At 37.5% G+C, this 72089-nt stretch overlaps 1 protein-coding gene and 1 long non-coding RNA gene across 2 annotated transcripts; both read left to right on the forward strand.

The window, feature by feature from the left end:
• The first annotated feature begins 23141 nt into the window (after window positions 1-23141).
• Window positions 23142-26274, forward strand: LOC118703279. The gene is made up of 3 exons (XR_004982974.2): window positions 23142-23410; window positions 23543-23617; window positions 26188-26274. It is a non-coding gene; the product is annotated as an uncharacterized LOC118703279 (long non-coding RNA).
• A 75-nt stretch (window positions 26275-26349) lies between these two features.
• CXXC4 (CXXC finger protein 4) lies at window positions 26350-50082 on the forward strand. Its single transcript, XM_036410095.2, has 2 exons — window positions 26350-27551; window positions 46069-50082. The coding sequence occupies exons 1-2, from the start codon at window positions 26454-26456 to the stop codon at window positions 46111-46113; spliced, it is 1143 nt and encodes a 380-aa protein (XP_036265988.1). The 5' UTR covers window positions 26350-26453; the 3' UTR covers window positions 46114-50082.
• Window positions 50083-72089: the final 22007 nt, after the last annotated feature.

The following is a 72089-nucleotide window of genomic DNA, read 5'->3' on the forward strand; positions in this document are numbered from 1 at the left end:
GTTCAAGTATCAGTGATATTATTTGTAAATCAATTATTTTTTAAAAAAATATGTTTTTATTGATTTAAGAGAGAGGGACAGGAAAAGAGAGATAGAAACATTGATGAGAGAGAAACATCGATTTTCTGACTTCTACATGCCCCCTCCTGGGGATCAGATCTGCAACCCTGGCCTGTGCCCTGACCGTAATCGAACCTGGCGACCTCCTATGCATGGGCCAATGCTCAGCCAGCTGAGCCACACAGCCAGGCTGTAAAGCAATTATTAATTGAATTTCAGGAATCCCCACAGGATATTTACATCCTTGGCCACTACCATTAATATGCAAGTTAATACTCTTCCATCATTTTGTTGTTGTTGTTAATCCTCACCCAAGGATAACCTCCTCCCCCCCCCCCCCATTGATTTTTAGAGAAAGTGGAAGGGAAGGGAAAAAAAAAATCAGAGAGAGATAAACATCAATGTGAGAGAGACACATCAATTGGTTGCCTACTGCACTCCCAACCAGAGCCAGGATGGAGCATGCAACCCAGGAACATTCCCTTTGCTGGAATCAGACCCAAAACCCTTCAGTCTGCAGGCTGACACTCTCTCTACGAAGCCAAACTGGCTAGAGCCCCCTCAGTCGTTTTGATGATCCAAAATGCCCCTACATATTTTTAGATGCTTTAAATGGGGACAAATAGCAGCCAAAACTGTGAACCATTAAAAAATATTACTTCATAAAGATGTTATAGATAGATTTAATAAACTTTTAAAAAAGAAATACTTTTCTTACCATTAGATCTTATAATTGGTCATCCTAAAATATTATTTTGCTATACTACTTAAAGGACAATAATGTATTTTTTTGCTCTGTAATGTTTCACAAAGCACTATTGCAAAATGGGGTTTGGGCCTTTTCTCAGTTTGGGTTCTCTCTATGTTGCCCCAAACTGGGTAAAGATTTAGAGGTAATTTCCCTGAAAGATAATCTTTTGCCCCTCTTGAAGATTCTCTGCTTTATCCACTCTGTCCACTGTTCTCCAATTTATGGATTAATACCTACTCTCCTACAGGTAAGGCACACTGGGTTGAGTGGAAGAGATGAAGATCATAAACAATGTTTTCATATACCTGGATTAGTAGAGTTGCTAGACAGGATGGAAGAAATAATCCAAGAAGAAAACTAGGAGGTCAGAGGGAATAAAAACCAGAAAATATATCACAAAGTATGGGAGAAAAGAAAATTTGAACTACTGGTGCTATACAACAGAGTTGTGTATTTCCTATAAATCAGAGTGATCTGGGGGGAGGGGAGCATCTTGTTCTCTGTAAAGCATCTAGGAGGGCTCATAGGTTCTTTTCCAGTTTTGAAACTAAAAGGCTGACTCAATTTTAAAGTCCATAAACTTGTTCTATCCGCATCTGCTTTTTCAAGTGGGCAATGAACTATACTTACTCTTATGGCTTGGTAAATACAGTGAATCTGAAATTTTATAAGGAGGTAAATGCATCTAATCAAATATCACAAAGGCCACACAAGATAGTGTTCTTCAATTTCATTAAGTATAAATGATGGTGGATTCTTTTAAAAGAAATAACTTTATAAAATGAGTATAGCATTTACACACACACACACACACGAACACACACATACACACACACCTGCATGGAAATCCAGAATATGATAAAAATAATTATAATGATTTATAGACCATCTCCTCTATGCCATGGACTTTGCCAGACAATGAACTTATAGAATTTTAAATTCTGCAAAGATTACAGATCACTAAAACCCAGTAAGGTAGGTACATCATTTTACAAATTAGGAGTTTGAGTAACTTGGATATTGGACATTCAATATTTGTATAGCCAGGATTCCTACCTGGTCTACGATTTCAAAATTTATAGCTTTTAATACTTTTTTTTTTCAGTGCATGTGGATTAGATTAAGATAAGAGTAAAAATGGCATTGTTACTTTTATGATAGTGATTTATGCCATGTAAGAAAAATATTGACAGTACTTAATTTCATTAAATTAAGAAAAAAAAATGACCATGAAATTATGGAGGACTTTAATTCTATAGATATCAATTATAAATTTCTTGATTGTTGACCTGAATTGATACTGGAACTCTCAGAAAGTAGATGAAGATAAAAGGGTACTATTGAGGACTTCATTAAAGAAATAAAGGAGAATTGATTGGTGAAAAAAAATAGAAACATTGCAAGTAATCATGTAATTTTGAGTTTAAATTGGTTTGTGACAGGAACATTTATTTCAGAACTTTTTGTATGGTTAAAAATAAATTTTGGAAACTACTAGAGTGTTCCCTCATATGGACAGTTGAACAAATTGTAGTTCATGAAAACCCTGGAAAATTACATAGTTGTTTAAAAGAAAGCATTAGATCCATGTCAATTGTCTGGGAAAGAGTCCATGATTATAGTGAGGAAGAAAAGCAAGATGCAGAGATGAATATATAATATGATCCATACCCAGGTCAGATTGTACAGAACATGACATGGAGTTTAGACTTAGATATTTATTAGTGAGTGTCTTATAATCAACAACTCGAGAAGGAAGGGGAAGAAAGCAAGATTAGGCAGAGGGTGAAAAAGGTGTAATGAGACCCAGCAAGGAGGTTTAGAACCAGAATGGGCCATCAGGATGTCCCCCAAAAGGGCTAATAAGTCATATTCTGATCTCTATCACTCACTTTATGTTGGCTGCACAAGATGTGGTATGACCTTGGATGAGCTAGCTCTCTGCAGCTGAGGCAATCTCTGAACAAACCCAGAGCTGAGGACATCTGCTGACAGCACTCCCAACTTCTGGTTTCTTCATTGAAGGTGAATCTGGGTGGTACTTCTATCCATCACAATACCTGAAACAAATTATGCCCAACTCAAAAGATGTAAACATATTTGTAAATGTTTATATGTGCATGGGGAAAAGTATAATAGAATATAAACATTGGTGGTGGGAAAAACAATTGAGCTGTGGGGAGTGCAGGTAATAAAAATAAAATAAAAAGTAAAAATGTGAATAGCAAAAAAGAAGATACAATATTTTATTTAGGTAAAATAAAAAATGTTTAAAATGTGCTTAGAGAAAAGTATTGAAGGATGGCCATCTAAAAATATTTATCTGGTTATAACATTACCTTTCCATTGTGCTTCTTTGTGCTTCTATTTGAGTAAAAACAAATAATCTAGTAAATTTGAGAAATTATAAAGCTACTTAAAAATTAATAGCAAATTATGTGATGCTAAATATACTTAAAATTAGGCCTCAAGTTTTCATAAAGTAGATTTCAAAAGTTTAGGTCACAAAATGAAATATTCTAAAAAATAAGATGGATTTAGTGGATTTGGAATTTCAAAGCCAGTCATAATCTTCAAAAGTAAAGTTAATAACTTAATTTCATATGCATTTACTCAAATATTTATTTTTTAATCACCTAAGTATATATTTTTTAGTTATTTGAGAGAGAGAGAGAGAGAGAGAGAGAGAGAGAGAGAGAGAGAGAGAGAGAGAAACACAATTGATTGGTTGCCTCTTGTATGTGCCCCAACAGTGGATGGAACCACAATCTACAATAGATATGTGCCCTGGCCAGGAATGGAACCAACCATCTTTTGGTGTACAGGACAATGCTCCAACCAACGGATCCCCACAGCCAGAGCTATTCACATATTTCTTGAGTGCGTCCAGTGATCCAAGATCTGTTCTAGAATGTTGGGTTCTATATGAAAAGATATCTGCCTCATGGATCTCACATTCTATATGAAGAACAATAGGTAACTAAATTCTATGGCAGGTTAAAGTTGTTGGCAGTCAGTTTCCAGGGAAACAGGATGTCATACTGTGTGATTTGCATTCTGGGGTGTTTGGGAACTTCCTTTTGTGAGGAATAGCTCAAGGGGTAGGGTGGACATGGGTAGAGGTGGGCAGGTGGATTTGGGGAAAACAGGCACACAAGTAGACCAGACTTGGCAGCCATAGCTTAAAGATGAAGGGACACTCACTGTGGCTCCTGTTGGAAGCATTCTCCCACTGGGAACATGGTTAGTAGAATCTGTAGTTGAGGTACCTTGCTTATATTAACCTGAAATACTATGAGTCCCATGCTGTCAGTGAGCCCAGTTATTCACAGTATCTTCTAAGGTAGGGGTGTCGAACTCAATCAGAGAAGGGGCCAAAATCTAAAATCCAGCCTAAATCGCGGGCCGAATGGTTTACTGAACAGTCATAAACTGTCATTGTGATGGAAACGCAGCGGAGTGCAGTGATGACAGCGCTGTGCGGGCCACATTGCAAGGCCTGGCGGGACGGATTTGGCCCGCGGGCCTTGTGTTTGACACAGGTGTTCTAAGGCCATTCCTGGCCTCTAGAGGACAGCCTTCACTGAATGTGTCCTGAATGTCCATGCTCCTCTGACCAGAATGTTCCTTATTCCTTTTATTTGGTTTTTTTTTTTTTTGTATTTTTTAAAATATATTTTATTGATTTTTACAAAGAGGAAGGGAGAGGGATAATGAATTAGAAATATCGACCAGCTGCCTCCTGCACACCTCCTTCTAGGGATGTGCTCGCAACCAATATACATGCCCTTGACTGGAATCGAACCTGGGACCCTTCAGTCCACAGACCAAGGCTCTATCCACTGAGCCAAACCAGCTTTGGCTCCTTATTCCTTTTGTAAGTAGAATTTTTCTCTCATGGATCATAGGGGTCTGATAGGCTTCTGACCTACTAATGTATCTACTGAGGCATGTCCGCTTCTGTGAGCTTTTTGATTCCTCTATAACTGTAAGTGCAACAGTTCAGCACTTCCTCCTCACAGAATATAGTCCATCACTCTCTCTAAGCTTCTGGGAACCATCCCAGCATCTTGCTTGCCTTCCCCCAGGGACTTTGCATGGATTTTTAAAGGCTGTAACCTGGGACAATGCTATCACAACAATTTATTCCCATTCATCCAACATCCTCAGAATGCCAGCCCATGTGTATTCTCCTGGATCCAGCAAGTAGATTGGCAATCCCTTTTTCACTCTATCAGACACAGCCCTTCAGGGGGTTGGGTTGTAATTGAGACCTACTTATAGGGTTAGTGGTGGTGTGATGGGAGGGAGGAAAGTGGGGGAATATCCTGAGAAAAGTACATTTGGTCTTGCAGGGAAGACATGTCAACCTAAGCTAGGCTAGCTGGCTAATTAACAAGGAAGAGTGTGTTACTTTGACAGTCTCAAAGGGCTCAGGAGAGTCTGGATATTCAACATTTGGAAATTCTGCAACCCAAATATCCATATCCTGACCTTGGTATAGCAGACTTTCAGGAGTAGAGGATTTGAGTTTCTAAAGAACTCTACTCCTCTTCAATGAAATACTAAATCTTCATCATTTGCTCTCCACTGGCCACAGGAGACCCTCTGAGTTTCATATTTTACTTATATAGTGGTTAATCACCCTCAGACTTTCTATACCTCCAAGGTATCAATGCTCCTCAGAAATAGACATCAAATTCCAAAGTCCTTAAAATGAGTCCTATTTCTGAAATTCTCAAACTTGTGAGAAGTTTTACATGCCAGTGGATTTCTTTTAATGTCTATATGTTCTCAGTTTTGCTTCATTGAACATTTTAACAATTTCGCCACCACCAGATGGCCTGGACCTAACAAAGTTGCATCTACTGTCACTGAGAAAATTTTTATTGGCATCTGGCTGGCAGGTGATCCAGCTCCAAACATCTCATCTTAGACTGCTTCCTAGAATCAATTCCAGTATAATTGTCATGGGACAAATCTTATGAGACTCTGATATTTATGAATAGAGGAATATTGGGTAGAGGTTCCAGGAACAAGACCTGTGAGTGATGAAATAGGAAGAATTGGGCAGAAGGAGAAGTTGAACTGTGATGCAATTTCTGCAAGGCACTCAGCTGATCCATAGGGAGTTCAAGAGTTTGACTGGCCCTTCACAGTTGTCTCAACTTGAGCCATGGAGGACAGACCATCCAATAGGCCTCTTGAATTGACTAGTTGTTCTATGTGGGCTACACTCAGAAGGTGCTGGAGATCAACAGCAATTAATATAAATGTAAGAGGAGTCTTTCAGAAAGATGACCAGGACTCCTTTTGATATTCAAAGGGTGAATTTGCATTTTATTACTTACTGCTGATTCAATGGCCTAAAACAAACTTCCCCCAAACCTGATAATCTTACTGTTTACTAAACATTACCATTGATATGTCTGTTTGCATTCCTAAAAGGCAATTGTGTATTCTATTGTAGTAAATAAAAGCAGCTGGGAAAGGAGACTCAGTGGAACTTGACTACTACAGTTCAGCTTTTCCCTGGCTTCCCCCATAATCAAATTAATATTTCTTGTCTTGTGTGTCAATTTGTGTGTCAGTTCTTTCTCCAAGCCTTTAAACCCAAAAACCACGCTGGCCACGGTTTTCACAAGAAGGGGCATCACTTGAGTAAAGTTTCCCTTTTAACTGAGGTCAGTTATTGGAGAGAAATTCAGGTTAGGATCATAGTCACCAGGCCAAAAGAAATAAGTGACTTCCTTGGGTATGAGGGTAAAATTTAGACAGTGCAGCATCTATAATAATAAAAGCATAATATGCTAATTAGACCAGACATCCTTCTGGATGTCCTTATGGATGACCTTCCTGATAAAGCCGGGGTTGAGAGAGAAGCCCAGGTTTTGGATGCCAGAGGGAAGCTGTTGCCAGCAGCCTGAGGAAGGAAGGCCTACTCTTGCTTGAATTTCATGCATCAGGCCTCTAGCGTTTTAATAACAAGATTGATGTGTATTACAGGGGACAATAGAGAAATTATGTGAAGAAGATTAAAGTGCCAAAGTTAATAAAAAGGTAAGTGGAAAATATCAAAATATATGGATATTAGACAATATACTTGTAAATAACAAATCAGTCAAAGAAGAACTCTCAAAAATATTAAAAATAATTTTGAACTAAAGGAAAACTAAAATACAACTTATCAGCATGTGTAGTGTTCAGTGAAAGCAGTGCTTAGAGGGAAATTTATAGCATTAAATGCATATGTAAGAAAATAAGAAATATCTAAAATTTATAACCTAAGTTTCCACCTTAGAAAACTGGGTAATGTAAAGTAAAGCAACTTAAACCTAAAGCAAATAGAAGAAAATAAATAAGAATTAGTATAAAATTCAAATAAATTGTAAACAAGTCAATAGAGAATGTTTAAAAAAAAGGCACCTTTTTTTTAGAAAGGTCAATAAAATGGATAAGTCTCTAGCTCGACTAACAAACAACAACAACCACAATAACAAAAGAGGACACAAATTACTAATTTTAGAAATGAAAGAAGAACATTATTACAGATCCTATGGATATTGAAAGAATAATAAAAGAATACTACGAATCACTTTATGCTTATCTTAAAATGTTTTTCACAAACCAAAAACAGCATTTTTTGTAGGATGTTTAATTCTATCATCTTCATTAATTTTACCACACTCATAATGCTAATCACTCACTCTTCATCAATCCAAGAATACATTGCCTCTATTCTTCTCTTCAGCAGCTAAAAATCCACTGCAAAGGCATACATATATTCCATTTATGTTAAAATATCAAGCACTTTAGCCTTCTCTAGCTTATTTAATTAAATTCAAGTTAACTCATATTCATTATTTAAAGTATTCCATATAGTCTGTTAAATCCTGGACTGCCCTCCTTATTTCCCTGAGTGAACATTTCAAATATTTACCACTGATTTTATACACTACATTTGCCCTCATTTCTACCAAATGTTCCTCACCTCCTGCCTCAATGAAACAAGAGAAGTAGTCAGAATTGAAATCTCTTTTTAATTCCAACCATACTACTTCAGAATTTGCCCTTAAATTCCTCTATATCATCTCTTTACTTTTACTTATTATTCTTCTCTTTGCTCTTTTTTTTAATCAGAAGAAGATTATTTTTATTCATTTCCAAGGCTAGTTCTATCATTTGGACTTCTGGTTTAATTCTTAAATTTCTATTTTAACTTTATAATTATTCTCATTTATATATTTTATCTTGCTTACATTTATTCATGCTTTTTTTAAAAAAAAATTGAATATACCGCTGAAGCCAGTTTGGCTCAGTGCCGAAGCCAGTTTGGCTCAGTCTGTGGACTGAAAGGTCCCAGGTTCGATTCTGGTCAAGGGCATGTACATTGGTTGCGGGCACATCCCCGGTAGGGGGAGTGCAAGAGGCAACTGGTCGATGTTTCTCTCTCATCGACGTTTCTAGCTCTCTATCTCTCTCCCTTCCTCTCTGTAAAAAATCAATAAAAATAAAAAAATATATTTTAAAATTGAATATACCCTGCATTAAAATAGCTTTGAACAAAAGTGCCCTGGTTCTTGTATAGCTTACCTTCTGTAAAGAGAAACAGCTTTTAAAATACGTTCTTTATATACTGGTAGGAGTGAGAAATCCTATCAGGAAAATTAAGCAGTGCATTAGTCAGAATTCTCTAAAGAAACAGATCAATAGGAGATGTACATATAGAAATAAGGAATTGACTCCCACCATTATGGATGCTGAGAATCTGCAAGCTGCCATCTGCAAGCTGGAGACCCAGGAGAGCTGGTGGTGCACTTCCAGTCCCAGTTTGAAGGCCAGAGAACCAGAAAAATCCATGGTGTGAGAACCAGTCTAAGTCTGAAGGTTGATGTCCCAATTTGAAAACAATCATGAAGAGAGACTCAGTTTTCTCTTCCTCTGACTTCTTGTTCTGTTTGGAACCTCATCAGACTGCACAAGGCTCACCCCCATGGAGGCGGTCAATCTGTTTTTACTCAGTGTAAAAATACAAATGTTAATCTCATCCAGAAACACCCTCACAGACACACCCAGGAATGACCTTTAGCCACACATCTGGGCATTCCGTGGCCCTGTCAGGCTGACACAAAAGTAAATCTCCAAAGTAAGAAAGGGAAATAAGGTGTGCCAGTTTGGAAGACAACATTTTAAAAAGTGCACAGGTAAGTCCTCACTGAGAATGACCTCTCGGTTTGAGTGAAAGCATAAAGGAAGGAAGTGAATAATGCACAGGGATGTGGGATAGGAAAGAACAAGCCAGGCAGAGAGGACAGCACTGCTTGGTCTCCAGTAGAGGGAACCTAACTATCCCAGGAATAGCAAAGAGCCTGGAGTGGCTGAGCCTGGAGGAAATTACATAGAAAGGTGAAAGGAAGCAGATTATATAGGCCTTTTCAGCCACTATAGACTTTTGGGCTTTCACCCTGAGGGAAGCAGGGAGCCCCTGGCATTATCACACATGACATGAAAAACCTGACATTTGTTTTAACAGGGTCACTATAGCTGCAGTGCTAACAAGAGCCTGTAGGAGAGAAGGGGCAAGGAGGGGACCAGTCATGAGGGACTGGAGGTGAGAGATGCTGGTGGTATCAACCAGAGCGTTAGCAGTTGAGGTGGTAAGAAGTAGTCATATTGTTGATCTGTTTTTATTGTAGAGCAAATAGGAATTACTATTATATTAGATGTGGATTATGAGATTAAAAAGAGTAAAGAAGGACACTATAATTTCTAATCGAGTTATGAGAGTGTTGTAGTTGCCATTAACTGAGGGTCAGTTTCAGTGGTATTAGAAAAAGAGGTGTTCAATCTCAGATAATTTATGTAAAATTTTCAAATATCTATAATAATAAATTGATAATATGCTAATTAGACCGATTTCCTGATGAAGCTGAGGCAGGAGGGAAGCCAGCCAGCCTGGGCCCTGGGTGCCTGCTGGTGGTCAATCTGTTTTTACTCAGTGTAAAAATACAAAAGGTAAATCAGAAGAGTGGTTTCCTAAAACCCATGTGAAGAGAATGTCAAATGCTGCAGATGAGTCAAATGAGGGGAAGGCTGAAATTGATCTTTGGATATTACAAGGTACAAGTCATTGGAAATCTTGACAAGTGCCTGATTGGAGTTAGTTCAATAGAAAAAGGGAGGAGGGAAATGTGGCATTGCATATACTCTTTTCTTTCAAGAAATTTTGCTGTCAGAGGAGTAAATGAGCTCTAGATAGAGGGGAGGAATGAGCTGAAATAGTAGAATCAAGAAAAGACAGTGGAGTAAGCAAGGAGCTTAAGTTGTACTTGCCAAAGATTAAAGAGAACGCAAAGTCCTTTAAGATAGTTGATTTCAGAACAGAAGCAGGTAATGCAGTGTGATGGCATTGATGTTAAAGCAGGGAAGGAGGGTGTTTGGGAGCACAAACTAATCTCTCAGTGGCAGTGAAGAACAAGGATGAAGCTTTCCTATTATGGACAATGGAGAGAGCTACAGGGCATTCAGTGCCTCTAAAGGAGCTACATTTTAGCAAGAAGCAAGAAGAGAAAGGGAATTTTCAGAGCAATTGTTGAGGACCTGGGGGTTTTGCTAAAGATAAACAGTTTCAGGAACCAGGGAGATAGACACTGAAAGATGGATGTACAGAGCTGTATGTAAATGAGCATGGAAAATAACTCTGCCCTGGGAATCCAGGGTTTCTGATTGCAACCTACAAAAGTAGTGATGAAGTACATAAAGAGATGAGACTTGATGATCTTGATGACCCTGGTGAGGAGGTGAGTGTTGGGAATTATGCAAAGATTAGAATCTATGGCCCACTCTACATCATCTTGATGGAGGTGTGGAGATCACAAAGATAATGTTCTTAACTGAATAATTATCCACAATAACCATAAATCCTTTAACCTGTTCTCTGAAAGGCAGAGAATCCTTATTGCCATATGTATTGGCTCCATTTCAGGCAAACTCAAATACATAACAAGCACCTCTAGTTTCTGGGTATTTTTTTCAAATATCTACTAGTATAATAATAAAAGGGTAATATGCTAATTAGACCAGATAGCTAAATGACTTTCCAGACGTCATTCCGGATATATTTCTGGATGAAGCTGCATTAGCAGGGGCCTAGGCAGAGGCAGTTAGGGATGATCAGGCAGACAGGCAGAATGGTTAGGGGTGATCAGGAAGGCAGGTGAGTGGTTAGTGGTGATCAGGCAGGAAGGAAGAGTGGTTAGGGGTGATCAGGCAGGCAGAGACAGTTAGGGGCAAGCAGGCAAGTGATTAAGGGCAATTAGGCAGGCTTGTGGGATCAGGCCTAAACTGACAGTCATATATCCCCCGAGGAGTCCCGGATTGTGAAAGGGTACAGGCCATCTTGAAGCCCTCCCCCTCGACACCCCTCCTCCCCCGTGCATGAATTTCATTCATCAGGGCTCTAGTAAGTAATAGTTTTCTATGAAATACATAATAAAAATAACTGTAATTTTGGCACATGAGTGAGCAGAAACTAATTGTGGAGTTGTACTAGCGCAGTAATAGTAAAGAGAGTCTCCCACTTCTTCCCAAACTTATTAGTGGTGAAAATAAAACTACTCTGAATACAACGCTAGGATTGTCCCAAGCAGCATCTTTGAAGCCTTTCTGAAACTTCCAGCATTTTTATTTCCGTAGAGAATGCAGCACTTTAGGAATACTCTTTCTTTCAGTATTTCCTGTCACTATCTCCTTTCCTGGTGCCTCTTCCCAACTCACCTTCCTTGTCTTCTGAAGCTCATCTGTCCCCTAAGTAAACGGTAGGCATATCTAAAATTTCCTACTTCCTCTCCTTCCTCTTCAGCAAGGATTTGAGTTCTAAAAATGCCCTTAAGGAACAAAATCTCCTCCCTCCAAATCATCTCTAAGATAAGTCAAAGGCACCTTTAAAAAAAAAACAAAAAAACCTGATAGTAAACATCCTGTGCTCAAAACATTTACTGTCCTCTTTTCACTACTGAGCCTGACCTTTTCCTCAGCATAACGCTCAAGGTTACACACATTTTGACTCAGTTCTTCTTCACTGGCCTCATTTCCCCTTACCTCTTCTCTTCTTTGGGCCCCTTTAGTGTAGCCACATTCACCAACACACCATTCATGGCTCTGCTATACACCTCATTGTGTTCCCTCAGCTTTTGTGTACACGAATTTCTTTTCACCAAATATCATTTCTGCTCTTCTGTGTTTGTTAGTCATTCTGGTCCAGAGCAGACTTCTTTTGTAAGGTCTTTCTGAGGAGCGTTCCGACCTTCCCAAATGTCTAGTCCTTCCTGTATGCTATCAGTGCACTCTGTTTACACTTTCAATATAGAAGTTTTCAGAGTCTGTGTTTTATTACACTTCACCTAGTCATATAAATTCTTGTACAAAGAGAAGTGAGATAATTGTCTTTATATCTCTCTCCTCCCCACCCCCCTTTCTCTCTCTTGTTTTCTCCATATCTGAGTCCTCTTCAGATTATTAGTTTCTCCATGGACATTTGTCACTCCCTCAGTACTTCACACTGTACTGTACATTAACTGGTATTTAGGAAATGTTTACTCAGTTAAAATATTACAGGGAATAATCAGCCTGGCCATGGATGAATAGGAGATGACAGTGGAATGTGAGTTCCACAAGGGTAAGGATTTTAAGCAATTCTGTCTTTTGGGGATGCTGTGAAAATTCACTGAACAAAAAAGACTAACATAGGAAATTTCACACACATTCCAACACTTAACCTTGAGCAATAAACAGGTGTTGTATGAAGGATGGAGTTGGTCACATCCCAAGTCAAATGCATTTTCGAGAAACGGTGGCTATTTTCTCACAGTCAACCTTTAAAAAATCTGATAGAAAAGAGAAAAATGTTTACCCAAGTATAATATTACAAAAAATAGACATTCTCCCTTTTACCAAAAAGTTTTGGTTTAAGGAATGCTTATACTCCTTAATTCTATTCCGTTTTTAAAATCAATCACTTTTGTGCTGAATATTTTTAAATGAATATCACACTTTGCATGAATTCCCTAAATAAACAAAACGTGCACAGCTTTGTTTATGTCAGGAACCTTCTGCTAAGTGTTGCTTCTATTTATTTACTTTAAAATTATGCCAGATTTTTGCAAATTTGAGTCAGTTTGAGGGTCAATTGAAATTTTAAAAACTGGCTATTTACTTTGCTTCTGATACTTTGCAAATACATTCAAGTAATGGTTTTAAGGGCCAACAGAAGGTCTGAAGAAATTATTCATGATGGATTTAATTATGGAAATATTATAAAATTTTCTTGTAATTTAATTTGGCTTAACTTCATCATTCTCTTTCCTTTCTTCTCATAGCCACTGTTTTTAGCTCCATCCCATGTATCTCCAGCTTAGATATTTCTTGATTTGTGTGTCACAGCACAGAAGTCCTCAGATTATAAACATAAGAGGATTCATTAAAGAAAGGTTGATAAGTCAAAACTTTGCCCAGAAAGTCATGTCACTATAAACAAGCTATACTTACAGATATTCCTAACTGAGATGTTAAGTCACTAATTCATTCATGATAAAGAGCTGGTATCCATAAACTGACTTCTTTTTATCATGCACTAGAGGCCTGTTGCATGAAGAGATTTGTGCAATGGGCCTTCCTTCCCTTGGCTTCCAGCACTGGTTTTCCTCTGGCACCCGGGACCCAGGCCTTCACTGGAGCCTGCTGCCTTCGCTGCAGCCTTTGGCCAGAGTCTGCCCTCTTCTCTTCACTGCAGGCTCTGGCCAGAGTGCTGCTCCTATAGATCCCTTTGTCCTCCCCTCCCCTCCTGCTCATAGCTGATTTGCCCTTCTATTATTTGCATATTCCCTCCTGATTGACTGGTGAGCATGGCTTGGCATAGGGGAGTGATGGTTAATTTGCATGTTTCTCTCTTATTAGTGCAGATAACCTGGCAAGATCCATGAGATTTAGGGCTGGTTAGCTTTTCTGAGAGAGAAGAAATGAGGTGATAAAGTTACACATATGGACAACAGACACTGATACTAGTCTGACCAACGACCATCTACCCTCCCACCTCTTCTTTCTCTTTCTCAATCAAACTATGATTATGTTCAGATATTTCTTATCTTAGACCCTGTCATGTGCTTCAGGATGATCTCATCTCTAGCTCTAGGAATAGTAGAGACTTAAAAGACCAAGTCAATCTCATTCTCTTTGAGACTGGTTGCTTTCGGTGTGGCATGTGACCTAATTTTGGCTAATGAGATCTCCGTGGAAGTGAGCCTCAGTGCTTATAGATTTTATGACTCTAAAGATAAAGACACAAAAAGACAGTCCTTTGCTCTTCTTGAAAGCTTTTTATGCCTGGATGTGATGACTGGAACAGTAACTGCGAGAGAAACTTGCCTGAGGGGAGAGCCAAAATGATGGGGGTAAGTGAGAGGAGAGATGGGAAGAACCTGCACCACACTTGACATAGTGAAGCCACAGATTGTTCCCTGCCTGGAGCCTGCCCTACCTGGGACTCATCATTTAAGCCAGTTTCAGTTACTTGCTCTTACATGTAGTCAGTAGAAATCTGACATTCTTCCTTCTCTCTACGATTGAAGAATAAAGTTATATTATGTTTTGCATAAGGAACAAATATACATGTCTGGATTTCTTTGATAAGTCGATTGATTAGTGGTCAGTAAAATATCTAGATATTAGCTTTCATTGGACATTGTTCAAATTTTGGACTTTAAAATTTGGTAAAGAAAGAGGTGTAAATCAATTAGTACCATCACTGGGTAACAAAATTGTTTCTTTTCTTTTCTTTTCCTTTTCTTTCTTTCCTTTTTTTTTTTTTAACTAATATTAGGTAGACAAAATTACAGGAATAGGATGGTTTTGAAAACAGAAATGCTGGAAAGGCTATCAAATCATCATGTATTTTGAAAGAGCCCAGTTACAAATAGGCAAAAACAACTGCTCTTTTAAGCAAGGTTACCATTATAAAATGTTAGCAGTTAACAGGAAAAGACTAGTGTGTGAACAATGGCTCCTTCTTTTAAAGAGCAGGTGTCCTCAAAGAAAGAAATATAATATTATTATAACTATCCAATATACATTACTCTTTCAGTCATTTTGTTCATTTTCAACTAAAAATAGCCCGTTTCAGCTGCACTGAGTTAGCACAATTAAAATCCTCATATCATTTACACCTTATTTGGAAAATGGTTTGTATTGTAATGTGTTTTAATTAAAAATGGGTCTATAAGAAAGGGGTAAAGATAAAGTTGAATATGATTTTTGAGCTTAAACTAGATATAGTCTTATGGGATATCATTCCAGGGATGGGATGCTAATTTCTTAATACTAATTAAGGTGGCTGTGACATTCACTGCTCTAATTAATTGACTTATAGTTGGTTGGAATACCAACCAGGCCATTTCTGGTCCCTAGAATGCTCTGTGCAAATTAGACCCACCAGAACATGTCCTGGCAAGCAGAGCAACGGACTGGATTCCAGCTCCTACTTGTCCATTTGGCCAGGCATTGCTGTGCAGTGAAGAGCTAACACAAATGTACTTAGAGACCTTGAGTTGCAAACTCCAATGCTTAGGTGGACAAATGTAAGATAGTAGGGAGCGCTAAGAAAGCTGGCAAGTGAAAGATCCCCATCGCTAATCTAGCTCTAGCTACTATATCCAGGAGGGAAGGTGATGATTTAAATCTCCCAATTTTTGAAACCGGTTAGAAGTCAAATGCAGTATATTTAATACCATGGACCCAGACAAAAGATGTGTGAGGCCCAACTTCAGATGTGGACTGCAGTTTGTTGACTGGGACTTAAGGGAAATGCCAAGCCACAGCTACTTGCTTGGATACTAAAGTTAATCCTGATCTTGTTGAATTCAGGAATGCTTGAGAGCCTGGGGGTGATGTGAAACTGAGAGAGGTGAGGCAGAGGTCTTATTTTTCATCCAAGGTAAGTCTCCAGAAGGAAATCCATAGATCTAGACTTGGAGGGAAGTAGGAAAAGCAATACATGTGATATTAACTCTGGAAGAAAGGAGTGTATAAAACTAGGTACCATGTGGGGAGGAGGGAGTTTTGATTTTCAGGTAGTTTGCCTTTTATAGTACCGTTCTACTAAATAGCTCCAACGCTTTGCTAACATTAATTAAACCTCGCAAACCCTGTGAGATAGGTAATTACTATAATTAAACTGATATTCCAGATCAGTAAAATGAGACTTAAAATGCCCAAGGTCATAGTGAGATTGTGTGGCCCAGTTTGGCAGACAAACTACAGGTTCTTACTCTCCTAAAAAAGGCTTTTCTAGCTCTCTTCCCACCAGGATAAATAAACTTGATCATTGAGAAAAACTATAAAATTGATTAAGGAAGCTTAAAATGAAAACAAAACAAAACAAAACAAAACAAAAAACAACTAAATGAACAACCCCTATTCCACAAACATATGCAATATGCGACTTCAATTTCAATTAGTTGCATTTATTTAAAATATTTTTATTTAAATTGCTGTTTTAGGTAAATGCACCAGTAAATCAAGAAATCAATGCACGTAAAGCATTCTCCATACTATACAACAGTACAGAAAAGACTGTCATTAGTTCGGAAAGAGAACACAACAGACAGACAGAAGGAACTCTTCTTGTTGCTATAACTACGGCATAACAAAGGTCAGCACAGAAGAAAAAAAACAAAAACCCTCCCTAGATTGAACGTTAACAACTCAGGGATATTATCCTCAATTCTTCCTCTTAACAAAGAAAGATAATAATCCTTTATTTTTAAAAGGGTTAATTGAAGATAAACAATGGAAACATGCCTTTTAAAAAATCATGCATAAAAAGTGGTTTTGATTTGGAATAGAATATTGCGTGAGTTAATACCAGAAACCGGTGCTTTCTTAAAAGCAGAGATCCAGATGACATTGGAAGTCAAATCTCAAGTTCAGAAGGAAAATCACAGACGTTTTATAAAAACGTTCTTCATTGTATTTAAAATTATGAATTCAAAATGACGATTTCAATGAACATTTTTAGTAGAAAAATAGTTTAAATTTAATTTCAAATTTTACAGAGCTTAAAACGAATGAATTTTATAAGTCTAGATTTATGTCTTTAAAGGGGGGGCGGGATTGGGAAATAAGTCCATTACTAAAATTCTTGGAGATGTATTGTTTGTTTTTGAATAATTGGTCAAATTCTATCTGGTAATTTGAAGACCCAGAAGCATATTTTCAAAATGTCCAGTTTCTGCTTACAAGTTAATTTTAACCAAAGTCCACCTCTCTCCTTTGAGCTAAGGAAAACTTTAGTTAGCTGAGTTATTGGTATTGAGATTTTGACTGCAACTAAGGAGAGGGATTGCAAGAAGGGGACTTAGTTACTTGCTTTCTGGTGTTCAGTAAATCCCATCAGATAAAACCCTGTGCAGAGAGAACGGCTGAAAGCAGAAGGCTCCGAAGCTCGCACATTCTGGACTGCCATCCGGAAATGGTTGTGGCACTGGGTACTTCTGGACAGAGCTGTAAGAAGTGTTTTCTGGTCAGCTCATAATTGCCAATATTTCACAAAGTTTCCAAACTCCATATTACTTTATCATTACTTATCTCTCTTAAGAGAGACACTTTCAGGAAAGCACACAGGTAGCTCCACGCCTCAGGCATATTTTCCTGGGATAAAGGTCCATGAATGATGCCTTCATACTGCCATGAAGAGGAAACGAAAGACCCTGAAGAGCAACTTGGGGTTTCAATGGCAAATGGGTGTTTAGATCTGTGATGCCTGGAAGCTATTTGCTATGACTTGGTGTTTTAAACCAAAATTGACGCATTATTTCCTCCATGAGGAAATACTTTGAAAAAAAGCCATAACGTTATCACTTGGGTTTTCTAATAATCCAATGAACAAAGCATACCAAGTATATATGGTAATATGCAAGGAAGCCCATAGCTCATCAAAACCAAACTAAGTTCGGGGCCCTATGGAAGAAGTGTTCTTCTGGAGCCTTCCATTTCTAGCACATTGTTACTTTCCTTGAATGGGTTACTATGTTTGGGGACAACTGCCATGGAATACCACAGATGTAACTTTATATAAATGAGAATGTATATAATGAGAAGAAATGCCATGGAACAATTAAGAATGGGCCTTGACCAAATTAGGTCTTGTGAAGAACAATTCTAACATTAATACCCAAGATAGTATTTGGTAGTTAGCTGTCTAGTGTCCAAAGTGTATGTAAAAATAAGGGAATGTGTACACTTGATGAGTATAGTTAATTTGAATATGGTGCTAATGAGGCCCAGGTAATGGGTTTAACCCTGTGAACCCATTATTATCATTATCCTCAATAGTCTCAGATTTTATCCTTACCAGTGGCTAGCCATTCCATAAATGCATCTTGTTAGTCATTTGAAAAACAAGGCAAGAGACTGCAGATAGCTTAAGACAAATTTATTATTGCTAAAAAAGAAAGCTCAAAGCACATGACCTGATGTTGGCAGGTTAAGAGTGGCAGCTTCGAATATGAAGGTCAACATTGTAATAATGATGTATCGATATTTAATTAAAAGTGGAAGGAAATAACAGGTGCGTAGAATATTGATTTTAAGAACTAATTTCACCAAATTCCTCCTAAGTCGCCAAGGAAACTCTGACAGTGTGTGTGTTTTTTTTTTTTTTAATGCCCAGTTAAGGAACTTGAAAATATTATTTCATTATAACATAATAATTCATCATAAGCAAGTCTTTTTATGTAAATAACAGTACCTTCATCTTAGCTTATGGTTATTATGAAAAATGTGTTTTTCATCTGGTTATGGTAAGATGAATGATGTTTTCTGGAAGAAGTGGACATGCTGAAATAGAGAATTCTTTCAAGGTATAATAGGAGATGAGATTCAAAAGATGCAGCCAATTGGAGAAGGACTCTGAATGCCCTTTTATGAATTTTGCATTTTTATACTATAAAGAAAAACTTAGTTCCACATGGTATGTATTGTGTGCTGCAGTGTTGGCAACCTGTCATGTGCCAGGCAATGCATGGGGAAGGACACAGCTGAATAAAACACAACCCCTGATGTCAAGGATCTGGTATTCTGGTAAAGAAGACAGACAAATAATAATGTTTTTAAAAATCCCAGGAAGCTACAGTAAAAGGAGAGTTAAAGAAATGACTCCCTATTTGTTTTAGTGGCATATTCCTTCTATGAATGGTTTGCTTATATTTTTAACCAGTGTGAATTGTGGGAAGAGGCAGGCTTCAGACTATAAACATGATGTACTATCACAGACATAATTTTTATAGAAATGAGGTGGTTTCTAGGATGCTAGGGGAGAGGGCTCCACAAACCTTTCCTAATAGGTATGTTTTTCTTTAAAAAAAAAAATTGTGACTAATAGGGAATATCTTATTGGTGGGGAAGGGACAGTTAAAGATTACCTCTGCTAATGCTTAAGATTTACCTCTAAGTCCATGTATTTTAGACTTGTGGTATTTCCTCTGCTTCTGTTATTTGTGCTTTCTTTATTCTTTAGATTCATTTCTTTATTTCTTTAATTCTTGTTTGAATATTCTAACCATATCTTGGCTCTCCTATAGGTATTTAAGAAAGCATCATTTGTTCCTAGATGCCAAACTTTCCCCGAAGTGATTAAGACTGCTGTTAGTGGTAATCTTGAAGGGCAGTCATCAGCACAGGTGCACCCGTGGGAAGAGGAATCTCCAGGTAGGTTCAGGGCTGTGTGGCCCACTCAACCTCTTCAGCAGGTTATTCTTCTTCCACTGTTACTCTGTGGGGGATGGTGCCAGCTGTTCCTAAAATCATTTCTCTACTCCACCATCACGGAGTTTCACCTAGGAAGTGTCTGTCCAGCGATCTCTGCTACCAGTTGTGGCACGTGACTCTTTTTGACAATTGCATGGGAGCTGCTGTGCTGTGGGTCCCTTCGAGACCCCGTGGTCTTTGGGAAGGGATCTTGCCTCCTTCATGTCCTTCTGCTTCCCAGATGGAGTTGGTAAGCACTCCCTCGGGGATAATAAAGTCCCAAGATGGAAGGAAACTAGATCCATGAATCATGGGGAGAGAATAGCCATCCTTTGATCTGAAATCCCCACCCTGGATTGCTACATGAAAAAAATATACACTTCTCTAGCTTTTGCACTGATACTTCTCCCCCCCACCCCCCGCCCCGATCTGTTTGTAACAATAAATAAACTACCTTTTTACAGAGTCTAGGATAATGACAATGATATTGACCATGACCATTATGGAAAGCAGCCATGCATTCAAAACAGCACAACACCAAGTTTCTGCAAAGTATGGGATCGTTTTTCAGGCGCTACTCCAGTTGGAATTTTTTATTCCCACATGTCGATTATCAGTGAAGCTCCTGCACTCTCATTTCAGGTCTCAGAACACATAAATGAGAGCAACAGCACAAACCACTTCCAGGCATTAGAAGCTGCAGCAGGCATTTTGCAGAGGGAACAAACCTTAACTTTCAGTACGCTGTAGAACTGTGGATTCTGAGGGAGAGTTAGTGGAGGACTCAGTATTCTCAGCAATTGTTATAAAAACCTTGACACTTAACCTGGAGAAGGCAACATAGGCCATGGAGTACTGTGAGACATAGCAGACATGCGTGTGGAAAAATTAGTATTAAAATAAATAAAGGGTATGAGGCAGACCAGGAAATTGCTGTTTCCTTTTATCACATTGGCTAAGGATCGATTCCTCAGAGGCCAGGCAGCGGATGCTATAGCAGAGCTATGATGTATTGTTTATATAATACGTTTTGTAAGTTCAGTTGACATCATATTAAGGAGAGGGTCTGTGATCATAATTAAAAGTACGGTTCTAGGACGCTGAGGGTTTTTTTTTTTTATTAATCAATTATTGATAGTGAGACTAGGGTAGAGGTTATAAGCATAAAGCTTTGAAGATACATAGGATTGAGTACAAATTTTAGCCTTATTACATACTAACTTTATGACCCAATTTAGGTTACTTAATTTTTATGAGTCTCAATTTTCCATAGAAATATCTTATTTCTATAGGCCTATTGTTTCCAATGAAAGTAATAACTACTTCATAGGGTTATTGCAAAGATACAATAAAATATCAGATTACTCAGTACAGTGTCTAACACATATGGGTTACGAATAGTTGCTCTAATTATGAAGACTAATTAGTATTTCCTTTATAAGCTAGAAAATACAATTCTTTGGAATTAAGACATTATTTGCTCTCATTTGTTTAGGTTTCATTTTGAGAGTAAGCTTGAAATATTCTGAAAAAGGCAAGCAAATATGGCACGAGAAAGCATGATGTCTTTATTTGCTTTAAAAACTGTTTTATTTACAAACTTCAAAACTTTTATCATTGGACTGATATTTTAAATATTTTCAAAAGACTATAATCTTCCTGGTATATTTTCACTCATTATAAATTGCTTACATTTTGCTGATAAATTTTCTGTGATGCTTAGCTCAAAAAAAAAAAAATTCAAATGGGAAATGTATTTCCTGGCTTTTATAAGGCATCAAGAAAGTATAAAAAGTTATTAGTAAACTTAAGTAATTATTAAGCACCAGTTATTTTTTTCTATAAATGCCAAATACCCAGTTTGATTGATTTTAGACAATTCATGCATATTAATCACTGAGTCACATATAATATGTCCCCTATTACCATAGTGGCCCACTCTTGAAACAGCGGCTGCATTGCTGCACACCACAGTTCTGAACATCTTATAATTAATCAATCCTCTATAGTTGGCAGAATCTTGACATGGTTCAAGGTCAACCTTGGATAAGTCAAACACAAAATATCTTTTCAGCATTTTGTTATTGTAAAGGAAACAGCTTACTATGAAATTTTCTTTCTTCACCGAAACTATACTACTGCATTATTCTAGAATCTAGAATATAAAGATTTAATTTTAATACAAAACTTTTACTCTGCTTTATAATGCCATTTTTAACAATCTGAACTTTTTCCTTTCCTATGTCTGTAGTTTGTCATTAGTTTAAAAAAATGTACTGTCATTTGATATTATCAAAATATATAAAAAATTCATGTTCTTATATCTTACTGCATAAGGATTTCCACAGGAGCATACTTTATTTTAATAGCAGAACAGCATGCATCCAGAATATCTTTTTAAGTCAGCAGTGAATAAGTTAATTCATAGCTGCATCTACTAGTACGAGTTTTATTTATAGTTGACCTGTGGTAAAAGATTTATCTTTCAATTACTCAACTACTTTTCCAAAGTGTCAAGAAGTCATACTACTATAAAGTAGATTAATGTGGAAGTAGTTTTTGTTTAAGTAAAGTTTGGAATTTTTTTTAAAAAAAGGGGCAGTAAGTTAAAAATCATATTTAATCATGTGGAATAGTAAAAGAAGAGGGCTGGAAGGGAGAGTGGAAAGGGGTGGGAGAAGAGGCGAGAGAGAGAGAGAGAGAGAGAGAGAGAGAGAGAGAGAGAGAGAGAGAGAGAGAGAGAGAGAGAGAGAGAGAGAGAGAGAGAGGAGAAAGATTGAGATTGATTTTGAGATGGTCAAACATCACATCACCATCCCCCCGTCCCCCCCCACCCCCACCCCACACACACACTTGGATTCTGGCACAATATTGTTAAAAAAAGAAGAAGAAAAAGGAAAAAAAAGATCTTCTACAATCAGAACACCGGTCCGTTTCCTCTTCCTTAAAAATCCTGAATGACACTCTCCTGTAAAAGTCTCCTGGCTGCACCAGGAGAGGGATTTCCATGCCTCGGGCTAAGGTGCTAAGAGCATTCTCGCAGCACGACCTTCCCTCCGTCTCCCGCACCTCCCTCTCCACTCGCCCAGCCTGGAAACCCAGACAAGTTTATTCACCCTCCTCCCCGCCGCACCCGCACCCGCCCCGCTCCCCACGCAGCGCGGGTGGCGGATACGCCCTCCGCCCGCCCAGGGACAATTATCTCCGGCGGCAAAGAAAACCATCAGCAGCCCGGGCGCCGCGGCGGGAGCCGGAGCCGGAGCCGAGCCGCGCGGAGGGCGGGAGGCGGGCGGGCGGGGGCGCCGCGGCGGGCGGCGGGAGCGTGGCGGGCGGCCGGGGAGGCCTGCGGGAGCCGCCGCGTGCGCCCCCCGCGCCCCGCGCGGTCCCAGCCAATCACCGGCGGGGGCCCGCGTCCCCGCGTCCCCGCGTCCTCACCTCCGCCCGCCCCCGCCCTGCCCCCGCCCCCTCTCCGCGTTCCCTCCCCCAGCAGCCACACGCGCACACGCACACACACAAACAGAGAGAGAAGGGGGGGCAGGGGGAGAGAGAGGAGAGAGAGAGAGAGAGAGAGAGGGGAGAGACTCCCCGGCTCCCTCCCTCCCTCGCACACAGCGACTGGAGACGGACGGAGAGCGACGCGCCGGGAGAGGAGAGACCACCGAGCACAGCCCCGCGCTCCCACACAGACACTCACACTCCGCTCCTGCCTCCCCCCGCCTCCTCCTCCTTCCACCCCCACCACCACCACCGTCTCCTCCTCCTCCTCCTCTCCGCAACAAGAAAAAAAAAAGCCATTTACAGGTATTTTTTTTTTTTGATCCGCATATTTATTTATCTCCCCTCCACCCACCTCCCCAACAGTTTGTTTACAAGTATTAAAGTTGTAATTGGGAGCTGCCAAGACACATCTGGATTTGTGTTTCTTTGTGTTAGGGGTGATGTGCAACTAATTAAAGGCAGACTGGCAGCGTCTGCAAATTCTAAGGCTCCCCAAATAAAAAGAGACTGGTAAGTGATTGTTCTTTCTCTTTCTCTGGCTCTCTTTTTATTTTATTTTATTTTTATTTTTTATTTTTCTTTTCCTCTTAAAAATGTGTGCTGTCCGTTGGGATTGTAAAAGTAGATTATTTAATGCTGGACTCCAGCTATAAAAGGCGTCGCTGTATTAATTTATTAATTAATCTGCACCCGCCCCTCCTCCTGAATGTTAAATATGACCTTTGATCTCTGTGTCTCTGCTACGTACCATATTAGACATGTACAGTCACATTGTTTCAAGGCAAAAGGGGATCCTGAAGTGTGGGTGTCTAATTCAGCTTTGGAATGGGACTCTAGTTTATCTCTGTGTGTTTTATTTTGCTTTTTGAAGAAAAATCCAAACAATAGCTGCGGTTTTAGGGACCTTGTTCATGCTCCAGCGAGGCATTGATTAAACAATAATGACCTGGAATCTGGGCACAGTCATTTTCTACAGTTTCTGGTGACATTAAACCTTAAGGGAAGAAGGGGGGAGGTGATGGCAAGAAGAAAAGCAAGGGGAGCTTCTGTTTGGGAACACCACTCATATTCTGGAAAAAAAAAAAAAAAGCTGTTAAATTATTTCTTTATTTGGAACAAGGTCGAAAGACTAAAATGTTGAAAATTTTCCCTCCATTCAATGTGGTGATATTAGTGCATGGTTGGCATAACTAGTTTTTTTGTTTTTTTTTTTACTGGGTAGCAGTTATTATGGTCTTGGAGTTATAATGTGATTCGCAGAAACTGAAGCTATATGCATATTCTTGCTGTGTGTCTTCCCCCACCCCCTCCCAAGCATGAAGAATATTTAGCCAGGAGCATTTTGGGGGTACCCTTTGTATTGCCATCAGAGCTCTGAAGGGAGCAGTTTTTCCTAATGCGAAACCACAGAGGTGGTTCCTGACTGATTAGGGACTTGCTGTGATTGAAAGATGCCTGCTAGCTTCTAATCCAGCCGCGGGGTGAGGTTCCTTATCTTGATTTACTTTGCCTAATAGGGATTTGTTTACACAAACCCCCTCTTTTTAGGGCACCTCATCAGCAGGTCTTGAAGTTTTTGCACTTGGAGTTTGGGCATAAATGGTTCATTAATCTAATTATAAGCATAATTACTATAATTGATATCCATTTTGAACTGAATATATGAGGCTGGGACTACTGGGCCCCATTTAGAATTCCCTCAACTCCACATTCTAGACCCATATGGGGGCTTCAAAAGATGTCACAAAAAAGATATTCTGGCCTAAAAATAATAACAATCTGGAAACAAAGAAACTGGTTTTTCAGTTTAGTATACACTTTATGTCCTTGCTTTTTCTTCTTAAAAGGCTGTGGTGTACCTCTCCCTTTGAAATAAACAACTAAGATACCTCTTCCTACAGCAAAATAATGGTTTGTAAGCAAAGAGATGAATGCAAATGTCCAGTTAACATTAAACTTTCCTCTTAATAGGAGCAAAAGAAAAACATAATTTTTGATGGTTATTTCTTCAGGTAAACAACACCTTCCCTAATTTACTTAATGTAAAAACCAGTGACTGTGAGAAATTCTAAAAAAAAAAAAAAAAGAAAAAAGAAAAAAAAAAAAAGTCCCATGCTTTCTCCTTGTGCTGTCTTGGGAAGAGACAGGAACCTCCATTAGGAATTATTGGAAAATATTCTTATGGAGGCTGCGTGCACTTGGTTTAAAACCTGTGACATTATTTGTGCTACTTCAAAAAAATTTTTTTTTAATCTACTCCATCTTTTCTTTCTTTTAAACAAGTAGAACACCATCCTCTCACCCCCACCAAGCCCCACCACCAAATGGCTGGTCCAATTGAGACCTGTCCTTGGTCCTTTGAATTAAGACCCTCACAGAGCCAGCTGTGCTGGGATTCAAACTAATGACCGCAGACACAGAAGGACACTGTGGCAGCTGGTAGCTCTTTTCTCCCCCCCTGCCTCTTTTCCTTCAGACTGTATGTGGGCAGCCTCTCTGGCTCTCAGTTGTATTGTGTTTGCTTACAGTTTATACTCGGATGCATGGTAGACTTTCTCCGTACTTCATTTGCTAATTTCCTGTGCGTTTTCCCTCCCTCGCTGAGCCATGGCTGTTTCCTACTTTGCAGCATTTGCATGCCCAGGCGGCACTTGTTCACACATTTCATAATGTTTAAATGCCCTCTGCTTCTAGGTAGTAGCGCCCTCCCACCCCTGATTTGCATGTCTTTAGCACTCCAATTGCCCTTTTCCCTCGGCATTTGTCACCCCCGGCTTTCCCTCTTTCCTTGGGTATCTGGGCTATTAATACATTTTCTCAGGAGGGTTATAAGAATAGCGGGGAGGAGCTGTGGTGTGCGGGAGGGAGGGAGGGAGGAGGGGGGGGGAGCGCGGTTGGTAAGAGAGGAGGGTGGGGGGGGGGGCATGTCTTGATGATTGTTATGCAAACGACCTGACGGGGAATGTGGGAGCTCTGGGTGTCTGTGGCGGAATAACGGGGGAGAAGAGGAGGGGGGGGCGTTTATTTATTTGCAATCTCCTTCCTCGTGCAGCCCGCTGGAATGACTTTCTTTCTTTTAGTTGTAACAGTTGGAGGATAATGCCAAGGAAGACCCAGCCTGGGAGCTCGCCGCCCGTGGTGGAGATGCGCCCCAGAGAGGAATAAAAAAAAAAAAAAAAAAAAAAAAAAAAAAAAAGCAGCCCTCACCTTGTTCTCCCCGCCCGCACCCACCTCCCCCTCCCCCCGCCGCCCCGACCCCACCACCATCACCCCCTTCCCCGCCCCGGCGTCGGACCCGGCGGCGCTCCCCGCGTCCACCCTGCACCCCTTCTTCCCGCCCTGCACCATGAACACCAACGTCTGCGTGGAGCCCGGGCCGGGCCCGGAGGCGCCGGGGCTGCCCAAGGAGAGCCACCTGCCCGAGGGCGCCCTCAACAGCCTTGTGGATTACAACTCGGAGATGGAGCGCTACCGCTCCTTCGCCACCTCCTTCTACAAGACCAACGGCGGCGCCTTCCCGCAGGCCGCCAAGATCGCGCGCATCACCACCCCCATCTTCCCCAGCAGCGCCGCCGCCGCCGCGGCCGCCGCGCGCATCGGCATGTCCCCCTGGAGCTGCGACAACGCGGCCACCGCCGCCGCCGCCACCGCCATGCTCTGGGGCAGCGGCGGGGGCGGGGGCGGCGGCGGGGGCGCGGGCGGCGGCGGGGGCGGCGGCGGGGGCGGCGGGGGCGGCAGGAAAGCCTCCTCCGCCGCCGCCTCCGCCTCCGCCTCCGCCTCCTCCTCGGCGATCCTCCCCGCGGGCGGCGGCGGCGGCGGCGGCGGTGGAGGCGGTGGCGGCGGCGGTGGCGGCGGCGGCGGCGGCGGCGGCGGCAGCGGCAGGACCGGCCTGCACCACCGGAACGACTCCCAGCGGCTGGCCAAGGCTGGCTGCCCGCCAGAGCCGTCGCTGCAAATGGCAAACACTAATTTCCTCTCCACCTTGTCCCCCGAGCACTGCAGACCTCTGGCGGGGGAATGCATGAACAAGCTCAAATGCGGCGCCGCCGAAGCGGAGATCATGAATCTCCCCGAGCGCGTGGGGACCTTCTCCGCCATCCCGGCTCTAGGGGGCATCTCGTTACCTCCGGGGGTCATCGTCATGACAGCCCTGCACTCCCCCGCCGCGGCCTCGGCGGCCGTCACAGACAGCGCGTTTCAGATCGCCAACCTGGCGGACTGCCCGCAGAACCACTCCTCCTCCTCCTCGTCCTCCTCCGGGGGAGCCGGCGGCGGGGCCAACCCGGCCAAGAAGAAGAGGAAAAGGTGCGGGGTCTGCGTGCCCTGCAAGAGGCTCATCAACTGTGGCGTCTGCAGCAGCTGCAGGAACCGCAAAACGGGACACCAGATCTGCAAATTTAGGAAATGTGAAGAGCTAAAGAAAAAACCGGGCACTTCGCTAGAGGTCAGAGGAGATGATTTCTTGTTTCCCGGTCTGCCCCCCTCCCTGCTCTCCCCCCTCTCCTCTCCCCTCCAGGGCTTCTTGTCTGGCTTCAAGATGCAGTGCCCCTTCCCTGAAGCTTCTTCCTTCAGGTTGTGAGGTGCCCTGGTAGGTGGTGTGCTGGAGGGCACAGGCGTCACCACCTCCTCAGCTGCACTTCCTGTGGACCCGCCCTCCAGAGGGGAAGGGCGTCCCTCCTCTTCATCTCAGAGGGGAAACCTAATGTAATTGGTTTGGAAAAAAAAAAAAATCATAAGTTTCACATTCAGATGGTAAAACAGGTTCCCCTCCCTCCCCTTCTGATTATTTTTGAAAGCATCTCTGCCCAAAGGATTGGACACATCACATTCTATATACTTTGATTGGCTAGGAGAGGCTCACTGGTGGCCCAGTTATAACAGTGAGGACTCGGTTTGTGGCACACAAGCCTATGTGCCCATTGGAACACACACACACACACACACACACACACACACACACACACACAGAGTAATCATGAAAGCTGAAATACTTGGATTCTAAATGGGATTTTTCTACCTGCTTCTAGAATAGTTCTCTTCAACATGGCTCCCATTTTATTTTCTGAAGACCTAGTATTTTCTTTTTTTTTTGAGAAAGCCAAATACCACCTGCAATTTTTAAAGAGATGTTGATTTAGAATAAAGGAATACAATTAGTTCAAGTAATACAGGTGATCCTAATTTTACTCAAGAATTGTTTTACATAGTTCCAGAAAGAGCTCAGTTGCCAAAAGATACATGCTTTGGGCTCTGCTTTGGACAAAGTAACCATTTTGTGGCCACAGAATTGTTCTATAAACAAGCACAGTTCTGGTTGATACCCTGTATGGTCCATAATAGTTTCCTTTTCCTAGATGTCCTTAAGAGAGACAATGTATTGATGATCACTAAAGTAAATGTTAAATTAGACTTTTAATTATGTTAAATACAAAAGTGATGTGTTTGATGGAAACACATCAATGGTAACCTGACCAAAACAAGCAGGGCGGAAATGGAAAACCACAGGCAAATGGTTTTGGCGGTATTTTTAGCATAGAAATATGGACAAATAATCATAATTGGATTCTTGATGAATTTCACAGAGTAGATGGCTAGATGATCATGTGAATATGAGACCATAGGTGGTAGATTTAGCATTTGGGAGTATTCTGTGGGTTGGTTTGTAGGGTGATAGTGGCTCTCACAAGTTATCATCAGAAGGGCACCTACATGTTCTTTTAAAAAATTGTGAACACTGCTTAAAGGAGTTTTATCCACAAAGGACTGGTCTTTAAGAGAATGAAAGCTAAGAGTTGGAGATTCTTGTTGCAGTTTGAACACCAATAAGATACAGGTTTTTCAACAAAATTTTATTAATATAAAGTAAAGCAAAAAATACTTTGGGATTCCAAAAATAATCAGTGTATATTGATAGGATTATTGATTGTGATTGGTTCCATCAAAATGTTGTATTTATTCCTCTTTGTATGAGTACTCATCTCTTTGTTGAAAGTTTGACTTTACTCCAGAGCAGTTTATTTCATTTTCTCTGGCAACTCTGCTTAAGCAAAGAGAATAACCATGATTAAAATGCAGGTGCATGTCTTTTCTTAGGCCGCAAAAGTTAGTTTTTAGCTTTTGAGTTCTCTTTTTTAGATCAATTTATTGTAACATCTCTCGGTCTCTAAGGCCCATGGGAAATGAAAATTGAGTTTATCCTGAAATTTCCTGTGAATCTGGTTGATAAGTATCACCTGGCTTTTCTTTTTCCTTTTGAATTACAGATATTATCTATAATTATAGATTTGGTGTTGCTGGTAGGCCTTGTCTTTATAGCTAGACCCATGGTGCTGCCTACATACCAATTTAGGGTATGCAGTTGATAGGACCAATGAGTAATTCTGATTCAATTAGTCAACAACCACTCCGAAGGAGCTTAATGTGAGTGCCAATAGGTTTTCTGTACTAGTTTCTATGCTGATTGATCAGTCTAAACACATTCATAAATTTCCTTTTTCTTCCTTTTGATAGTTTCCCCACAATCTTGTGATAGCTTAGGCCAGTGGTTGGCAAACTCAGTCAACAGAGACAAATATCAACAGTAAAACGATTGAAATTTCTTCTGAGAGCCGAAAACCGACTTCTGCGCATGGGCCACAAAGTTTCAATCTCACTGTATGCACGCGCCCACACATGGTATTTTGTGGAAGAGCTACACTCAAGGGGCCAAAGAGCCGCATGTGGCCCGCGAGCCGCAGTTTGCCAACCGCTGCCTTAGGCATTTCAATCACATATTATTCCATAGCATTGCTTTTCCTAATTGTTTAAAATCCAAGTGCTTAAAAGTTCTGTTGCTCTTCAGAAGGGATATGAGTGGGAGGGGAAACACATTTCTCTCTTTGTAGAACTCTGAAGAAGTTTTCCTAACTGTATGCTCATCCCACTAGAGAATGGGTCATGGCTCAAGGCTAAGTTTATTAGTGAAATGTTCTTTGTCAAAAAGAAAGAAAAAAGTTGTGAGGTTTTTGGTTGGTTTGTTTCATTGACTAAGATTCTATCTAGGTCATTAATAAAAAGCAATGGTGGCATGATTGCCTCAAACACATGTGTGACCACATAGTTAGGGTTCTAGGTCAGAGTGACAGGGCTCCCATGGCTGAGCCAAAGCTGCAGCAGGGCTTGTAGGCTGGTGAGAAGTCCTCCTGCTGGCCTGCTTCCCTTTCTCATTGGGTCCCTGTGAGTTCTCATCATCTGTGGAGAAGTTTTAGAGATCGGATAGACGTTCTAGCTGAGAATGGTGATCTGAGGATTAATTCTGGATGCTACCTGTGGATTTCAGGAGTTCAGTAGTTATTATTTGTTGGCTTTATCTTACGGATTCCAATTAACATATGGATCTAATCATTACTTACATTCTTATGTATCCCTTCAAACCTCCTGTGCAATTCTTATATTTGACTTATTCTCATCCCAAAGATTGGCGGCATACTCAGGTTTTCTGGGCGAGTAAACGGAAATGAAGAGACACTCACACGGTTGTTTTGGGATTCTTGCCCACATTGTTTAAAGCCTCCCACCTAGCATTCTTTTCAAAGCTCTGTTTTATTTATTTCCACATTTGCTGCCTCGTCTCATGTTAAGAGCATCTTAATGCCTCAGAAATAGTCCTATTAAACCACCCCCTTAATATATTTCATATGATAACAATTCACACAAGACTAATCTAATTTTTCTATGATATTGCGCACTATATCCTGGCACATAACACTATTCATTTAGTCAGTTACTAAATTTAAAAATCATCCATCATTAATTATTTAAAGGAGTTTTTACGAATGCTGTATCCCCCTTATATGACAAATCATGTTAAAAACTTGTGATCCATATTCCCAAATACTTTAAGAAATGTGATTTTATATTATGATAAGTTGCATAATAGCACTTTGTGTCATACAAAGGTAATCTTTTAGTTTTTGTATTCACAGCAGTTCTATTTCTGACACATAACTTTTTAAAAATATCCCAACCTGATATGTATAGCTCAAGGGATAAAATTGTCCCATGGGCAACCCCAGCCTCTTAGGCCCTGAACGTTGTTCAGGTGACATGATTGATCTCTGTGGGACAGCATTAGAGACCACACAGATCTGGTTTCTCTCCCATTAGCTGATTTATGGAATTACATTAGTAAGCAGAGCCTCGGGAGAGTTCTCTGCCCCCAATCTTGGCTCTACTGTGAGTCACACACACACACTAGTTACCCAGGCTTCCCTTGTGTTGGTGGGAAGACTTGAAAGGGACACATTAAAATGAAGAGACTGAGGAACTGGAAAAGTCAGGAAAAAAAGGACAAGTATGTTCTCCTTCTTTTTTCTCTTTAGGATTTATCTGCTGAATGTACAGGCCAACAGGAACTTTCCATAAGTTCAGTTGAACTTCTAAGGGGTTTGGTGGAAAAAAACAGATACAGCCCCCAACTTGATAGCTAAGAGTGTTTTAGGGTAGGAAGGACACATTTCATATGCAGGCTAAGTGCTAAGAGCCCCAACCACTTAAATGGCCATGGAGGGATTCTGGACCCAGGCCTTGCTTGCAGCTTGAACAGGAAGATGGCACCTACTTCCTGGAGAAACTCATCTGATGACCATAGTGAAAGAGGTGTGTCACCCAAACTCAGAGTCCGTGTAGTTAAATAATAAAAAAATTGACAATTGAACATGCCATAAGGTTTTGAAGTTTGGTGACTTGAGCATGTTTATAGGTAACATACAAATGTTTTACATCTTAAGTGGAAACATCTAGTTGTTTGCCATTTAGATCATAATTTAAAAATGAGGATTCAGTGTTCAGTTTATAAAGAATCAAAACCATACCTGTATGAAAATGTAAAATTGCGCTTTAATCTCAAAAGGCAAATATGTAACTATCAAAAGGAAAGGAAAACTTTTCAATATATTTAAACAAAATAATGGTATATTAACACTAGAATGTAATAAAGAAATATAGGATAAGGAAAATTTCATATAGGATAAGGAAAAAAGCACAGACAAGGGTAGCTTGGACTAAAGTAACCAAATAAATATAGTTGTAGCCAAAGTATGACTGTAATACAAGTTTGATGGAATTATCTTCCCATCACCAGGTTTAATATAAGGTTAGTCAAAGTTGTTTTTAAAGAACCATACATTTTTTGATAATTCCTAAATGAAAATAATACATCAACTTATCCAAATATCATGTAAATTATAAGCAATCTTTTGAATGTTAATTAAGAATAGTAAAATAAAAGCAGTTAAAATCCATTTTTTAAAATTATCCTATAAAAATGTTTGTTTGAAATTCACTCATCACCAGACAAAATACAATCAGAAAGCCCATCAGAGCAATAAACAACAACAAACTGTAGACTTTAATCAGAGAAAAACACTTGGATATTTTAAATGAGAATGGAAATTGTATCTGAAGTTGAGGGAAATAAAAGTTTTTTAAACATTTTTATGAGTTGATGACTGTCTACATGCCACATATTTTGCTTAATCTTAGCCAACTGTTTTCCTGGGTGAAAAGTTAAAAGTTCTATATAGTCAGGCTGACAGACTGGTAAATACAGGACAATTAATAAAAATAGTCTGTAAGACTAAATATTGAAAAGTGTCCAAAAGAATGGGCATCTCATCTATGTTTGCTGTGGCTTACCAGTCTGGAGACTGGAGATGTATATTGGGGTGACCCTGAAAACACTGGTAGAATATTCTTTATGGTTACAGAATTAAAACATAAAGCCATTTGGGTATTTCCTAGAAATAATTTGCAGTGTTTCATAATCTGTTCTGAAATAATTTGTCTTAGAATTTACTGTTCAACCTCAATAGGTCTGATAGTCTGAATATGTAGTTCACTTCTATCAGAAGACAATTCATATTTTAAGAATGACAAAATGGCCTGCTAATTCAATAAATTTCATAAGAGTATCTCTCTTCCATTTCTGACATTTATTTTTACTCAGATTATACAAAAACGCTAAAAACTCATCATATATCAGACAGCAGATAAAATGATTGCATTAAATAAGTTAAATTCATATTTGTTACAAGTCCCATGTAAACATACAAATTGGAGATATGATGACTTCTCTTTTAGTTTTCCTCTTATTTTTCGATTGGCTTTTACAAAAGCAAAATTCGACTCAGAAAAATGGCAAAAAATCTTTCATTGTTATAAGTGTGATGTTCAGTCACTTATTAGAATATAAGATGACCTGACTGGGGAAGCACAGCACTCCAGAAAATATCATTTTTTTTAACCAAAAAACCCCCACAAAAATTGATTTCCAGAAAAGTTATTTTTGGAATCAGAGGAAGTTTTGAGGATGAGTGCATGTGTAGTTTGGTTCCTTCAGTTGTGCACTGGCAGTTCTGCTCAATTATAACCTCCTTTTTTATCTAACATTATGCTATGCTCCTTAGGCGGTTCAAAATCTTGGGGGAGGGGCACACGAGTGGTTTTATCCTTCAGTCATATCTTGTTCCATCACATGCAAACACCTGTCCTGAAATTGAATTATTCTGCAGGGTAATCGAAAAGCCTCCCTGCATTCGGCATCATATGTTTTCTGTTGTTTATTGAGTTATGTTGCACCATACTTCAGAGGCGACAGCCATTTAATAATGTTGAAGACTTAGCTCTGCAGGGGCTAAAAGGATCCCAGCAGGCTTGTTAACTTCTACTCTAAAACATTATGAGAAATATTTTTTCCTCTGCGAAACTTCAGGGCTTTCTCTTAATTTATTTTAAGGGCATTGGATTCATAGCCAGGTATGAGAAGGAGCCTTAACATTTTTGGGGTTTTCCTATTCTTTAATAACTAACCCACTGATTTCACTTAAAAGAAAATGGCAAAGCAAACAATTACTTATGAAGAGACTAATACTAAAGATGTATTTCTTTGGCTGATATATACAAAATATAAATTATAACCAGAAAATATTCCACTGGTTTCTTGGATTTTTATTTATGTACTAGAGGCCCGATGCATGAAATTTGTGCAAGGGGCTTGGCCCTCGCAGCCCCAGCTTCGTCTGGAAGGTCATCCTGATGGTCGTTCTGCTGTTTGGTCTAATTAGCATATTATCTCTTGATTATATAGGATAATTAAAAAGTATATTTTTATTTACTTTTGGCCACATTTATGATAGATTGTGGGTAGAGCCAGTAGTATCAAGTAAATAACCACTTAAACAATGTTATATACATCAGCAAACTTCTCTGACTTTATTTACTCACCTATAAAATGGGGCTAATATCATTGTACCTTACATCTTTTTAATATTGCATATAGGTTGTGTTCTTTGAATAATAAAAGAAGCTATGCGTTTTCTTGTTCCTATTTTAAAGTCATCAATAAAAAGTAGACTTTAAAGCAATTGTATTTAGAAATAATTCAGTGCAATAACGTTATTTAGAGCAAGTAGAAAAATTAAAGCTCAGGTAGAGTATTGCATTTTCCGGACATTTGTCTTAATCATCCAGTTCACCAAAGATCTGGCCTGATTTCTCTTAAAAAGAGATAAACTCAGTAAACAAGTTTTCCTGTTCTTACATCTGTCAAATGCCCAGGAAAATTTCAGATTACCCAAGATAGTCAGTGGATGTGGTGAGCCAATTTAGACAAGTTAGTGCCTTTCCTCTTTCTCCACCAAAGGCACACCACCACCATTAAGTAGTAGAGTGTGTGTGTGTGTGTGTGTGTGTGTGTGTGTGTGTGTGTGTGTATTCAGCTTTACTAACTCAGTACCTTCATTTGGCTACTATTTTCTCTATCTGGACAGACACAAAGGATTATTCTAAATATGAATCAGTAAGTTTAAGAAAATCATTGTAAGGAACAAATGGTTAAATGCTTATCATGAATTCTAGTTGAAGAACATATTTAACAAATACTGGAATAGTGTAGAGTTACTTTTGTTTTGGAAGATAAGTATGTGTGTAGGGGGAATAAAACAGGTAGACATACATTTTGAGATAACAAGTGAATGAAGTCACTCTGTAGAACTTTCTTTTTTATTTTTAATAAGAGAATAGCTATAAAATGAAGTTAGTGGGCAATAATAGAAAAGGCTGGTGGTTTTCTAGGAGAAATTTGTGATAAGCCCTAAAAGATTTGGAATATCAACCAAGACAGCATTAAAAACAAAAGAGAAAGAAATATTCAAGCCAGGAAGCAATGTGGTACATATTTAGGAGGAACATTGTCAAGATAAGATACAGAAGCTTTGCAGAGAATGGAAACTATAAAAACAAGGAAGATTTTCATGACTTGATCAGTTCATTTGGTTTGGGCGTCAGAGCCGAGGTTCAAGTTCAGTGGCATGGCAGCCGAGTTAGAGACAAGGAAAAACAGTGTGTGTTGTGGCTGACGTTATCTTCACTTATGCCTTTGAAACATTTAGTAGAATAATTCTAAAGTGTGGTTAAAGCAGAATACATCCAATATGGGTGAAACATTGGATCTCTTTTAGATCTCGTTTGCATCTGAATATCTAAATTAATATTTCCAAAGACATCTTGAATAAAGTGAAGAAAGTGCCATACTATGGGAAAACTGTGCTGAAAGTGCAATTTCTTGCTCAAGGACTAAAAAACATCCTGGATGATTGATAATGTCAAAAGAATAGAGATCAAGTGGGATGACAAGAGAAAGGGCTGTGTATTTATAGAAGCAGGAAGTGTCATGGGCATTTCTGTGTATTTCAGCAAATCTGGCGAGTTCCAAAGAAGATATATTTTCTCCAAAACTTTACATAGTAAAAAGAGATGAAATACATTTCTAAAAGAATAGACTATGTAAACTTAATTGTGTGGAAATGATGGTTCTGACTGATGGTAAATCAGTGGCAGAAGAATGCCTATTGGGGAAAGACCTATCTGTGGGAAATGTTCTTGTTTATAAGGTTAAATGAGTTCAGTGATGGTTTTAATGGAGCCAAGAATAAGGAAAAGAGATAAAATTCTGTTGTCTGTAGATGGATGAGAAGTGAGCAGATATGGAAACTCCTAGTAAACATTAAATACTTTGTTTGCTCTAATTTTTATTTATGAAAAACAAAACAGAGAACACTGGCCTTTTCCATCTCAATGGAAATGCATATTGGATATTTTACATAAGGCTGCTATCTATAGAGTTAAATTCATTATGAAGCGGAGTGGTTTTGGATTTTCCTCACGGTGATTCTTTTCACATAAGTATGTTATTTATATGGCATGGAGCTGTGTTTTTCAAACTCCAGGTGACAGCACATTAGTGGTTCATGAAACTGATGTATGTTGTTTACCACCAGGATTTTTTGTAAACTAGACTAGAATAGAGCAGGACAGAAAATATGAGTGTGTCACATATAGTAAGAGTACATATTGTTAAACGTCTGTTTTGGTTATGTATGTATCCGTAAATGTGTGTGCATGCATGTGCTAGGTTGCTATGTCAAATGTATTTCTAACTGTTGGTTGCAGTCAAAAGCGTTTGAAAAACACTAGTGTAGTGACAGCAACAACACTATCAAACAAGTCTGTAGTGAGGAAAGAAATTATATTTGTGAATGGAACAATGCTCATAAGATAAAGAGTAACATTTAAATGTGTTTCTATAAATAGTGTGTCTTTACTGTGCCTAAGCAGGTCTGTACCTTTTCTGTGTATTTATGAATACACTAGAGGCCTGATGCATAAAATTTGTGCAAGGGGCTGGGCCCTCACAGCCCCAGGTCCTGCCCCCGCCCACTGGTCATTCGGGAAGGTCATTCCACCTTCAGTCTATTTAGCATATTAGCTCTTCATTATATAGAATGGCATGTTACCAAGCATGGGGTAAGCCATTGATCAATTCAATTTAACAAATGCTTAGGTAGGGACTGTTAATTTCTAAGACCTGTTGTTAATGTTATGGATAAAAACACACAAACACATGTACTGCTTTTTTTTATTTTTATTTTTTCAATATCCATGTAAATTTCCTAACTCTATATCTTATTTCATCCAAGATACTTACAATGTTAGTTCTCAGGTAAAGAAATGGACACAATAAAAATGATAAAATTGAAATTTAAAAAATTTTGGCAGCACCTATTTAAAAATCATAGGATTTCTTGATTCATCCCTAGTTTAGTTCTTCTCCAGACTCAGATAAGAAATACAAACTGTTACCTATGATCTCTACTTGGCTACATCATGTGGTTACGTAGTACTCCAGAATTTTTTTAGAAATAAAAAAAAAGAATACTTGCCTTAAACATTTGAACATACTGAGAATCTACAGAATGACTTGTTATTTCAAACATATTTTACAGAATATTGGAAACCCTTGTTTGACTTGAATAAGAGAAAGAACATATTGAAAGAGAGAAGTAAAGGAATACAGGGGAAAAAAGAATGAGGGAGGATGGAGAAATGGTGGGTGGGTAGGCAGACATAGTGTTACTGATTAAAGGGAAATCAGTAGGAACCTGTGGCAAGAAGGATTATTATGGTCAAGTTCATTTTCTTGTGTCTAATTTAAATAAAAAATTAGTGGAAATGATTAATGTCTCACATTTTTGGAAAGATGCCATGAGTCTGGGTATAGACCCACTAGAATCATTTAGCATTGTTTTTATTTACCACAGTGAGGGCGGGGAGAGGGGAATAGTTTCAGAGAAACTAGGGCTTTTACTTTTCTTTGAATTTTATTTTAAGAGTAATTCTTTCAAGCCTGTGATTAGAAACATAGAAAGGCCAAGATGGGAAACACGAAATTAATTATGGCATTTAGAGAGATAGAGGCTTCCTAGCATCCATCAGCAACTAATTGTTCAAAAGTAGTATAATTTTTAAATGATTGTAAGGAGAAATTCCTGAAAAATACAGAATGCACCTTTAGAAAAGACTTTAGAAAAAAAAGGACAAAAGAATAGTAACCATGATATCTTATAAATCCCATACCTGAAACAAAGTTAGGCTCATTAATTTACTTTCCTGGTTTATGTGGAGGAGACTGTGTCTGCACAAAGTTGGAGAACATAATACTTACAGAAAAAGTAGTTCATGCAAATTTCCTGAGGAGAAATTTGAATCTAAGTACTTGAGTCTGCTAATGTCTTGGTAGTGGACATTACTTAAGAGTGCATATCCTCTTAATGAGCTTACCCAAAATATGTTTCTAAAAAGCTAAGTAATATATAATAACCTGATAAAATGAAATTCTAATAATTGTTGACTCTATACCTTTTACTTTTATTATTTCAGAAGAGTATTAAGGAGAGAGATTAAAAAGTCAGAGTGGTTGTGAATTTGAACAATTCATTCAGACAGCAATTGCAGTTATTAAAAAAAAAACTTTTTAAAGAGGAAATAATTCAAAAATTACACATGATTTTCAGAAGTATAGTCATAACCACATACATTATTTTCTGAAATGTCTGAAATTTTCTCTAAATTCTTCTAAGTAATTCATGGACATGAAACATGCTTTGGTTTCTAGGCTGGGTCAATCTCAGGATTTGGGTTTTTGTCAAAGAAGATTCTAAACCACATGAAGTTCAATGGCTGTATCCAAATGTTACAGAGCTTACCTTAAGGCAGTGGTTCTCAACCTTTCTAATGCCACGACCCTTTAATACAGTTCCTCATGTTGTGGTGACCCCCAACCATAAAATTATTTTTGTTGCTACTTCATAACTATAATTTTGCTACTGTTATGAATTGTAATGTAAATATCTGTGTTTTCCACAGGTTGAGAACCGCTAGCAGGATTGTTTAAGACCATCTATTAAACCTATGCCCACTTGTTAGATAATATAGAAAAATGAATATTTAAAAAATTCTCAGATCTATAATAATCAAAGTGAAACACCATAATTTGAATTATTCTTATAAAAGAATAATTCTAACTATTGTGTTTTATTTAAATATGTTAGAGGTTGTCCAAATCAGAGTTTAAAAAAAATCACTTCTTAATATTTTAATTGATTTTTTGAGGGGGGGGGGTAGATGAGAGAGAAACACCAGCTGGTCCTGGGATCAAACCTGTAACCTGGGTATGTGCCCTGACCAGGATAGAACTGGTCCACCTTTTGGTGGAGGGGACAACACTCCAATCAACTGAGCCACACTGGCTAGGGCGCTTAATATTCTTAATTCCCTTCCTATTTCCTCATATTTTATATGAATCTTTCTTTTTCTCTTCAGTAAAAAACAGGAAAGTTCACTGCCGGCTTCAGAATAAACCAAAATATTTCAAAATTATTTTAAAAAGTGCTCATGAAAAGCATGTTTTTGTTTTTCAATAGCTGACTTTCAATAATCTCACCCATACTTGTTGTATTCAACAGGAATTAATAAGGAGACTTTGAGGGGAGATTATTTAACTTGTGTCTTGACTGTGTGTGTGTGTGTGTGTGTGTGTGTGTGTGTGTGTGGGTGGGTGTATGTTCAGATGTATTTATTTATTAATACACTTTATTGATTTTAGAAAGGAAAAGAGAGGCAGAGAGAGATAGAAACACCAACAATGAGAGAGAATCATTGATCAGCTGCCCCCTGCACAATCCCCATTGGGAGTCGAGCCCACAACCCAGGTATGTGCCTTGACTGGAATCAAACATGAGATCCCTCAGCTGATGCTTTATCCACTTAGCCAAACCAGCTAGGGCCAGATTTATTTATAATATAATCACCTATATTTATGTACATCCATAAATGACATATGAATAGATCTAAATGAAATTGACTTTAGATATTTTTAATCATCCTTGACAGTATAGTATGGATTTCATTAGCCTAAATTTTTCTCTTTAAATCTCAATTTTACTTTTAATTTCCTTTCACACTCCCTCTTATACATAAGATTTAAAATTATTCAAAAATGCATTTTTAATTTGTGGGTCTTTGAAATAAAATTTTTTTTTTGCAGGTACCATTCTATTATGTTTTTATTTTTGTAAGTCCAAGAACATTTTAATTACTAAGCTCCCTACTTATAATACAGTAAATTTACTTATTTCTTGGAATGATGTGGCTTGGAGTGTTTTTACCAAAATTAACTGAAATATAATTATATTTGAAGTAATCAAGTGACTTGCCTAAATAGAGTAGTTATCTTTGATACGAGGGCCAAAGTGAATGCCTTTCCTGGTCACTTCTTGATGAGTGTGAATCATGATGTTAATTAAGCTGTTGCTTTCCTTCCTGCTGACTCACTCCTACCCCATCCACAAATCCCCTTTGGACAGTCGATTTCCTAACAGCTCTCCTGTCATATTGACTTGACCTAGTACCTGTGCCACATACTATATAAACTCATCTTTCCATTTATCAAAGTTATGTGGGCTTGCCTCCTAAAGCCCTGCCATCGCGGTCTAAAGCCATGCCATCGCCACGGGAGGTGGCCGTGGTCCTCAAGGACGGGCAGGGAGAGCCCTCTTAGTCCCAAGGCAATAGCAAGAGCCACGGCCCACAGGGAATCGATGCTAACGAAAGGCCATCTCCAGCTTTCCACCATGAATCAGAGAAACCCTGGCCATAGCTGTCAACTGGAAATAAAAAAAGAAAAATACTCCTTATAATCATATTTAAGGCCCCCTAAAATCGGGTCATAAAATTATCCAGTTACTTATTTGGTGCTTTCCTCGTTTTAAAGAGGGCTTGAACGTTCCAATTACTGCTAATATTGATAGGTGTTTTTTAGTTTGCATATTGATAATGGCCAAAATAAGATGTGAGTATACCAGTCTTACACAGCTTATATGAGAAGTGAATCTGAATTATGAGAAAAGTTAAACTGATATATATATAATATATGTATATATTATATATACTGTATATGTATAATACATATATATCACAGCAGAAAGGAGGTTGAAACTAAGTTAGATGTAATTTTAGAAGTGAAAACAGTATATACATCAACTCACATATTTTTAAATTAAGGTATTTAAAGTTGCTTTTGAATATAATAGTAAACTACTGCACTATGAGATTATCATCTATCATAAATTACTGACCTATGCTCTATCTGTGCTTGCGCATGATAATTCTGTTGTAGTTGTTGGATATGATTTTTTAAATATGCTATTTATAAATAGGATATGGAAAAATATTTCTGCTAAACCATTTTGCGGCATCTCTAACATTTGCTAGGTATCATTTTAGACCAATTAATTATCCAAAGATTTGTATTCTTATGCATGTGTGTGTATTTACATTCATAACAGTTTTCTATTTAGCCAAGCAGGTTTTGAAATTTTGTCAGTAAAAACGTTAACCTACATAACTTGATATTTTAGCACCATTGTGAATTAAATCATGAAAAAAAGTTTTTTTTTCCACCACCTGGGATTCATTTCCTTTTGTTCATCTTAAAAATCCAAAGTTTGAAGCAAATATAATTAAATATCTAAAAGCAAACAATGGGACTTTCTATTATATTTTGCCATATTAATTCAAATTCTTTTTATTGCAACATTCAGTGGTTCATTAAGGTTTTCAAACCCGAGCATGAAGAGCCAGTCAAATGCAGATGGTGTTTCCAATTCCAAGGTCTTAGATAGCCAAGAGTTTAAAAACTTATAGTGGAACTCATAGTGAGAACGGTATTTCAAAATGGTTTACAAGAGGCTGCATTGGCTAAGTACAGTTTCAAATCGCTTTGCTTTTGGTTAGATAAGCATCATTATATATGGGAATCAGAAAATTATTAGATGACATATTTCTTTTATTAATAAAAAATGAGATTGGAGGAGCTTATTCTTTGACTAGTGTAAGGAAATTGGTACCTTAAAAATACTGACTTCCTTGTGGAAATCACTGCATTAGAGTCATCCTCTTTCACAGTAGAATTCTGAAGGCATAGGAAAATCATTGAGACTCTTGGATTTCAAAGTGTACTAGTATGAGCAAATATAAAGATACATTTTACTTTAGTTATAGAATTTGCTAATGTCATAATTATTATCTTAATTTATAACATGCATCCTGAAGTAAATTTTAACATTGAGTTGCTTTTTGAAAAACTCATGCCTAACTCTATTAAAAACAATTCATTTGTATTGTGTCCAGAATATTGCTACATTTTACATATTGTATCTAGATAGGAATAGCCAATCCAATATATTTCATATATACAAAGTTGTAGATACTCCACATTCACTTTTTAGGAGGTAAATTTTTATTAAACTTGATATATTTTTAACAAGAGAATATAAAGCCCTGGTCAGCCAGAAGATACCATAGTCCCCATGACTGCTTAGCAGGAGAGAGAGAGAGAGAGAGAGAGAGAGAGAGAGAGACAGACAGACAGAGACAGACATGCTTAATCCTTAAAGTGCCAGCTTTTGGAAATCTTATCTATTTTATGTCATTTAATTATTTCTTTATTGCTGGTTTGATGAAAATCAAGCCGAATAACATTTCTTCCAGGGACATGTCCCTGGAAGAAATGTTTATATATATATATATATATATATATATATATATATATATATATATATATATATATATATGTGTGTGTGTGTGTGTGTGTGTGTGTGTGTGTGTGTGTGTGTAAATATAAAATGTTCTGGACTTGGATTATATCATTCTTCTATTCACAGAAATGTGCTGGCTTTTTAAGGTTATTTAGGAGGGAAACAGAAGGCATTCACGTAAGCTTGAAGGTCATTTCATATCTGGCTCATATAGGGATGCATTCTCTGGAACACGATGCTTTACAGCAGAACCGGAAAGAGAAAGGGGGGCTGCAGACGGCTCCCTAGCCTCCTGGGAGCAAGACTGCTGTTCGTCAGTGTTTGCACCTGCATGAGCAGTGAAGGCTGCCTCGAACAATGCCCATCCACTCAATTCTATTCTTTACCTCCCGCCCCCTTCTCTTCCTGGGGAATCTGGCTTTCCTGTCACTCAGGATAACGATTTCCTGCAAGCATCACTGAGACCCAGAAAGTCACTGTAATCTCATCAGGAGTGTGATTCCCCAGCTGGGACTCTTGAATTTATATAAGCCCAAGGTAGCTAGCTGTTCGGGGTGCATAATCCCCCGCGTTGATCCCCAGAGCTCCCACATCATTTAAAATGGAAGTCCTCTGATAAAGATGACCTCATCACCTGACAAAATTAGAGAAGATATATCCCCAAATCAGTACAATCAGAAAGCTGTAATTTAACCCAAGATGTTGCCTGATGTCAACCTTATGTATGACAGTGTTGTTTCCCCCATCCTGAAAAGAACTTAGTCCAGGCCTAACATAAATTTCCAAGGAGCCCAGTAAAACTTGGGCAGGAGATTGGCTGTGCATCCTGTGTTTTGTGGCCTATGGCACACTAAGAAGCTTTGTTATTTTTTATTAGTAAAACTGCTAGAGATCTATCACTTCCAAGTTTCTCGTGAATGCCTTGAAAATTTGTTCTAAATGGTGCCCACCTCATCATTTTCTAGGCTTTATGAACTCAATCAAGGATATTAATATAAAAGAGAAAAAATATTTAAGAGAAGATGTTTCCTTGCTTATCTTCCTCCTTTCCTGGGAGCAGTGGGTTGTCCATATCCTTATGTAGAAATGGATCATAATATGCCCCCATCACAGAGCTGTTTGTGACAGATCATGTTAGTATAGAAAACCAGCTCTCTGCTTCTCTCATTGCATTATCTAATTTTTGTGCTAACAAGCATTGAGGAGTGCTTATCTTTTTTCTCACAACATTGACCTTTGAGCCCAGGTGGCATTTTATAAAGCTGTCTTTTTAAAAACATTATAAATAACAGTGAGTAGTAGAAAGGGTCACAGGCAGAGCAAAGAGCTGGAAAAGAAATTTTAAAATATCTAAGACATGAGGAGTTCACCTAATTAAAAAATGTATTCCATGTATTTTTTGTTTATCTTCATAAACATATGTTTATCAAGATACAAAATTATATAAGAATATATTTACAATCTTGCTTCCAGTTGGCATCCAAGAGTAAGTTGGCATCTCTATGACATATACTATACATGTAAATGTGAATATAAATGAATATAAGTGCACGTTTTATTTTTCATATGTGAATCTGTAATTGCATGGATATGCTTGGATCTAACTTGTTAAAAATGACTACATTTATATAAGTGTGCATACATAAATAAAATTTATTCTTAGTTGGCATCAGGCAGCAAGTTAGCATCTGTTACAAACTAAGTTTGCATTTACTGTGTGTGTGTGTGTATATGAAGCATAAATATTAGAATTAATATATTGCTTCTTATTCATAGTTCCTTTAATAATGATTAAGTGCATGTAGGAGCATTTATCATTATTACATTTATCATTCAAAAGTTAAGCTTAGAAAGCAGTAAACAGGTTTTTTTCTCAAAAAACTAAGCAACAAATAGGTCTCCAGGTATGCACAGCGACGTGAAGAGAAGGAAACAGATGAAACCATAAGGAGTGGAGAGTAAAATATTAGTAAGATAAGTAGCATTTTTGTGGGAGCAACAACCTTTTAATTTGTGCTTTCAGAAAATACTCTACAAGTTAAATATTTTTGTTTATATGTATATATCTATATACAAATGGGATTAGATACCATTAGTTGGTTCTTATCACATTCATGTTGAACTTTATTGTGTTGGCTATGAGGACAGTTTATAAAAAAAAAACAAAACATGTTAAGTACAGGTAGTGACAACAGTTTTGCTTTCTAAAATGGCTATTTTTATATATATTAAATTTCAATTGACTTCTTGATCAATTAATACACTTTTATTTTAGATGGCATTACTATAGTAGGACTGAATCAATCAAATAAGGCATGTGTGAGAAAGTAAATTAAAGCTAACAAGTTATCAAAAAGTATTTGTGGACTTTTTATGTATTTTCTGAAAGGACTTTTTATGTATTTTCTGAAATATGGAATTCAAGTATTGCTAATACTGTATGTTAACTCTATAAGGTGTGTGTACATGTTCTATACTAACTCAATATTTTTGTTACAATCAACATACAATTAATTTACTTATTTATCCTCAGCAGCCATTGTATAGTCTACACAGGCTGGTTGGACTAGTTTGACAAGGAATAAAATTAACTCTCATGTGCCCATATGAGAAAATTAAGCCTTAACTTGTTTCTTATGTACCTTCAACATGTACCTATGAAATTCTGTTTTATTAAAAAGAGTGTGGCACTATGTATTGTTATAATGTTAACATATAGAGGGAAATTCAATAGCTTAACTACTATTGAATAAAAAAAACACATTGTAAAAATTAGCTTTTTGTTGAAACAGTTGTTCAAACTTTTGGTGTTAGCTTATTCCTTTGGAATACGGTAGCATTTTTATGGTACAAAAGGGTAGTTATGGTCCATTGAGAATCATTGGTTAGTATAAGTTCGTTTCATATAGATGATATTAATTTATGGAATATGCAGACTTACTTGAAAATAGTGATATATTTTATTAGTCTAGTTCTGATTAGATTATCTATAGGAATATTTTGCATTTATAGTTGTTAAGTGATAGAAGTAATATTTATTGTATTCTTATCATAAAAGAAATTCTCCAGAATAAAAAAAGTATTACTTCACTGAGTTCTAAATATTGGTCTTACAGAGGATGCATGTGTATGTAGCAGGTAGAGATTTTAAAGACACTTGCTAGCTGGTCCTCCTATTATTGATTAATGGCATGAGCCATCCCATTTATTCTAATGGCTATCCCTGTTCTACACCGTGTTTCCTTTATTTTTAGACCAATGAGTTTTAATCATTACATTTAATAAGCTAGCATTAGATTCAATATTCTAATGTTTCTAGTGTTCTAAGCTTGATCATTTATTTTATTTTATTAAATGTTGATGCATACAAGTCATCATGCTGTACCTTATTGACTAAAACTGTTGCTGAAGACTAAAGGAGAAAATTCTAATTTTATATTGGTATAGAAAGTAAGCTTAACGTGTTTTCTTGCTCTTTTTTTTTTATAGAGAACACCTGTTCCCAGCGCTGAAGCATTCCGATGGTTCTTTTAAAGCAGTAGTATATCTTATTTTCAAGGCATTTGGAAGTGAAGGGCAAACTAATGTCTTGTTTTAAGAAACTGCTTAGTCCACCACTGAAGAAAATATCAGATATTATTTTCATTTTATGTATAGGGGTTTCTTCAAAAAAAAAAAAAAAAAGAGGAAAAGAAAAGTAAAAAAAGACATCTCAAAATAACCTGGGAGCTCTGGGAACTGGCCAGTCCATTTACTTTGTTTACTCTGATTCTTTGATGTAATTTAGCTATCCTAGTGAAGTCGTCGTCTATTTTGAAAGTGGCTGTAAAAAATAAGTTTGGGTAAACCCCTGCTGTAAAATCATGTATCTTTGCAAAGTACATATCTATACTTCATTTTCAAATATATGTGTTTCAGTACTGTAAACTGTACAGATAGCAGCTTGTATTTTGTGTGTTTAGACACAAGGAGACAATCACGTCTGAGCATCTATGGAGATTAACAGTTTGTACACAACAGTATGGTTCTGTAAGTTAAATCTGGAGCAATAAATTTTAGCTTTAAATATTTTTTGCCAGTTGTTTCTAGAAGCAGCAGGAGCAGTGGCATGCTTTGCCATGCATCTTTCAGTGGAGACTTGATGCCAGGTTTCACAAGAAGAAAAGATGATGATGCGTCCAGCAATTACCTGCAGTTGTATTGCGATAGGAGGGAAGATGTGATGAAAGTTTCAATTAATCTTTTGAGCACTATATTAGAGTAGTGGTTATGCACTTGCATTGCTTACAAACGAGCTGTACAGAAGGGTATACCTCCCAAATACTTAGTGTAGTTGACTTGTCTTGGGTTGCACTGTATGGCGGAGTACCCTGAGTAGTTGGAATATGCAGAATCAGTTGTATAAATTTTTTAAAACAGTGTTTTCTAGGACACAGAAGCATCGGATCGTAGGGGGAGAAATCCATGGCTGAATTGTTGTTTTTTACTAGCCCAGCATGGGCTATATTTTTCGTTTGTTTATTTTTTGCCTTATTATTATTATTATTATTATTGGTAGGAAAAATAAACACAATAATAAAATGTATTCAAATGTTTTAATTCCATGTATGATATTAAATCGGTAGTTTTATTTTACATTGGAACATATCAAAGCTTCTGCCTTGAGACATGGCTAGGTATATTTTTAAGTAAAAAGAATTAAACACTTTCATAAACCTGAGGGTTTTTTTAATCCTTTGTTATCTTCCTTTCTCATAGCCTCCCATTTGGACCAGTGGCCTTCCCCTAGGCCCTCAGTGGAATGTTCCATTGCTCCCATTCCCATTCTTGTCATCAAGGATGCTGTGGTTCCAGAGAATTCCATAAATGTAAACAACCCCTAAACACAAAGGAGTATGCTTCATAGGACCTGGGCCTTTTCACCTAGAATTTGGTTTGCTTATGGCAATTGGGGCTCCCAAGGCTGTCCCAGTAGCACAATTATTATTTGTGATGACATGTTACCTAAGATTCTTCCTCCCCCCCCCCTTTTTTTTTGGTCAGATACTGTTCAACTTCAGCAATAAAATAGAGTTTAGCAAAAACACATAGAGAATCAAAGTTGCCATGTTACTGTCATTTTTTTAAAACAAAAAATGACACTTTTTATCCACTTATTTCAGCCTACACATCCATTAGCCTTTTGAAAAATGTTAGCAAAATGTATCATATGAAGAAAAATAACTTGGGAAGAGAAAGGGTGATGAAAAAGACTGCAAAACTTTAGAAAGCCTAGCAGATGAATAAATTTAAAAGGCTAGTTCTAGCTTTGAATTGCAAGTAATAGAACAGAGGAGATTTTTTTAAAAAAATGGAAGGAGCATTTGCCGTAAGAATTCTGGAGGGAGGGATGGATAAGGCACTAACAAATGCTAATGTTAAAGTGTGCTTTAACTTCCTGGAATATGAATGCAAGGTCTATAGTTATGGTCCAATAGTCTTTTTGAGGAAAATTCATTATCTGTTATACCTATCCACGTTTAGAGAAGAGAATTAAATAATCACAAACTAAAACATGCTGTATATTAGTTTTGAGATCACTTTCTACTTGCTATGTATTCCTTTGAGGATTTCTAGATAGAATTTCTATTCCAGCTGTGGGAGAAGAGAGCTATATGAATTATTTCTAGTTCCTTTTTTATTTTACTTATTTTTAAATCAATTTTGCTAATTTTTACAAGTAACTGAAAACTAACTCTCACACTTGAATGAGAAGCTTGCCTTGCTTTTTGGAAAACGATGGTTGTTATTACAGCAGTGAAGCAAACTTCTTTCTCTTCAGACTGCATTGGGCACACAATAGCATACAAAGATCTCATAGCAATGTACCAAGAGTCTAAAATACATGCTAGTGTTGCATGTCTTGATGTGTTTTTGTTTGTTCGTTTTCTTAAAGAACTTACAAATCTGTATATTGTAAAATGTGGTGTTTTACATGTCAATTCAATATTTTAATGAAAGAAAATCTGTTGATTATTAAAATGGAAATGTATAGCTTTTCTTTAATTCTCTTATATGTTCTTATTCTTGACATTGTTCTTTTACACTGCCCATTTCTTTAGTTGTGCTAAAACTCTATTTATATAATGTAGGGTGCATATAAAGTTCTCGTTGATGATGTTGAAAAAGGATATTACTCATCTGGCCTCAATCTAGTTCCTTTCTCTAAGTCTATGTACCAAGAGCTGTAAAGCATATCATTATAATACTAAGGGAATGATTTCAAGGTTTACATTTTCATGATTTTAAAATACCAATGAAAGGTAACTTTTAAAATTCCTCACTGTATGTTTTATATTCAGCACCAAGAAAATTTAGAACATAAAAATGGAATATAGATCGGGTGGACTATCAATACACCTTAAAAATTTCCTACCAGAGAAGTCAAATAAAATAGTTTGTGAGAGGTCTACATACACAGAAGTCTTGTTTTGTCTTGGGTAGATGAGGAAATGCTATATTCTGTCAGCATTTTGGGGGGAGCATGGAAAATCTTTGGGTGTCAATTTCCTTGTCAGCTGTCACTTAGCACCCTAACATCACAAGAACATCATCATGTAAACCTTTTTCCAGGCCTTCAGACTTCAGTGGCTTTGTGATGAATTCTGTCTGTGTACAAGGGGAGGCATATGTACAAAGTAGAAATGTATCCATGCTTGGGAGGAAAAAAAATGTCTTCCTCCATGGTAAGAGTATATAAAGACATCTCCTGGTTGCTTAATTCCAAATACACAACTTCCTTCTTCTAAACACATTTAAAGGGAGCAAGATATGGTGGGCTTACTATGAATGAATATAAACTAATCACTCAAAGAAAAGGATATTCCTTTCCTTTTATTCAGAACCCCTGACATGTAAATCGTACAATTAATCCTAAAGCATAGAAAGTGTGTAAGCTGATAGTATCTGTAATCAAATAATGAAAAAAAGAAAGCCATTAAAGGAACACACCATCTAGGGTCAAATAATGTTCAACAAAAACTGTAGTGGGTCTTTGATCACAGGGATATCAAACAGTTGATTCTCATGTAACAGCTAAATGTTTCAGATTTTGTTTTTATTAAATTTGGCAGTTTCACACTGAGATCTGTATTCCTGGTGAATAGAAGTCAGCTACTATGTTAGGAGGGGTTCAATTTTCACAACTGCAAGGAAGTTAGAAATTTCAGGAACAGACCACAAAATGTACTCGTTTCACAGTGCTCTCCTATTCTGAACTGTGCAGTTATCTATTCAATTTTCTACAGATATTTGTGTAAGGTGTATGTATGCTTGTGCAATTAAAAAAAAAGCAGTTTTGGAAAACAGTGTATTTATTAAAGAAAATTACTTATAGGGCATGTACAAAACTGTAAAATAAAAAACAAAAAAAAAAACCTTTAAAAAACACATTCAATTTGCCCAGTAAAGTTGTTTTTGTGAAATTTATGTGTTGTTGAATAAAGGACTTTAGTATTCAAAGTATCTCTATTTTTCCATGAACAAATTTTTATTTGTGGGATTTTTAAATAATGAGCATATGATCCTGAAAACCTAATTTTGCTTATGATAAAAAGTTTATAATTCTACATTTGCCCTTATGTTAGCAAAATGAATGCTGTATATAAATCTTTCATAAAACATGCTAGTTTGTTCATTCTGTTTTTCCTCCTCTATGCTGCCTTCCTCATAACACCTAAAGAAGGGAGGGAAAAAACATGATTGTTTTCACATGTCCAAAGGATATATTTTTATTGAAAGCTTTAATAGGCCATTAGAGGAAGAAATAAATATATCCAAACTTTTTTCCCTTCCTCTCCATCATGTGCCGGGAGAAAGCAGCCAGCGAATTTCTTGTGAATGAAAAGTCCTGGTCACAGTACCTGGAGGCAGAAATGAGCAATGCCAGAATTCTTTAGCCACTCCCAGCAGTTCTCTGAGATTGCATTACTATCGTTAGCTTTTTTATTATGGAATATTGTGTCCACTAACGCTGCTTCTTATTTGGTGGTGAATGTTCTTAACACTTATTTCACTGCTTCTCTGAACAAAGATCCTTTCTTTTCAGTATCTCTAACCAGAAGAAATGTAGGATTCCATTTTATATCTTGGAAATATTTAATATTATTGCAAACATAGAACTTCAGACAATTGAAAGAGTTTATGTCCACAGAAAATACCACATTAGAAGATTTTTGTAAAATTAAGAATTTCAAGATGTGTCGTATTAGTATAATTATCACAAGTATAAAATATCTTGGCCATGGCCATAGAGTTGGATAACATAGGTTACATGAGGTGATAAAGAAGAATTACTATAGGTAACGAATTATGAAAGACCCTGGATTCTCAACTATTTTTCAGGTGAGTCACTATGCTTTTTATTATATATTGGTGTAAACAACAATATTGCAAAAAATATAAAACTGGATTTTCATACATAATACTTTCTTACCTGAAAATTTAAAGGATATAAATACTTGGAGGCTCATATGTAATTCTTTAGAATACATTGAATTAGCAAAAAAAGGAAAAGGGCAGTTTTATAACTTATGTAGACATTGAGCCAGATAATAATTTTGTATGGTTTTCTTCAGCATCATATATTTTGTCAAGGTGTTTATTGGTTGAAGTCGGTTTTGTTTGCATGTTTTATGCAAAAGCTATTCTCCATCTCATTTCCAGTCTTCTGTTTGTCTTTTTTTTAATGGAGAGAAAATGTGATTTTAGGTAAACATAATGTACACAAATTTAAGATTTTAACTGCATACACTATAAAAGCATAGCAATATGGAAATCTTTTGCTTATTTGGAAATTTAATTACTAATCTTTTATTCTAATATCTTGGCTTAAGATCCATCATTGTGTCCTTTGCAACTCAGATTTCTTGGCCAATATTTAAATCAATATTTCTTATTTTCAAAGAATTTATATAAAATGAAATACCAACCAAATTATTTTTTTAAGTCTAAGTCTATGCTTTGTTTATAACATGTTACTTATGACAAAAACCATTTCTGGTTAACAGGTGGTGTCATTTCACAAATTGGAAGTACAGATCTCTTTTTAAAAATAGTACTTTTAAAAGCTGCTTTTATCATATATAAACTATATGCAAAGCATTTTTAACATAAGACTAGATTACATAACTTCTTTAATAGATGCTAGAATACTGCTTGGTTTGAATTATGATCTGCTTATGATTTTTTTGAAAAAAATCTAATTAAAATTATATGGTTTCAGAAAAACTGAGTTGGAAGGGAAATTGAAAATAATATTTAAATGGCACTATTTAATCTTTGAACCATCATAAAACATATGGAGCTGGAAATTCTTATTCACTGTATTGTTCAGGAATTTTTCTCACCATTTCATAGATTACCTTGTAAATGTACTTATAACTTTTTTATTTATAAATATTTATAATTTTATTTGTGAATATTGAATTGCATGTGGGGGGTGGAGATAGTTCAATCTGTGTACTTGTGTGCTTTTTCCTAGTCAACAGAGTTGAAGTCCTGCTCCACCATAGCAAAAGAACAGTGTGTCATTAAACATCTTCTGGAGAAAAGATTATGTCACTGTTGTACAATTGCAGTTGAATTTGATGACTCTGCATCTTATAATACTTAACTTACTCTCTGAGAATGAGAGAATTTGGAAAAGCTTCAAGCAATCTTCTGGTATTTTCAGGAACTCTTTAATGAGTTCTCTGTGTCCTACATTCAGACATTTAAGCAACTGTGTTGAAAATTATATGTACTGTTTGCTCCCCAAATGCATTATTTATCTCCATGTACTTTGAACATTTTAGGTATATTTGTATATTACTGAGCTGTCTATTTTTATGTATGCATATTTGAACTTCAAGTGCACATCCAACCACTAATAGATGGCAATATACTTTAACCATTATGGAAAAGGTCTTTATCTTCCAAACACCCAATTTCATGATGTCTACAGAGCAGCAGTGTGAATATTTGTGTGTGTTGGCAAACCGGAAATTGATTTAATTTCTTATTTATTCAACTACTAGTATTATGTATCTTCAATATTTCAGCCACTGGGGATATGAAGTTGAATAAAACATGGTTTCTGACACCTTTACCATCACAATAAAACTCAATTAAGTGGTCAAATTAAATACACAAAATAAATAGAAATAGCGGAGGAGTGGCAAGAGATGTAATTCCTTCCTCTTGGCACTCCAGCCACTTAGACTTTCTTCTAATCCTTACACTTGTGAAATGAGTTTCCCCTCCCACCTCAGGAGAGTTGGTTTATATTGTTTTAATAGAATTTTATTGTCTTATCTCTCCTCCTGGGTAATGGCCCCTCATTCTTCAGAATTTAACTAAAGCTTCGTTTTATTTTTATTTTTATTTTTTTATATTTTATTGATTTCTTACAGAGAGGAATAGAGAGTTGGAAACATCGATGAGAGAGAAACATCAATCAGCTGCCTCCTGCACACATCCCCACTGGGGATGTGCCCGCAACCAAGGTACATACCCTTGACCAGAATTGGACCTGGGACCTTTCAGTCCACAGACCTAAGTTCTATCCACTGAGCCAAACTGGTTTCAGCAAGCTTCATTTTTTAAAAGGAAAATTTTTTTAAATTTTGTGATTATGTCGAATTCACCTATTATAGGCTCTCAAAATAACTTAAAGCTCTTTATAACAATTGCTAATGAATTAATTAGCAATTGTTATAAAGAGCTTTATAGATTATACATTTTTCATGTGCTCCTCACCAATCTAGGCAACTATAATATATTCATATACAAGTAAGACATAAATCTCTGCCTCCATAATGTTTGTTGTATTCTCGTGGAAAGAGTTCATAAGCAAGTAAAGTAAGAGATACAAACATCACATGGTAACATATGCTATTACTAGAGGCCCAGTGCACAAATTTCGTGCACTGGAGAGCAGGGTCCCTCAGCCTGGTTTGCACCCTCTCGCAGTCTGAGACCCCTCACTCATTACTGACTGCTCACTCGATGTACTAATTTGCACTTGGGGGAAGGCCCCTCAGCCTGGCCTGCCCCCTCTCACAGTCCAGGAGCCCTCAGGGAATGTCCTACTGATGACTTGGGCCCACTCCCCCGTGTGGAGCAGGCTTTAGGCACAGTCTGGCCTCCCTCTGTGAGAGGCAACCAGGCCAATCAGGGAAAGGCACTGCCTCCATCACCCCGCTGCTGCCACTGCCAGTTGCTGTAGCTGCCTGCCCTTGGCCCTTGCAGCTGCTTTGGCTTTGTCTGGAAGGATGTCCAGTCTATCCAGTCTAATTAGCATATTACCCTTTTATAAATAAGGAGGAAAAAGAAGATTAGGAATACTAATGGGGTGAGAGGATGATGAAGACAATTGAAATTTTAAATGGGTAGTTTAGGGAAAGCCTAACTGAGAAGGTAACATTTGAAATAAGACCCCAAGAAGACAAGGAAGTAAGTAAGCCATATGGACATCTTGGAAACAGACTACTAGTCAAAGGGACTAGCAAGTACAAGGACCTTGAAACAAGAGAGAGCCCTGAATTTTTAAGGACCAGCATGAAGCCATTATGTCTGCAGTGCAACTGGTAACAGAGAATAGTAGGAAACGTAAGAGAGACAAGATTGTGTAGTGTCATGTCAAAGACTTTGACTTTACTCAAAGTGAGAAAGAAATTCTTTGTAGGGTTCAATCAGAGGGAGATGTGAACCAATATATATTACAAAAAGACTGTTTTGGCTACTATGTGGAGAATAGACGACAGAAAGTCAAGAGTGGAGGAAGGGGGACCAGTTTGGGGAGGCCATTGCCATGATCCAAGTGAAAAAAGATGGTGAAACCAGAATGGTATCAGTGAAGGTTGCAAGAAGAGGTTAAATTCAGCATGTAGTTTAAAACGAAGGAAATGGACTTTGTAGACAGGTAGAAATCTCGTGTTTTTAATGTGAATAAGTGGAAAGTGAAATTGCCAAATAATGAGATGGGCAAAACTGAATTTTGGTTTTGAGCATACTAAATTTAAGCTGCTTCTCAGACCTTTAAGTAAACATGACAAGCATACAATTAGATATATGGGCTTGGAATTCAAGGTAGATTTTTAAGCCGGGGATATAGATGATATTTAAAAATAATGAACCTGGATGAGATTATCAAAAGAGTGAGTGTGGATAGATAGGGAGAAAAAAGGCAAGGACAGATTTGGGAGTCACCTATAACAGTTGTACTTTCTCCTTCATTCTAAACGTTATTTGATTAATGTCCACCTCCCACACTGACCACAACAGAGAAAAAATGAAAACTCAGGAAAATTCTGCAGGTAAATTCTTCTATTTTCCTTTCTTCCCAGTGACCTATAATCTTTTGGCCTTTAGTTATCCCAGTCCTTACCCTTCAAACACAGGTGACTATTCATCCCTCTCAATTTATCCCATCTCAATTGCACACAAAAACTTACACTTATTTATGTTTATTCAACAATATTCTAATAATTTCATATAACATCTTTTCTGCTGACACAAATAGAAATACATCAAAATAAAAGTTTAATTCTGATCAAAATTATTGCATTAAAAGTTAAGCATAATTATACCGTATATAGTATAACATACTTTATTATTCTGTTCATATATATTTTGTTGGCAATTCTATTAAAGAAGATGAAACCATTATCTCGTATTTAACATCTCCAGGGACTAAAATGTTTGAGCAGAAAGTGAATAGATGTCAAAACTACAAATGGAGATTAAGTTTGGTTGACTCAATCACAGAAAAAATGTGAGATTTCAGATTTCCGGCATGTTCCCTCACAAGGGAAAACTTTGGCTCATGATTATGAAGATATTATGGTGCAAATGTCTTAATACTTATGGTTTTTGTTCCTTTACCCTTGATTCTTTACAGAGTAGTCATGCACAATTTCATTAATAGACTAAATGGATTACAAGGAGCAAGTTTAGGAGTGTTTTTTATATTTTGTATGGGAAAGAAATAATCTTGTCCCAGAATTTCTTTATACCAAAACTTCAGTTTCTAGCCTACCATTTGACAGGAATCTCTACATACCATAAGTACACCACGGAGTCTTCACCACCAGAGTGCTGAGGACTAGACCAAGAGTACCTACAAATCTGAAAGAACTGAATGTTAATCATTCCAGTCCATTAAAATCCCAAAGACCCTCAATATATTCAGAACAAAAAAATACAAACAAAAGCAAAACTGCTTGATTTTTGAGTTTGGTAGAAAATGGTGAGAATCTTAGGAAATGTCAAGGCTAAAAGTAACTAGGTTGGATAGAATTTAGCAATAAAACAACTATATCCTTTGGGAGCTTGGGCAACATTGTCAGCTTGGAAGGCTCTAGAACTTCTGAAGTTTATCAACAGATCCCACCATCACATAAGTATCCACAAAACTGTACCTGTTGCATCCCATATGAGTTAATTTACATGCTGCATTATTACATGTATTCCTATACCAGAAGAAAACTGTGAATCTGAGAAAATGTAGTACTTTCCAACTTATAGAATCTGTGAGAGAACAAGTTCTACATGGCTAATTTAAAGGAAGCTGGCACACAATTTAAAGATGTAATTTGAGTCATGGCTGATGATATACTTTTACTTATTTAGCCTCTTATGCAGCTTGTTTGCATGACTTGAACAGATTTGCTGTTTCTAATCTAACTGCATTGTGTATGGCATGAGGAATGCTGATTAATTCTTGTTGGTAATTATCACACACACACGCTGCCAATGTTGTACATTTGGATCCTGCATTACACAATCTACCAGTGCATCCCTTATGTTATTAGCGGAAGTTGAATGCAATAGGTAAATAAGCCTCTTCTTGGTTTAGATTAAAAATGACTGTTGATCCTTTTCTGTCTTTGATAGAAATTGCATGAGATGGAAGAATCTGGTATAGGTTTTATTTGCTTTAAATAACTCCAATTAGAATTCTTTTATTGTCCCAACAACTGCCACCAATCATAAGCTCTAAAATATCATTTGTAATTGGAAGATAAATTTGCATTTTATTCCTGACATGAAGTTAATATGTCTTACTTTGTGAACTTTTAGACAGTGAAGCTTTTCAGTGTCATTGGAGCATTCCTGGATAACTCTTTAGGTGAGCCTAATTTAGCAGATTATTCACTGTTTTATTCAGTAGTGAGTACATAGGATTTTAAATGATGAGTTATAATGTGAAAAGGGCATTTCACTAGAAGTCCTAGGACATTTAAAAAGGAAGTGTGTCACTCCTTACTTTATGCTCATAGTCAAGTTACAATTTACAGCAGAGTTGTGTAGGGAAAGGATAAAAAAATTAAACATCAGGTACTATTAAAAAACTAATGTATCTTTATTTTTATTCTGGTGTATCATAACCGTATTCCTAACTTTCTCACTCTTTTCTTGAGCTGTTATGTTGGAACCATCAAATAAGATCACTTGATTTCATTTAATTAGCCTTCCTGTTTTCTAGAAGAGTAAATGAAGTCCTGATTTCTATGAGAATGGATGGCATTGTTCAGAATCTTTTATTTCATAGTCATTTAGTCCTTAAAAAAAAAAGTAGAAAATGTAACTAGGCACAATGGCTTAAACAATAGAAGAGAAATTTATCTGAGATCATTGAAAAGTCCTGAGGAAAAAGTAAAGCGATGATTATACTATTTTCTCTTCTATCACTATGGTAGCTTCCATTGTCTTTAATCTGGGGCCTTATTTATTTATGTTGAGACCTCTAGCACCTCTAGACATTTCTTTTCAATTGCTAGGAATTCTGTAGGGGGCATTTTTCCCCCCTCATGAGTCCAGCAAGAATTCCATAATTAATTCTTTGTGGATTCAATCATTCAAAATTAGATTATATGCTCAACACTTAAGCAGTCACTATAAAGAGGGACATTTTGGTTAATCTTACATTCTGGGTGGAAACAAGCCTCTTCCAAACATGCTTACTGAGAATGAAAGAAAAGTAGTTCTCCAGGGAAAAATCAGGGTGACTATCAGAAACAAAAAGGATGTTGGTATTGGGCAGGAAAAAAAATGAATTTGAGGACCACAAAGAATCAAGGAAGGCCTTAAGGAAAAGGGAAGAAAGGAAAAGGGGGAGAAAAGAAGTAGGAAGTAGGATGTAGGATGGGGAAATGATGACAAATATTATTAAAAGGATCAACAGTAATTTTTAAATTGATATATATACTAGAAGCCCAGCACATGAAATTCATGCATGGGGGGGAGGGAGTGGTGCTTAGCCTGGCCTGCACCCTCTCCAATCTGAGATCCCTCTTGCAATCCAGAACCACTGGCTCCTAACTGCTCACCTGCCTGATGCCCCTAACTGCTCTCCCCTCCTGGTCTGATCGCCCTAATTGCCTAACTTTTCTCCCCTCTTGGCCTGATCCCCCTAACTGCCTATCTGCTCTCCCCTCCTGGCCTGATCCCCCTAACTACCTAACTGCCACCTTATCCCTTCTGCCTTCTCCTGTAACACCAGCCTTCTCACTTCCTCCCTCTGCCTTCTCCCTCGGTGCTGCCTTCTCCCTTCTGCCTTTTGCCTTCTCCCATGGCACTGACCTTCTCACCTCTCCCTTATGCCTTCTCCTAAGGCACCGATCTTCTCCCTCTTCCTTCTCCTGCAGCCTGCTGATCAGTTGGTTGTTACTGTGATGGCATCCTGACTAATTTGCATATTACCCTAATATATATATATATCTTTATATATATATATATATATATCTTTATATATATATATATATCTTTATATATATATATCTTTATCTCTCTCTCTCTCTCTCTCTCTCTCTCTCCAGATATACATATATATATATATGTATATCTGGAGAGAGAGAGAGAGAGAGAGAGAGAGAGAGAGAGAGAGAGAGAGACAGAGAGAAACATGGCTGCTGCCCTGACTGGGGATGAAGAATTGAACTGGCAACCTTTGGTTACAGAGGCCAAAGCTCAACCAACTACTGGCCAGGGCTCAACAGTCATTTTTGTTTGTTTTTGTTTTGTTTTGTTTTGTTTTGTTAATCTTCACCAGAGGATATTTTTTTTCCATTGAGATTTTAAAGAGAGTGAAAAGAGGGAGTGAGGGGGAGAGAGAGAAACATTGATGTGAGAGAGACACATAGATTGATTGCCTCTCGTACACACCATGACCTGGGCAGGGGGACAAATCTGCAACCCAAGTACATGCCCTTTGGTCCTCAGGCTAATGTGTAATCACTAAACTCCACTGGCCAGGGCTCAACAGGCATTTAAAATATATATATATATATATATATATATATATATATATATATATATATATATATATATTTCTTGATTTCAGAGACGAAGAAAGACATAGAAACATCAATGGGAGAGAATCATTGATTAGATGTTTTCTGCACGTCCCCTTCTGGGGATCAAGCCCACAACCTGGGCATGTGCCCTTGACTGGAATCGAACCTGGGACCCTTCAGTCTGCAGGTTGACTCTTTATTTACTGAGCCAAATCAGTTAGGGCTCAACAGTCATTTTTAATTTAAGTCAAAACTGATTTATTTACATAGTGACATCCACTAACACATAAGAAATGCATACATTCTGTATGGAAAATCCAAATGTACATAATAAAATGTTGTGATATTATGCTTTATTAAAGGGTTAATGTGCAAGGAAGCAGCAGGAGATAGAAAAGAGAGAAACTGAGTTCTCCACTGGAATTCTAATAGGATAATTAATTTCCGTATAATTATGTGATAACTCTGTTTAACTTGAAAGACCCATTTTTATTAATTAGTCATGTTTATGCATAAACACACACGATGCGCAGCACACACGGTGCCATCATGTCTCTGATTGAGTCTACATGAACACCGCACTACTTCTGGGGAGGAGAAGACAATTTACAATGAGTTTGACAGACTTTGCAGCAAAATCCTATTCCTTATTGTTATCCCACTGCTTAACAGGAATGAGTACAAATGCTGATGGAAGATTTGCTACAGGTTTACTAGTATATATAAGAAGATTTCTTTCAGAGAATTAAGACAAGACTATAAAATTTCAAAATACAAATCAGTTTTTAGCCACCAATTTTAACATGCATTTCACACAGATTTCTTGATTACCCTATTAGAATTGATGTTACAAATAGCTCACACACCTAGGTAATGATATAAAATGTCAAAGTCCTCTAAAGCCCTCACTGAAAGAAATATATAATACAACTAGACTCCAAACAAATGTACATTTTCATTAAGCCTCATTTATATCAGATGTTGTCTGTATCAGCATAACATTTATTTTAGTTCCTTTTGCTTTTTTAAAGGAATTATTAATGAATTTCTATTTTGTAAGAAATAAAATATTTCAAGAAATCAAAAGTACTAGGAAAACAAAAGTAAAACAAACTTTAACAATTTTGAAAGACGTGACCTCTGTTGTCGTCTCCCTCCTACCCCACCTCAGCCCCATAAGATCTCTTTCACCTAGTGACAAATTATTCTCTCTTAATTATTATCTAGTGAGTTTTTATTAATCTTTTTTTATTGATTTCAGAGAGGAAGAGTGAGGAAGAGAGAGAGATAGAAACATCAGTGATGAGAATTATTGATAGGCTGCCTCCTGCACACCCCACACTGAGGATGGAGCCTGCAACCTGTGCATGTGCCCTTGACTGGAACCTGAGACCCTGCAGTCTGCAGGCCAATGCTCTATCCACTGAGCCAAACCAGCTAGGGCTACCTAACGATTTAAAATCAGATATCAACACGTTTGTGTTGATTCATTTGAAAATAAAATGCATTTGTTTGTTGGCAAATGTAATCATTTTTCAAGTATATAATCATGTGACAACTTCTTAACTTAAAGAGACCCTTGTCCATCTCTTATTTCACCATAACGTTGCTAAAGGTGAATGACAGAGCCTCCTAACTGGGCTTTGGGTTTCTGGGACTGCTCTAAGGAGAAATAAAAAAAGGGACTTACCGACCTATTATTTGCCATTGGCTTAGTCAAGCATTTGATTATAACTATCTCACCCATTAACACAAAGGATGTATGCATTGTTACCTCAAGTTTAAAAAGAACAACTGAATAATTTTCAAATACTGAATTCTCAGTCCTTTTGTCTTTCCCTACCCTGATGCCCAACTTATTACATGCACAGCCACCTTTGTTTACGCTATATACTTACTATAACTCTTCCTTCATGTTCTCACTATAACACCTCAGTTAGGAGTGAAAACATGATTTCTCATCTGGCTCTTATGGCACATGATTAGATCCAGGCCTTAGTTTTTAACCTCATTTCCTAATTTTACTCCTATAAAAACCAGCTGTGTTTACTTTCTGTGTTAGAATAGGTCCACCTAGAAGCAGACAATATGACAGGAGTAGAGGTACCAGAACTTTACCATGAAAAGGAGTAGAAGAAGATGGGGAGAACCTGTGAAACACAATGGATGTGCAACACTCGGGTAAAGAGAGTGCAGGATTGCGCATCTGTGGGATGAGCGGTGAATTGTAGCCCAATTCCACAATGGATCTGCTTAGGCTGTTCCACGCAAGCAGCTGATCTGCCCATTCCCCGAGGGCCTTTGTCAGCATGCACAATCTGGAGAAAGTTAAGTCTCAAAGAAAGTGCCCCTTCTTCCCACCCTCCCCCAAGTCAATGAATTATTTCTTACCCAATCTTACATTTTGACCCTCTTGATTAAGTACTTTCTAAATGCAATCCCAGGGCTACTTTCCTGGCTCTTGCTGGCACATGCCAGCTAAATCTTACAAGTGCATTCTGCTCTCGTCTTTTTCCTCCCTTATCAGCACCCAGCTGTGTGATTTCGGCATTTAACGTTAGTCACAGTCCTGGAAGCCAGGAAAGCAGGTGCAGATAGGTCCTTAGGGAGACACCCGCTGCTTTGCAAGAGAGTGGTCTCTGCTGGCATATTCTAAGTGGGGAGGGAAGGGGTGAACCTTTAAACTACCTCTGTAAGCTCTGAGGGATCAGGGGAAAGCCAGCATCCTCAGGGACATTATGTGTCCCTATTCCATATTTTAAGATCCCAGGTTTTCCCAACCAGAGATTTGAGTTTAGTGTAACAGATATTCCATTTCTGAGTATTTTAAGGTCTCTTGGACTCTGCAACTCTATCAAATATTTGGTCTGCTATTTAGCAGTTCTGATTTTCCATTCTAGGAGACCAGGGTTTATTGTAGGCTCAAGAATTCTTCTGGCAGTCAATATCAATACAAGTTAGCAGTAAGCAGCCAACTCTCGCTTCTTTCTAATGCCTGAGCCATTATACGTGAAAGGCAAATCATCACCCCTTGAAGTCTTTAGCAATTGGGCCTTGTTGCCAGAGACTTTCTGTGGCCCACCTTCCACTCAGAATGGGTGGTTCATGAGCCCTAACCAAATGCCTATCTTACCACTTGCATTAGTTGGGGTCCCTAGAGAAGTAAATGCCAAAGAGGGTTAGACATGCAAGAGATTCAATGGGTAAAGAAGCAGCAGAATGAGAGGGAAAGTTTTTGACCATGGTATAGATTTCACAGCTGTGATAGAGAGAGGAAAGAGAGGGGAATTAGGTAGGAAGAGACTCAGACTGCAGCACAGTTCCAAGAAGGATTTGGTTTGGCCAATGGGTGTCCTTGAGCCACAACCCGCATTGGAGGAGGCCCACCTGGGAACACCTGGAAGAAGGGTTGGCATTAGAATAAATGAGAGATAAGCCTAGAGGGACAATAGTTGGGGCCGTCAGTCACTTCTGCTCCCATAGCAGGAGATGTAAGCAGTGCATTTTCATGGACACCACAGTTGCCATTTACTGAACAAATAGATGACATATTCATCGAGACCATGCATTTGGGAGTCAGATTGAGCGCAAATACTATTGGGCCAACTACTAACTATGTTACCTTGAACAAGTTAATATATATATGATCTTCCACTTTTGCATATTTCAATTTATAATAATTTTTTTTTCAAAGAGCCATTGGAGGGATTAAAAGGGATCATTCACTTAAAACCTGTAATTATCATTATAATGTCCACAGTTCAGTCATTTTTCTATGACTGAACTTGGTTTCATGTTGATATGTACTCCTAGCTGGTGTTAAAAACTAACTCAGGTAATTTTGTGTCTTGGTTAGAAAGCACAATGATTATGAGCACTATTTAGAATCAGACTATTAGGGTTCAGATACCACCTCTGCCATTTCTAATTGAATGACCTAGAATACATTACTTAACCTCTCTGTAACCAAGGTCTGCTATCTAAAATGGTGGCACCATTACAGTAAATCCCTTATAATCCAGTTATGACAACAATTGGTAAGAATAATGTCTGGTCCTATTAAGTACTTGATCAAGGCTGGCTCTTATTATCCTTATACTTGGATTTGAATGGGTCCCATCCTGTTTTTGTATCTTAACCCCAAAGATTTAATTATACCTTCCAAAGTCAAGGTAGGTTAGAATATGAGTCTTCCTTAGGAACCTAACAGTATCTAAGCCCCAGCTTCCTCCTGGGTTATGTCCCACTTTTTCTCTGTCTGTGGAATCTTTATTTAGTCTGAGTGAGGAGGTCTGGTCCTTTATTCATTGTTTATGGCATAAACTTTATGCCTTGAATTGTTCAGGGCTTAGTTTCTTTCACTGCAAAAGCCTTGCCTTTTGAGGTTTAAAATCTTTAGTTTTTGAAAATCAAAAGGTTTTTCTTTATGTTTTGTCATACCCTACCGCTCCCCTAATGTGTGAGGAGGAATAAGAAAAGGGCCAAAAAGTTAAAAAGGAAATACATTACCAGACGCAAATCTTAGTTAATATCTCAAAATATTTTTCCTCTACCATGTTTCTGTTTAGGCTCCTCTCTGTTCCTGAAATTCCTTTTGGCTACCAATTGGACTCCTATACATCCAAGTTGAAATTTGGATGCATCGTCTCATTGAAAGCATACTTTAATTATTCTAGTTCAAAGTGCTTTCTTCTAGCTTATTAATGTAGACGTTGCCACTTTCATTTTAAATGGGCTGTATATACTTTATACATATACTATTGTTCTCACTAGACTACATGTTCCTTGTGAGCTGGGAATAAACCTCATTCATGTTTTATGACTATATTCTCTTAGTACCTAACATGGGGCTTGACACAAATATATTAATACCTAAAATATTTGAAGGTATTAATTAAACAAATTACAGGAAACTGGTTATAGCAAAGGATTACAGATCTGGTTTCATGGTCTCCTTAACAGGCCTTATCTGTTGCTATGAATCCTTAATGTTGACGTAAGTAGGCATAACATGTTAATCTTTATTTCAGTTAAAAATATTAAGCGCACACCATGTACTAGCTATTTTACCAAAGTTGGGAGACACAAATTGAATAAGACTTGCCATCAAAAATAGAGATTCTTTTTTTTTTTTTAATATATCTTATTGATTTTTTACAGAGAGGAAGGGAGAGAGATAGAGAGCCAGAAACGTCGATGAGAGAGAAACATCGACCAGCCGCCTCCTATACACCCCCCACCGGGGATGTGCCAGCAACCAATGTACAGCCCTTGATCGGAATCGAACCTCGGACCTTTCAGTCCGCAGACTGATGCTCTACCACTGAGCCAAACCGGTTTTGGCAAAGATAGAGATTTTTAAGAGAAACAATTTAGATGACACAGATACCTAGCCAAGGCTGACCATGGTAACCAGAAGTTTGTTGGAGAAGGAAGGTCTACACAGTGCCATTGGAGTTATGCATGCGCTACTTGGGAGCACATGACTAATGCCTTTTGTTTAGCCCAGGGAAGTATTAAAGGAGGCTGTGACCAAGCTGAAGCTCAGAGGATGAAAAGCAGCCAGGCAAGGAAAACACAACAGAGTTTTAGGTTTGACAGTATAAGCAAGAACATGCAGGTAAAGCAAAAAAAAAAATATGTGTGTGTGTGTGTGTGTGTGTGTGTGTACTTTATGTAATAAAAAATTATGTTTGTTTATATTTGTCCAAAATAGAATTTCTGGGCAACAGGATCATGGTTCTATGATGTCACTTAATTATTTTATTTTATTTTATTATTTAAAAAATTTCTTTATTGATTATGGTGTCACATAATTGTTCTCATCCCCCCATTCCCATCACTTAATTATTTTATCATTTTATCCTCTGTGTGCCCAGGCACTGCCCTTATAAGACTAAAATCATACTCCTTAATGTTGTTATGAACCTCAAATTAAGTAATACATTTAAAGTGTTCAAAAATGTCCAACTCAATAATTTTAAATTATGCAGATTAAATATCATTTTTTCCCAACTTTTCACAAGAAGTACTTCCCACTTAACATCATGAGATTTTTGTTTGTAATACAGAGATTCTCAGTAGTGAGAATCAGTAGAAAGAGGGGTCCATTTCCCTAGGAAGCTTAATAGAAACTCTTGGGTTTTCTTATAAAACTGCATATTCATTTGGCTTCCCTTGCACTCCCCAATTTCAGAAGACCTTGTTACTGCTTCAGTGATCCACCATCAGTAGGGGAGAGTGTAGTGTGACATGTTATTCAGGGATATTGCGACAGAACGCCTTTGAATTTAGCATTATAGACATCCTACGTACAGCACAGATACAGCTCCATTTTAGATTAAAATACCTGAACTATCTGACCTCAGGTCTCTTCATGTCTCACCAGTCTATGTGTGGCAAAGATCAGGAAAACACCAATGAGGCACACTTGTTCTGAGTGCCCTGCATACTTAATGGCTTCTAATAAGAACTCCATAATCAATCTATTCCTTTGTTGTTGCTTTTTTTCCTGAAGAAAAAAGTGACATATTTTTAAAATATTTGTCTACAATGAATCAAGAGAAAATAGAAATGCACAGCAAAATATCTAACATTTTGACCAAAAATCAAAATTTTTACTATATGGCAAAGAAATTTCACAATGATAAACGTTACTTTATGCAAGAATGGATTTTGGCTTGCCTGTAATATCAGCTTGCTGGAGGAAATGGTTGGGAAGTGCGGTGTATGAGTTTGGAATGTATTACAATGTTTTTCATGGCTCACACTCGTTAATTCAATGTTTAAAACCTGTTCATTTTACAGCTATATGCATCAGTTATATTTACAAAGACTTTCATTTAGCCAAAAGTGATTAATTATTAAGATTTTATTTCCATGTTGTTGTTTTTTTTATTTCTGGCTTATACTGTATTTTTTTTAAATAAAAACAAGTGTCACCTATTTAGTAAAAAAAGGGTCAATATTATGCACACAGGGAGTTTATTTGTAAAGTGGCATAACTCTTAAAACTAAAACGAAGATAATACAAATATGACAGTCTACACTCTTTTATTTGTTAAAACCATATAACTCAAGGAAAATAGGCTTCAAAAAATGTGATACTTGATGACATTATAATTTAGAACTAACATATTGTTAATTCATAAAATAATACTGTGAGTTAATCTACCACTATAATTATAAAGCTACACAATGACCCAACAATCTCATATAGATGTGACATGCTGATGAGTTATAAATTGCTACAATAAAACTACTTTATACATGAATTTTCCTATACCACAAATAATTATATTTAATAATATCTTAACTTGTGTAATATTATGCAAACTTTAAGCTGTAACAATTTTTATAGTTTCCTCAACCTCATGCCAAACGAATGAAACATAGGCTCCATTAGAAGTGATAATAGTTTAGTATTTCAACACGTTGTGTTAACATTCATTAACTATGTACAAGTTAAAATATCTGAACTCTTATAATCCTCATAGGAAACCTCTAAAGGAGGGACTGCATTATCCTCATTTTACAGAAGAAGAAACTAAGACAGAAACCAAGGTAACATAACTGCTCCTTGTAGAGAAGTGTCTGATGTGTCATCCACATCCTTAATAATCACTATGTCACATTGCTTTATGTCATCTTTTTCTTAGCACTGATGAAGTTTTGCCTTTATCTCATACATAATGTCTAACTAGGATATTTTTATACCACCTGATTAGACCCTTAAATCAACTATTTGATTTATTTGAAACTAGTTCCCTATTTACAGAACATAAATATGATAATCAGGTTAGCAAACAATTAATTTGTACATGTACAGTTAATAAAAACTATCTGTTACTAATTATTGGGAATGCATTTGTTATTACATGGAAAGCCTGGGCCAAGTCTTCTCATTTTTGCTCTTATTTTCTTGTCTGCCTTTCAGAGCCTGCATTGTCCTTGCAGATCCTGCCGGCTGAGCAGGCTGTCATTTCTTGGACAATCTTCCAAGCTGGCAGACATGCTATTCCAAGGCTCTCGCACTTGTTATGAGTTTTGTGGGAGATTTACAGATTCCTTCTGCAGATATCTCATTTTCCTGCTGATGCGACTGCCTGCTTTCCTTGCAGTAAATCCTTATTATCTCACCTTATTTCTCCATCTTCCCCTTCCTTTCTAGTCATGCTGCTGCTGCTTCTGCCCACCTATCACTAAAACTCACTTCTCTTTATCTTTGTGCTGTTGGCATTCTCATTTAGACATCATTCTTGTTATGTCTACTTGTTTATTTGTGGACATATGCAGGCCTTCCTAATTTTTTTTTTCATTTGTCCCCCCCGGAACATCATCGTTTTGTCGGAAATACCACCTTCTGGGTAAAACCACCAGGAATACATTTCTCCCCCAGGAAATATGACAAAACCTTTCTCTCCAATGCCGCCCGTTCTTTCCCTTTAAAGCATTTCTCTGCTGAAGCAGCTAAGTGGCTGCACAACATAATCCTGTATAAAGCTGGCAGAAATGCTATTTCAGAGCATTTGTGTTTAACTCCTTACTGTCCATGTTGTAGAAGCTGCAGAAGCACATAGATACTCATCCAATACATTTCCACTCAGCAAACACTTTAAGCTTTGAGGCTCTGTCAGCCCTTTGAAACCCTGCTTTATATTTTTTTTCTTTGTTGTTCCAGTGTGACCTACTCCCATCCCCCTATCTCTACCCCCCACTGAAGGCTAAACATATGGATTACATCAACGGGCTGCATTTCCCCCGGCTTCCGGGATGGGTTCAGAGTACGGGGAGATACTAGCAGGGAGCGAGGTCACGGGAGCAGGAGTATTTGTAAACTCAGTTCTCTCCCCGTGGGCTTATTTCAGGGTGGTGGTCGCTCTGTTGAAAAAGCCACTGCTCTTGTGCCACAGAAGGCCCTCTTCCCGGAACGGCCCTCTACGGGTTCTGTTATCACTCCTTCCTCTTCTCCTGCAGCATGGCTATCCTCTATGCTAGCGTCCAAGTTCTGACTTGTCCATGATTGTCCTCCCACATTCCTGCCACATCTCTTGATCTTAACGTTTCATGGTTAAGCACTTCTTACTAGGAAATCACAAGCTTTGAGTATAGCATCTGTCTCCTGAGCGGACTGATACAGGCTTTGCATACACCATGTGGGGGAATTAGATCCAGGTGTTGCCGTTTAAAGAACGTCCACTGTAGAAATGGAGCCAATCATGTACGCACAGAAATGATGGACATGGGATAGGAACATACGGTAAGATACAGAGAGGTCACACGATAAAGCAGGGATCGGCTCTCTCTGGGAAGAGGGGATCAGAGAGGTCTTCCTAGAGTAATGTTTGAGTGGTGCCTCGAAAGATGTACCGCTTATCAATAGGTCAATGGAAGGACAGGGCTGAGGCTGGAGTAGAAAGACAGTTCTCCGATGAGAGAATAGAACTGGTGAAGCAAGAAAGCCTGGGATATTATTGTGTATGTGTTTAACTGCAAACTCACAATAGCCAGAGCTTACCATGGGAGAAGGAGCATGTAAGTCCAGAAAAGTCTGCAGATCTCAGAGGATCTAATATGTCATGCTAAAGGAATTTGGACCTCATTCCGTATGTCATGGGGAGAGAAGTTGGTATGCTAAGTGGTGAAAAACAGAGTTTGTCTTTAGACAGAGAACTTTGGTGACATTTGAAGGAGAACAAGACTGAAGACATCAAGAACAAAGAAACAGGGGAAGAGAAAAGAGACTGACTCAAAGAATAATAACATAAAAAGATGGTGAAAGGGAAGAAGCCATGAAAGTTGGCCATGTGTTGGAAATGGAGGTGGAGACAAAAGAGAGCCCTAGGATGATGCCAGGTTTCTGGCGTGGTGGTGGATAGCGCTGTTTCATTAGACTTTCAGTGTGAGGGAAGGATAGGATTTGGCATAAAGTAATAAGAATACACAGTTCACATTGAGATTGAGCTTTTTGGGCAACACTCTCATACAGAAATTGAGGTTCAGAAGAGCTCTTCACCAATGGCATAGGTTTGAGCATCACCACAAAGTAAATGTAGCTGCTGCTATGGAAATGGTTGAAGTTGCTTATTAATGGTTGAATGTTGTTTCACCCAATAAGAGAGGAGCAAGGATAACACCAACCAAATTTATGTAATTATTTAAAAACTGAAGTTATTTAATATTCAGAGTATGCTAAGCATTTTGATAATTTCTCACATATATTAGATCTGTACCTCATAGTTAGCTTATAGACATCTTATTTTCCCAATTACACAAATTAAGAAAATCCTGCTTAGAGAATTAGCTAAGGTCCCAACATCATAAACTAGCACAAATGAGGCTAAAATTCAAACCTTTTCACCCTTCTCTAGTACTCATCCTGTCATCTGATTGCTTTCTTTTAGCAATACTTATACACAAAGAGCAAGGAACAAGAAAAATCAGAAAAATATAGACATAGGACCCTTGGGATCCATTAAAATGGTTCTAGTGATAGAAAAGTCTGTCTATACTTTATAATATGCCATTATTTAAAACATTTTATTTTGAAGAATTAAACCTTATTTATTTCACATGTTTATAAACTGCTTCAAGTTTCATTTGGTAACTTTTTATTTTCTTAAACCTACTTTATCCTCACTGTGACTGCCACTGTAGTATTTGCTCACTATCATTTGACTATTCCACATAGTAGCACATTGCAGCTGAGTTTAAGGGAGCAGAGCTCCAAAGACTGGCATGTTCATCTTTATAACTGTCACAATTTTCACTTATAGTTCAGTATTACACAGGAGTACAGATCTTGAAACTAATTTGGAAGCAGGGCATTTGTATCGGGTTCCTGCTTTACACTTCCGTAGTAGTTTTCTGAATTGTAATCTAAGTCAATGAATTGGAAATGCCTTAGGAAGGAAAATGCAAAGATAAGAGTTCTTAGATTAATGTTAATGCTATGCATTATGCAACATGACCCAAAAACTAGAATATTTTTACTAGATAGATGATACCATTATATAATAATTTATGGCTGACTTTCACAGGAACAATTGGAGACTTTCATGATTTTCTAAAAAAAAAAAAAAAAAAAAAAAAAAAAAAAAAAAAAAAAAAAAGTTAATCAGAAGAGCCCTTTACATTCCTAATCCAAATTTCTGGGTATTTTGCTGAAGCCTTAAGTTAGTTTAAGAAAAAAAGGTTGAATAAAAGTAGACTCATCATGTGGGCCTGCTTCACTCTGCAGATGAGAAGAAGAAATGCCATCATCATCAAATTAAATACAAATCTGGTGGCCAGAGGAAAAGAAAGTTCTTTCCTAGTTGCTTCTGTTTGCTTAGCGAAATAGGAAACAAAATCATCATCTAAGAGTCAGAGAGTGTGGTGTTGGTGATTGGAAGAGAAAGGAGGGGTAAATGCAGAAAGGTAGAAGTATAGATCAGGAAAGTGAATTGGGGAAATGAAAAGATTTAAGATGCTGGGAAAAGGTTCACTTGAAGCTTGTGGTAGTTGATTAAAAAGTAAAACACACTTTCCCTTCATCCATGTTCACCAGAGGAGTGTAACCTAAGGTAAATAGAGAGTTAGATTTAGCAAAAAATACTGTGAAGAGATAGAAAGGGCTAGGGAGCTACATTCATGTAATATGATGATTATAATGATGTAACATTAGTAAGTTAAGGAGAAAGAATATGAGGAATCATGAATAGTAAAAATTATGATATTCAATCGATTAAATTGGTAGATATTTCAAATAAATATTATAATGGGGCTACCTTAGAAAATGTGATGGATTAAAATAATAACTACCTTAAATTCTAAATATTGAATTGTATAAAATAAAATAAAAAATAAAAGAATAGCAAACACTCTAGATCCTAAAATTTTATCTTAGACTAATTGCATCAAAAGTGTATGAAGACAGACATAAGGATCATTTCCTCTTTTTGCTAGACATCTGGTAACCTAGTTTAAAATACATATTTGAACAGTATTCTCTTGATTATATGCTAAACAAAGTGTGTATGTTTCATGCATATAAATTCATGAATATCTCACAGTTAGATTTTAATTGATTTTTACATAGTAAACCTATCATAAAAAGTGGGACCAAGCCACGTTCAATGTCTGCTTAAGATTCATTCATTTTCAAAGGGCACTGGCTAAAATATATATATATATATAGCTATATAACCTTATATATCATAATTTCTTGGCAAGACTGGCTTATATTTTATATTTCCCATTATTAAAGAAGAATTCTGAGAATGACAATGGTATGAACATTCTGGAAACGTATTTACTAAGTCAAAAAAATTTAAAAAGCAATTGCTCTGATAAAATTTGTGACAATGATTTCAAGATGGTATATACCAATTACACTAGCCATTAGTATCTCTGTTTAATACATCTTCACCTCAATACTGAGTTTCCTTATTTTATTATTCACTAATTTTATGATATCGCACATATATTTTAATTGGATTTATCTTTTTATTGGCATGATTTAAATCTTTCCCTAAGTTTAGTCTCTTATATTTATTTTTTTTAGGTTTCATTCTATTTCTTTTGTCTCTTTTTACATTGGACTTCCAGTTTATTTCTTAACAGCTTCTAAAACCTTTTAAAATATGATATTAATTCTTTAAATTTTTGACAAATACTTGTCCAATTATTTGCTTTTAATCTTTTTATTCAGGGGTTTTGACATATGCATTTTAATTTATATATAGTCACTCAACTATCATAATAATTATACACTCAACTATCATCATCATAACATATATTATTATTCCCATTTTGTATATCAGAAAATAGAGATTCAGAGAGGTGGAATCATCTGCTCTATGCCCCTCAGACTAAAGTTTTGATGCAGATCTGTCTGGCCCCAGAATTCATTCATTTTCCAGTGTTACACTGTAACTGGGTCCACAAAGCCTGATAATGAGAGGACTTACTATGAAACATGTAAGAAGGGGATAATGTGAGAGCATACTGAAGAAGGATCATATTTGGGAAATATAAGTACAATTATGGCAAGAGTTAAAGAAAATGGATCCACAGAACAAAGGACAGTGATGAGTTGACAATTACTCCAAGATTTTTTGGGTAGCTGGCTGCTGATATAGTGGCATTAGCCAGTGTGACAAAGACACCAGGTACAGAGCTCTGTCACTGCAAGATGATAAGCTGAATTGTCTT

Source organism: Pipistrellus kuhlii, unplaced genomic scaffold (genome assembly GCF_014108245.1).
Source record: "Pipistrellus kuhlii isolate mPipKuh1 unplaced genomic scaffold, mPipKuh1.p scaffold_m20_p_1, whole genome shotgun sequence".
Lineage (NCBI taxonomy): Eukaryota > Metazoa > Chordata > Mammalia > Chiroptera > Vespertilionidae > Pipistrellus > Pipistrellus kuhlii.

Bases quoted from the DNA above. Each gene is read 5' to 3' on its own strand.
- CXXC4 (XM_036410095.2), top strand. From the start codon at position 26,454: ATGAACACCAACGTCTGCGTGGAGCCCGGGCCGGGCCCGGAGGCGCCG. The intron at 27,552-46,068 runs GTCAGAGGAGAT...TTTTTTTTATAG, and splicing joins AACCGGGCACTTCGCTAGAG to AGAACACCTGTTCCCAGCGC.